Source organism: Quercus lobata, chromosome 12 (assembly GCF_001633185.2).
Source record: "Quercus lobata isolate SW786 chromosome 12, ValleyOak3.0 Primary Assembly, whole genome shotgun sequence".
NCBI classification, from domain to species: domain Eukaryota; kingdom Viridiplantae; phylum Streptophyta; class Magnoliopsida; order Fagales; family Fagaceae; genus Quercus; species Quercus lobata.
This window is the reverse complement of record NC_044915.1, coordinates 40,549,739-40,621,827: the sequence shown is the minus strand read 5'-3', so window position 1 is coordinate 40,621,827 and position 72,089 is coordinate 40,549,739. Positions and strand designations below refer to the sequence as shown.

At 36.0% G+C, this 72,089-nt stretch overlaps 4 protein-coding genes across 7 annotated transcripts in view; 2 read left to right on the top strand and 2 right to left on the bottom strand.

The window, feature by feature from the left end:
- Window positions 1-23,866: 23,866 nt before the first annotated feature.
- On the bottom strand, window positions 23,867-26,205 carry LOC115972174 (probable inactive poly [ADP-ribose] polymerase SRO3). Its single transcript, XM_031092358.1, has 4 exons — window positions 25,131-26,205; window positions 24,665-24,888; window positions 24,448-24,560; window positions 23,867-24,329 (listed from the first exon to the last, which is right to left on the bottom strand). Exons 1-4 carry the CDS (start codon window positions 26,102-26,104, stop codon window positions 24,216-24,218), a joined length of 1,425 nt encoding a protein of 474 aa, XP_030948218.1. The 5' UTR covers window positions 26,105-26,205; the 3' UTR covers window positions 23,867-24,215.
- Window positions 26,206-28,940: 2,735 nt separating this feature from the next.
- Window positions 28,941-45,107, top strand: LOC115971136 (KH domain-containing protein HEN4-like). Of its 2 annotated transcripts, none has more exons than XM_031090843.1 (10): window positions 28,941-29,086; window positions 34,529-35,250; window positions 38,466-38,933; window positions 39,043-39,297; window positions 39,538-39,882; window positions 40,255-40,334; window positions 40,433-40,544; window positions 41,110-41,266; window positions 41,429-41,478; window positions 44,805-45,107. In XM_031090843.1, exons 2-8 carry the CDS (start codon window positions 34,558-34,560, stop codon window positions 41,251-41,253), a joined length of 2,097 nt encoding a protein of 698 aa, XP_030946703.1. In that variant the 5' UTR covers window positions 28,941-29,086; window positions 34,529-34,557; the 3' UTR covers window positions 41,254-41,266; window positions 41,429-41,478; window positions 44,805-45,107. The 2 variants fall into 2 exon arrangements, with proteins under 2 accessions (XP_030946703.1, XP_030946702.1); XM_031090842.1 differs by lacking the exon at window positions 44,805-45,107 and adding an exon at window positions 44,470-44,790.
- A 2,062-nt stretch (window positions 45,108-47,169) lies between these two features.
- On the bottom strand, window positions 47,170-53,158 carry LOC115971296 (amino acid permease 6-like). Its single transcript, XM_031091129.1, has 7 exons — window positions 52,750-53,158; window positions 52,137-52,370; window positions 51,828-51,921; window positions 51,508-51,722; window positions 51,279-51,421; window positions 47,947-48,174; window positions 47,170-47,777 (listed from the first exon to the last, which is right to left on the bottom strand). The coding sequence occupies exons 1-7, from the start codon at window positions 52,859-52,861 to the stop codon at window positions 47,355-47,357; spliced, it is 1,449 nt and encodes a 482-aa protein (XP_030946989.1). The 5' UTR covers window positions 52,862-53,158; the 3' UTR covers window positions 47,170-47,354.
- Window positions 53,159-69,333: 16,175 nt separating this feature from the next.
- Window positions 69,334-72,089, top strand: part of LOC115970005 (protein FAM135B-like) — a 12,826-nt gene continuing 10,070 nt past the window's right edge. For 2 of the 3 annotated variants that reach the window (XM_031089656.1, XM_031089654.1), the window contains exons 1-3: window positions 69,334-69,501; window positions 70,603-71,039; window positions 71,293-71,378. In XM_031089656.1, coding sequence (XP_030945516.1) covers window positions 70,864-71,039; window positions 71,293-71,378 — 262 coding nt within the window. In that variant the 5' untranslated portion in view covers window positions 69,334-69,501; window positions 70,603-70,863. Of the gene's footprint in view, window positions 69,502-70,532; window positions 71,040-71,292; window positions 71,379-72,089 lie in introns of all 3 variants that reach the window. The other variant, XM_031089655.1, reaches the window with a different exon arrangement.

Below are 72,089 nucleotides of genomic sequence, written 5' to 3'. Positions count from 1 at the left end.
TTCTAACCTTTTTTTTTTCGGGACCAGATGGTTAAGAATAAGATACCATAAATGATGCTATTACTTGAAGTTTTGAACGCCATTTAATTATTTCAACTTTTCTCTTTTTAGAATATGATAATTAAGTGATGGGAGATTTGAACCTGGACATATTCATTCGAAATACTAGAAAGTGTCAATTGAACTACAAAACTGTTTTGGGAGAGTTCTGAGCTGTGGAATTTTCGGCATTACATGGTTTTCTAGGATTTTAAAGAACTCACTGCTTGGGTTATTCAACACAATAAAGCTCCAGGCTTGTTTGCCATGACTGTGTGGTCCATATGGACTCAGCGAAACCAGCTTCGTCTTCAGCTCCCTAGCGTTACTATAGACAAGATTGCACAAGCCTCCAGAAACCGGCTTGAAGAGTACAAAGCAACCATGCCTACTCAGAAATCTCAACAGCGTCATCCTCGAATTCCATGGTTACCTGCCCCTCCGGATGTCTTCAAAATCAACTATGATGGAGCTGTTTTCAAAGAAGAGAATAAGTCAGGTATTAGGGTTATTATCTGGAATAACCAGGAACTAGTGATAGCTTCTTTGATCCAACAATTGTCCCAAGCTTGCAAAGCAGTTGAAGTAGAGGCTATGGCTGCTCTATGAGCTCTTGAATTTGGTTTGGAATTGGGAGTTGGGAATGTAATTGTGGAAGGGGACTTTGAGTTAGTAGTGAAGGCGCTGATCAAGGAAGACGCGGGCTTGGTTTTTCATGGTTTGTTGATTATGGATGCCAGTAACTGTACTAGTTCTTTCTCTATATTATCTTACTCTCTACCAAGAGAGTAGGCAACAAAGTTGCTCATAGTTTAGCTAAATTAATTATTGATTTTCCAAATTATCTTGTGTGAATAGAGGATATTCCACTACAAATTTTTTCTATTTTTCAAGCTGATTTATAAGCTGGCCTGTCTTAATAAAGATGATGTCTTCTTCCTAAAAATAAAAATAAAAGTTCTTGTCAATTATTTAAACTTAGATTTGATTTGATTTCCATTATCTTTTGATTTTAGAAACTTAGTCATTCAACTGGTATTATTAATAAAAACATTCATGGTTTAAACGTCTCCACCAACTAATGAATATTGAATTATGGGGAAAACAACTTTATGATATTAGTTCCTATCACCGAAGAGAATAACATAGGTAAATAGACATGCATGCATTGCTCCTAACAATATAATTGGCAATTGTGCTTTGTCATTGTCGATGCAAACAGGAGATTTAACATCAAATACTTTGTGTCCATTAAAAAATGTAAATACTTCGTACGTAGTAAATATCAATTTTCTCTTTAATTTATTTGGATACTTATATTATACTACATTTACCAAGTTTATTGGGAAACATTAAAAAACGAATATAAATAATAAATTGATGATCATGCTCTTGTAAGAGTTAGGCCGTGGGATAGAATTTGGGTTTGCGTTATAATGTCTTATTATCTTCAACTATTTTTTTTATATGTTTCTTCAACCAATTGGATTGGAATAAACTATCTATCAAAAAAATAAAATAAAGGAATAAACTATATATATAAAACTAAAGGCTTTAATTGTATCCTTTGTATATGTTAATAAAAAATTAGATTATGGTTTATGGTAAGTCGCCAACTCCAAGTCTCCAGCCACGTAACTTCGCTTGCATTTGGGTAGGAATGAAAAATTAAAATTATTTCACTATTTAGCTTATTTTTGTTACTATTTATGGGTCTCACTGCATTTTTTTGTACTATTCATGAACCCCACTGTACTATTTCAACTAACTTTTATCTTTATTTATAGTATTTTCAATTTCAGTTTCGACAATAATTTTTTAATTTTAGCAAAATAAGCGATATCCAAACACACGAAAAGTCACCACTTCATTAGTAGGACGGATATTATTATTTATCTGGACGTGGTTGGTGGTAAATAAACTAAAAAGAGGATTATTAATTCCAATTTGGCAAGCAGGAGAGGCAGGTATTATATGCACACAGAGAGAGAGAGAGAGAGAGAGAGAGAGAGAGAGAGAGAGAGAGAGAGAGAGAGAGAGAGAGAGAGAGAGAGAGAGAGAGAGAGAGAGAGAGAGAGAGAGAGAGAGAGAGAGAGAGAGAGAGAGAGAGAGAGAGAGAGAGAGAGAGAGAGCTATGGCCCTTCTACCTTTTTATATTTCTCAACTAAATTAATTTAGACACATCCAGAAATACCCAAAAAAAAATAATAATAATAATAAAAGAAGACATTTTGCATCACCAAAAAGAAAAACTATTTTTCTATTTTTATTACCACTTTAATAATAAACCCTACCTCTCAAACTCTATAGTCTATTCACTTACTACTCTATTTATTTTTTTTTTTAAATGTTGTCATTTTATTTCGTCAAATCCATGCTTTAGAGAGTCTCCAATAAAGATTTTTTTTTATACCAAAACTGATGGAAGAACGAAAATGAATAAACTTAAAAATTAGATGATTGAATTAAATTTTAGTAAAAGTTAGAAAATGTAATTTGTTATTTATAAGTTCTATACATGTATGTTCTTACAAATACAGAAAATATCCAAATAAAACTTAAAATGTTAAAAGGTGTAAAAGAAAATTTCAATCAAACACGTTCACTTATATTTTCCAAGGAATCATATACATATATGCATGTATATATAAATATGTGTGTTCATATATATAATTCAAGTATATTTCCATTTTATAATGGTCCTCCAAATAAGAATTTTGGGCTACACCTTGACTGTAAAATTTAATTATTCTTTTCTAAAATTTTGCCCCAATTAATAGACATTGAATGAGATCATCATGAGTTGGAATGTTCATGTAAGGGTGAGGTCATGGGATAAGAATAAGAACGTAGTAATACATGACGATGAAACCTATTGCGATGACATAAGTGTACTTATATCTAGGGTAGGTTTATCCTCAAACCTATTGCACATTGATTTTTCTTTATAGTTTTTTATATTCAATTCTAAATCTAAAGTGGTATTAGTTTTGTCCGAATCAAAATATTTAACATGGATAAAACAACACTTTTGTTAGTATTTTAGTCTCTCATGGTCTCGGCGTTAATTTAAACCTTAATTCTGGGCAGTTGGTAACCTTCAGATATTTAATAATTAAGGATTAATTCACCAATTATCACTAATTCAGTTCTGCTAAATTGGCCAACCGATTATTTCAAATACACACTAAACAAATACAAAATAAGAAAGAATTTGCATAATTTAATATGACCCATATTTGAGATAAAACAGGGTGGTAATATGTCATGATATAATCAGATTTAGTCACACTCATGCATGTCAATAATTACAATATATGTTCCATATTTCCAGCAAAAGAAAAATTACAGTGCTCCATATCGTGCTTAGGCAATTCTATCATTTCACAGAGAAAGCAATCGAATGTGGCCTCAATTATTCCTTCTTTTTGAGGAACTAATAGAATCACATTCTGTCACTATCCTACGTATATAGCATAGCATTCTCTGCATAATAAAATGTCGTCAGTTAGTGGCCGGTGAAACCACATAAAAGTAATTCATATACAAAGTTAAGTGTGCTTTGTTTTCTTTGATGGCTCACTATCAATAGTTCTCGTTTCTTTCTCATCTCTCTCTCTCCCTTTCTTCTTTACTCTCAATTGTATTTTTGGAGCCTTTTGCAAAGCTGTCACAAAAAGCATTCTATTTTCTTTGCCAAAAATTTCCTTGTGGTACTATCCAGCGTGGTTTTTGTGCCTGATGTACGAGCACCACATGATGCTATTTTGTCTGGAACTATATATATCTTCAGCCAAGTCAAATTCACTAGGTTCTTATTATCTTTCGAGTCAGGACGTCACAATTTGTTGAAAGAGAAGGTAATTTGATCGTTTGGATGAATGTGGTGAACAAAAAACAAAGATCATATGACTGAAAAGAAGGTGAAAAAAGAATAAAAAAAGGGCAATGAAGTCTAGCTCAATTGGCATGCACCATGAGTAACTTATTAATAAAAAAAAGGAAATGGAATAAAATGAAAAATGAGAAGGAGGTGATGAAGCAAAGCTTTTGATGGCAAAAATCATGCCCACTTTGCTATATACCTGAAAACATAAAACGTGGATCTGCATGGCACATCTGATGTGTCTTTTTCTTCTTATATTTCTTGTTGCTTAAAGTCTGTATCCACTACTGGAGCATGTATTAAAAAAATGGAAGATCTTATCAATTAGGAAACACTTTTTAGATAGGTTAGGTATTCTTTAACAAAGGATTAGGTTGAAAACTCGTGATGTGGATGTGAAGAAATTAATCTTTTTGAGCATATTATAATTGCAGACATCCTGTGCCATTACTTAATCTATTTGCAATTCAAGAAGTGGAGAATTGTTAAAGACTCTTGCATGACTAAAACTTGTGTACTGTATTAATTAAGTGGATAAGGCTCTTTAATTATTGGCGACTACAATTTGACTCCCTCAACTACTCTAAAAACAAGCCGGCATGGTGTGATGTCGAATGCCATAAAAAATTTTAGTGTGTCTTCCTCATCATCAATTGGTTTTGAGGTGGAATGACACAGCTCATGGTCCGACAAATCAAGAAATAAATTACTCTCATGAGAAAACCTTTGTTAATTAATCAAGAAATAAATCACTCTCATGCACTTGTAGTCTACGCATATCTACCTACCTCTTTTAACTCCTACTCCCAAGATTATTATTCTCATAGATTAGTGATTTTTATAACGTTAGAAGTATAAAAGAGAACTAATTTTTGTTTTTTAAGGAAAAAAAGAGAACTAATTAACTTTTAACATTTATATAGTGGTGGGCCCTTTTTGTGTTTTGGGCTGGATTGCTCCTGTTGTACCACGACCTGTGATTCTAAGGTAGGAGCGTCAGGACTGGCTTAGCTGAAACACACCTTAAGCCAACATGTGCGCAAGTTGGGCCATCCCTGTGCAGACGCGTCCCGTGAGGAGCCTTGAATGTACCATGTACTCACGGCAGGAAAGATTGTTGCAGATGTTATAGCAGGAAACACGATGCAACAGGATAACTAAAACATTTTTTTACTAATAACAATAATATATGAATAACTCCACGAAGGAAGATATAACAATATGATTACAAGTGACAAGGTCACGGCAAAGAGAAATTAACAGTAAAATTACAAGTTAGTCATTAATTAACTAAAACAAGAGAAAAGAAGATTTATTTGTCAAAGGAATGGGCTTAGCTATTTAGCATATACAAGTCCAAAAAAGGGAACCAATCTCTAATGTGGGTAATCTTAGAAGGGATTCCTGCCATAAAAGTTACATACTTTGAAAAAATGACCTAAATGACTTAATCTCGAATTCTTAGTTTATTAGAGAATGGGTTATTGAGAGGGAGAGAAATGTGGATAGCCTATTGATGCCTGCTTTTGCTCTTATCACTCATGCTTTTTCATTTTTTTTTTTTTTTGGTTTCCTGTGTTCTTTCTTTCTTCCTTCTTTGTTTACTCTGTTTTCTCTCCTTTTCTTTCTATCTTTCTATTTTTTTTTGTTTGTTGTCTCCCCCCTTTCACTGTGCACATCTATGGCCTTTCTATACCACCTGTTGTGACAAGATTTGTCATTTTTACCCCTTAACCGCTTTTGGCTTGTTGTGGGTGTCCTTTTAAGATTGCCCACTAGTTTATCGACTGCCCAGCCACCACCATTACATTATGTTGGTTGTGCCACGCCTCATTTCCAAGCAAAAGTGGTTTTATTTTGTCTCCTACCTCTCTTAATACTCTCATCCAGATAAGGTTTAAGTCTCTCCCTTACCAACCTTTATAGCATGCACCTAGTGATTTTAGCTCATATTTACTTCTTTTAGATGAGATGTCATACCAGTAAGACATCTCTCCCAAAAGAGCTTGAGCAGAAACCCCAAAATAGGCTCCCCCTTCTCCCCATCGCCAAACCACACCCTCTCATACCTTTGACCTGTGGCTCACCCTCTTTGTATTGGCTGAGTACAGGTAGGTGGTGTCTGAGTCTTGTGTGCATGCTCCACTTTCGTCTAAGTCTATTGATTTTCTAGTTCTCACGCGTTTGCCATTGCCTCTAGGTTTTTTTTATTTTACTGTACGTTCTGATATTTATTTAATTCTTGCGGTGTGAATGATACATGGGCCTTTAGGCTTTCGTTCTTTGCATCCCATCTTCTCTTTGGACTGGGCATTGCTTGGGTGTGGGCCCTCTCCCTTTTACTTGGCCCATGTTCCCTTTTGTCCTGTGTCCGTAGGTTGCTGGTGCTCCTGCCATGCCACTGCACTGCTCTTGCTATGATATCAATTATCCTTTTACCTGTTGTTACCTCTGGGCTTATGGACTGAAGCGCATGTAGTGTCAATTTCTTATATCATTCATTCTTTTGGACTTTTCTGCCCAACATTCCTGCCGGGCCAGCTCATTCTGTGCCTTGGGCTTCCTCGGTCCATTTCGTTCCTTGGGCATCCTCAGCCCATTTCATTCTTTGAACATCTAGTCCCATTTTATTCTTTGGGCATCCTCGGTCCATTTCATTCTTCCTTACCTTTTTCACACTCATGGGTTTTTTGCTAAATCCTTTAGGCTTCCCCCGCCCAATTACCATATCTTTAACTTTCGGGCTTATTGGCCTTTGTGCCAACCCCATGAATTTACTAATTCATTTCTTGAGCTTCCCCGGCCCAATTACCATATCTTTAACTTTCGGGCTTATTGGCCTTTGTGCCAACCCCATGAATTTACTAATTCCTTTCTTGAGCTTCCCCGGCCCTTTTTTACTTTCTCTCCATCTCTTACAATTCTCAGGCTTACTACTTCATTCCTTGGGCTTCCTCGACCCTTTTTTTTTTTTTTTTGGCCACTTATTATTTTGTGGGCCTGTTGACCACTATTCCTGCTATTCTGGCCTAATGGTTTTTATTTTATTATTTTCTTTCTCTATCTTTTTCATATTGTTGGGCTTTTTCTGCCATTGGGCCCTTTTGTCAAAAGTGGGCATCAACATACAGAAAATAGCAACCCAACATGAATCATAAAACAAGGCCTACACTCCACCCATAATCAGGATAAGATCCAAATAAAAAACAATCAAAGGGCACCCAACTCACAAATATGCATGATCATAAAATTACAATAAGGCCCTCAAAGTCTATCAACTAGTTGTAAGCTTTAATCCGACCCATTTTTCATAAATTGATAATCCAATAAATGAAATTCCAACTTATCAAAAATTTGAACAATATCACTCTCACTCCAATTTGTTAATTGATATTCAACTCATGCAGTACACGTGTTTATAAACAATAAGCCTAATAACATAACAAATTTCTTAATTGTTGAGGTGGTAGACTATGATTGGTATATAAGAAAAGTGGAATCAGTGATAATTTTATGTGAAAAATAATGTATATTATTTACAGTCTACTGTCTCAACAAATTGCAATGTTATTGGTCTATAAAATCAACAAGATCATAAGGGTCATTTGTAGGTAAAATAAAAACTGATGTAAGCACCATTGTCATGAAGGAGAACGGTGGAGAGAGAGAAAAATTCTCTCTTCTTTCCTTTTTCAAGGCATTTCCTCTTGTAGGGTCATGTTCTAATGAGTATCACTCTAGTGAAAACTCACTCCCCACAATGGCATACAGTTAAGGGGGCCAAAAGGTCTTAGCCATAGGCCATAGGTAAAGGACTTGGACAAATTTCCAACTTTTTTGGGGGTACGTAATGGTAATGAAAATATGAAATCATAGTGTTGTGGCTATGAATTGATCTTAGTGCACATGACTGCTCTCAAGTCATAAGGCTTAATGATATTTCTTATTTTTCAAGAACATGGAAACATAATAAACCAAAACACTCCATAAGTCAAAACTCACTAAAATAGAGGATCAATAGCCAAACGGTAACGTGGTTCTGTCTTTTTGCTTTTTTCAAACATCCCTGATGTATTTTTTCGGAGAACCAACCAAGTAGGAGAGAGCTAGATTAGTGGAATTCCACTGTGTTTGATTCCATATTTTTAGTATTTAAGGTTAAGAAAAAGATGCGCACTTTACAATGGGGTTGGAAGAACATAATTTAAACTATATCCAAATAGCAAGGGCATCTGATTCAATGCTATATGAGAATCCCTTCATTTTAATCTAACCCACCTGGTTGGTAACTTATCCAACCCTAGTTGAATTCATTAATGGATTGACAATAAAGTTTCAGCCCATATGCTATGCTTTTTTTTTGTTGATAATTATCTGACATGAAATGCATAAAACTCATAAATAGAGTAGTACTCATATAGATATTTTTGGACAAAATAATGCATAGTGTTCCAGTTTGATCTTTGTTGTTTCTTCTTGTCTTTTAGGCTTTTAGGACGCAGTCAACTTTTACAGCGTAATGTCAATTTCTCTAAGTAGTGGGGGGGGGGTGTCACAGAAGTGAGTTTGGTTGAGAGAAAAAAGGAAATTTGAAAAACAGTGGATAGAAAATGAAATGTGAATTGCTATTTTCCTTACTTTACTTGGTAGAAATATGATAGGAAGAAGATAAGCAACATGGAAATTTTTCATCCACGCATAAAAATTCTTTCAGAAAAATGGAAGGAAAAAGGAGCTGAGGGAAAATATTTTTCCATCTTAAAAAATTTCCTCTTTAATTAATTGAAAATTTCAATCAATCTTTTAACTCTTTTATTAATCATATGAAATAGCAATCTTTCTCTGTTTTTTTTACTTTTTTTCATCATTCCTACTTTTTTCCTCTCGGTATCTCATCTTTTCTACTAAGCAGGATGGAAAATAAATAAATAAAATGACGGACAAATCTATAAATCTATTTTGATCTATCCAAAAACATTCCCATCTCAAAGTCTTCTTGAAATTATAATCTCAGGCTGATAATAGTTAGGCCAAGTGCTTGGCTCATACATTTTATTTTGAAGTGTGTTACATGTGCTTTTATATATATATATATATATATATATATGTTCTTTTTGGGTAGTGGGAGGTTGAGATATCATGGAGGAGGACACACCTTTCACAATAATTTCATAAGGCAGAACTTTGGCTGAGTGTCTAAGTGGCTCCCACATGCATATTTAGAGCATGTTTGGCATGCAAAGAATAAATTTTTTAATAAAGTGGTTATTCATGTAAAATAGTTATTCAATTATTTTTTTTAGAGAATTTCAACTTATGATATCTACTCCTAATGGTAGGTTTTTTTTTTTTTTTTTTAACTTTTTTTTTCATCATTCCTAATTTTTTCCTCTTAGTTTCTCATCTTTTCTACTAAACAGGATGGAAAATAAATAAATAAATAAAATGACTGACAAATCTATAAATCTATTTTGATCTATCCAAAAACATTCGCATCTCAAATTCTTCTTGAAATTATAATCTCAAGCTGATGATAGTTAGGCCAAGTGCTTACCTCATACATTTTATTTTGAAGTGTGTTACATGTGCTTATATATATGTTCTTATTGGGTAGTGGGAGGTTGAGATATAATGGAGGACACACTTTTCACAATAATTTCATAAGGCAATATTGTGCCTGAGTGCCTGAATGGCTCCCACATGGATATTTAGAGCACGTTTGGTATGCGAGAATAAATCTTTTAATAAAGTGGTTATCCATGTAAAATAGTTATTCGATTATTTTTTTAAAAGAGTTTCAACCTATTACGTCTGCTCCTGATGATAGCTTTTTATCATCAGATTAAGACACCAATTAGTTTCTAGTGTACGCAGGGATTGAACCCCAAGTTATTCAATCATTGGTTGTTTATTTTTCATTACGAAAATAATAATATCTTAGGAATAGTAATTTTTTGAGAATAGTTATCTCTCTAAAAGATGGTCGTAAAAATAATGTTTTAATGCATAATAACTTTAAAAATTAATGTGTGTGTGAAATAGGATATGAGGTTAACTTCAACAATATTAATTTTTTTAGAATAATTGAGTCCAATCTCGGGCTAAAGACTTCTCTTCTAGGAAGAATGTTTCAAGCTATTTTCCAAAAAATAATCTTCAATCTTTTATTTTAGAGGAAGAGAAGAGAGAGCTAAAAGGCCAAACAGAAGGGGGCAATTAGCTGGCTGCTTCTTGGCCATGTCCCCCTACTTAAGATACTTGATCTAAATTATCAAATAGGAACATTGACAAATCTGTGACCTTGGTCAGCTAAATAAGTTAATTAACTGAGAAGTAGTTTTCCTTGGATGAAATCCAAATTCTAAAGGGTGGAAGGAGTATTGATTTTGGAAAATGTGAGAGGTTGATTCATGAATTAAAAAAAGAAAAGAAAAAGAAATTATCTTTATTGCATTGGCGGGGCTTGTACCAAACAAAAGGTAATCCGCAAGGCTAGAGCACAAGAACGCAACATGAAAATGGGGGAATTTTGTAAAATAATAATTATTTTGGAGTCCAAATTTTTTATTCCACTCACCCTACTCCACTCTACGCTCCACAAATAATAATTTGACACGTCCACCTATTTAATTAGATGCTAATTTTTTGCCTTTTCTTGTTTTAGTTTCCAAAAATAAATAAGCAACTTAAACCCGCCACCACTGGTCTATCACCAAACAACAACACAGAAAGTATTAGATTGAAAAGCCAATAACTTTAACAGATCTATAAAGTTCCATTGTAAGAAAAGCTCAATTGGTATGCCTCAGTTCAAGGGACAATAACGGATTAGAGAAGATGAGAGTGATGTATTGGTAGATAATGGGCTGGCTTCAAATGGTGTGGCCACTAAGATCCCAAAAAAAAATTTCACTTTGACGAGTGACACTGGTGGCTCATTGAACTTTGACTAAGGCTATCAAGGCTACATTTAATGAATTTTTTTATGGATGGTTTTTTTTTTTTTTTTTTTTTTTTAGGGAATTGAATGTTTGGAATATAAAAAGACAAAAATTAGCATTTAATTAAATAAGTGGATATGTGTCAAATTTTTGTTTGTTGAGATATAGAGTGGAACAGGAAAAGTAGTATAGATTGATTTAGACTCATTATTTTGATAACATTCTATTTTCATTGAAACCTTCTTTTCACAACAAATTAAACCAAATTAGCTGAATTTTTTTTTTTTTAAACACAATTCTAAAAATATTGGTTAGATCATTCAAAAACATTGTTAATTGAAAAATATATATTTGCCAAATTTTCCCTTATTAAAGCCACATCAGCAAATTTATTTTTATTGATTCATATTTATATATAAAACATTTTTCTCATTTTATTTTATTTTTTCCTTGCTTTACTTTCTTCTCTTTTCCTCTCTTAGATCTAGGTAGATTTGGCAAAACGGGTCAGAATTTTCTGAACCGATTCGATTGACCCGTTTTGTTTAAAAATAACTCATTTTGACATGTGATCCGATTGACCCACAAACCCAACCCGACCCAACCCGACCCATCCGTTTACCACATCTGGCAACATTGAGTAAATTGAAATTAAGATATAATTCTTATAAAATATTTACTTATTCTTCTTTACTTAATATGTTATGTACTCTATTAAGATTCGTTTGGTACACTAAATAGGAATTACGATAGAAATTGTAATCTTTATTACTATGAATAAAATGTGTTGTAATGTAATAATTAAACATATTCATTAGTTTGACTGTAAGTTATAACGTTAGAATGAAATTTAATATTTATTTTTAGAAATTTCTTACTCATACAATTATATTTTCTTAAAAATAGTTATTTTTAAATTTAAGAGAGATTATGTATTATTTTTTATGATTTTTTATTTTTATAATTGTTAAATGTATATGGAAAGCTTGTTTACTTGAAAATATATTAAGTTTTGAAATTATTGCACTTACTAAGAAATAGCTAATACAACCTTTTAAAAATGAATAGTTATTCTTCATTTTGAAGAATAGCTATTCATAGGGAATGATTATTCCTTGTAATAAAAACATAATCAAATTAAAGAATAACTAAATCATAGGAAAACTATTACATTACAACGCTTATCATAATCTACCAACATGCCTTTATAGTTTGTCATTCTTTATTTGCCACCTCTATTTTCTCTTCATACTTTAAACAGATAGAAGATTATACCAAGTTAGCTTCTAAAAAACTCGATCGAATAAGAGTCGTACCAAATTTGGGTATCAAGTGTTTAGTAATAATTGGTAAGTGGTAACAACATCACCAGTGAGAATTTAATTACAATTAAGGAACTCATAATCAATTGACAGATTGCATCTATTTCCCAAAAAAAAAAAAAAAAAAAATTGTTTGAAAAATACAAGTCAACTCGACTCGACCTGCAACCCGACCTAACTCGTAACTCAATTAACCCAACCTGAACCTGACCCGACTTGCCCGTTTTGCCACGTCTAAATCTAGGCATGACTTGCAAAGTGTAATATTAGGGACACATAAAAATACACAGTTTTGTACCACAACTAACCATATGATGAGTTGTGAGTGATGGAGGTGTGATGGTGGGCCATGTAAAAACACACCTCCACCACTCACAACTCGCCACATGGTACATTTTTATGTGTTCTGAGCATTACTCGCCTTACAAAATACTATTAATCATACTTATTTAAATTGGTACTATTTTGAAATCATTTGGGAAATTAGCCTTTTAAATGACATTGCATTTCCAAAACACAATTTGAAGGGTTGAAATCAGGTTTTTCACTTGAAATTCAAAGAAGTAAAGCTGGAAACGAAATGATGAAATTGTGTTTAATAAATACCATTAAAAAAAAAAAAAAACCTAGATCCTCAAATAACTTCAAAATAACAATGTCATCATTTTTTTTTTTTTTTCCTTTTTAGAACCATAACAATGTCAACTTAAATAATAAATATCAACAAGATATTCTTTTGGAAATTTTGCCCATCAAAAAGAGTATTGTTAGAAGACTTAGAACCCAATTATTAAAAGCCTACTTGGATGAGTGGGTTTTTGGATCATATCACTCAGTTTTCATAATTGAGTTCTCAAAACATGTGAATCTCACAAAAGAAATTATGTTTGACTTAGTTTTCCACACTTGTTTTCATCACTCAAAACTCAAAAATTTGAGTTAAGAGTGATGGAAACAAGAAATAACAAATGGGTGTTTTCAAAAATTGAGAACTGAGTTATGAGTTTTGAAAACTGAGTTTTAAAAACTAAATTATGAAAAATGAGATATGAAAACTGAGTTATTTCTAAACCAAACGGCCCCTAAAACATCCTCTATGTCTCTCCCATCACCTATTTTTTGAGTAAATATCTATTCGTTAGAAGATTTCTCCAACATCTAGAGCAAGAACCATCCACCAAAATATTCTAAATGAAGCCTCCAACTTTCAATAGAATGAAACTGGGAAGATGATGGAAGCCATATGAACTAAGAAGGAATAAACGCAACAACATTTTTCATTAACGTTAATCTTGGAACTTAAGGGAGGAATTTTATCTTCCAACTTTGCATTCTACTTTGGATTTTCTCAATAACATCAAGGGACTATGACTTTCAACCGTTCAGGAACAACAAAAGGCTAAGGTATTCAACTAATGGGAACGCCATTGCAACTTTGGTTTCTTAAGATCAACTAGCAACCTTGTATGGACATTCTTGCCAAAGACAATAGCAAATTTCTGATTGTTTAAAGACTGAACGGACCATTTATTATTAATGGCTACACATTTTGAAGCCAGGTCTTCCCCAGCACCAAAAGGTCAACTGCAAACTGACAATGAGAAAAGGGTTGGCAGCTAGATTCACACCATGAATTCCTTCAAAAGAGAGAGAATTACACCATGAACAAGACATTTGCTTTCTTATTTATGACTGTATGAAGGATCCTCCTACCGTATTACTTTGTTGGATAAAAGAAACCCATAGGGCCTACAACTGATTAAAACCAAATGCACTCCAAGAAAATCATTTTTTAATGTTGAAACCAAAACATTTCAAAATTGACAAGAGAAGCTCCACTCCATCTTGTTAAAAACCTTACCCATATCCACCTTTAAAGCCATATGACCCCCTTTCCCTAATTTCTTTGTTTATTTTATGCATCAATTCACAGGCAAAAGTACTGTTGTCTCAGATTTGCCTCCACAACACAAAAGTTGTTTGCAAGGAAGGGCACATAAGAGAAGGCAAGATGGACTTTAAACGACCAACCAAGATTTTAGAAATAATCTCATGGTCAACATTTCAGAAGCTAATAGGTCATAAATGATTTACAGTAGAAGCTCCCACAATTTCAGGAATACGCGAAATGAATGTATGACTAAGCAATCTTTAATGGGGGCCAATAATCATGTCTCAGTGGTATTACCTAGTTCTTCCCATGTGAAGAGCTTAGGTTCAAATCCCCCTTCCCAAGAGAGGGAAGATGAGGAAGAAGGAAAAGAAATTTTCCTTCTTAAAGGAACCAAGAAAAAAACTTGCCACTTTGTATTCTCATGCTGAATGATATTCCAATAATGTTTGCCAGACCAGGAGATTTTGTCGTTCCCATACTGAACATAGCTTGTCTAATTTCTTCTACCAGGGCAAGCAAAGGGAAGCATTTATCTCCTTTCGGTATAAACCTTGCTTCCCACATCCTTTCTTTCTACCCAAAATCCTTACATCTTGGTTGTCTTTCAAAAAGTGTTACAGATTTTTCTTCTACAGATACTTTTTTGATGACGTGGAACCTCACCAAGGCCCCTTTGGATCTTTTTCTTCTACAGATATTAGTAGATAAATAAAAACACCTGGTGTTTGGATCCAGGCAAGCTAATCAATCCACATGAGACTTATGCTTCCACAGGACTTCTTCATGCCTGAGTTGTTCATGATAGTCCAGAGCAAGAAACTTTTCTTTATCAAGGTTTTCTGCTGAGGTATCTTCTTGCTGAATTTTTATCAAGGAAGATGCTTTTGTGACCTTCAATTTCTTGTGAGCATGAGGACCAAATCTTTAACCAGCCTAGAGCTACCCTCATCAACAGTCATCATCGATATAGCTTCAAATCTAAAAGTTCTATGGACTCAAGCAATATCTTCACCAGAATTAAAGATAATAGGGACATGGTCTAAAGTGATATCAAAAGATGCCTATTGATGCCTTTTGAAATCAAAGAACACCAGTCATCATGGGCAACCACCCGATCCATCTAACTGCTCTATAGCATTTGCAAAAGCATGTCATTTATTTGACCATTTGAATGGGTTACCAGAGAACCCAAGATCAATAAGAGTAATCATTAGGCCTCTAGAACCTCCAAAAGAACTCCCAAAGAGAAGGCCTCCCTTTTTCTCTCTTTTTTTCCTGAATTACTATGAAAAGTATTAAAATCTCCCAAACACTAACTGATTCACAGGTTACTTTTTTGCCAAAACAAGCTGAGATTTGCAAAAGATACAGATATTCTAGTCTGAAATTTCATATACTCTCACCACAATCTAACAGATATTTAATCTCTCAGCCAAGATGATTTTTCACATATATTTCAAAATACAGTTCTCAGTTTTTATAACCAATATACCAAGTTCTTGGCAAGATTGAAAAAAACACAGTCAAATTCCAGCACATCTCGTTAACCAACACCCCCCCCCCCCCCCAACAAAAAAAAGAAATATATATATCCTAGAAACAGAGCATCAATTATGACATTCAAAGCATAATCAAACTTGATAGAATTCAAAACCAGCTCTATGAATTCATGTCACAGACAATTGAGAAAACAAAGGCAAATTCTAGCACATCTTGTTAACCAACCCCCCCCCCCCAAAAAAAAAAAAAAAGAGAGAGAGAGCCTTGTAATACAGAAGTTCAGACATATTGAGCATCATTTATGACACGCAAAGCATAATCAAAACTTGATCGTTCAAAACCAGCTCTATGAATTCAAGTTAGGTTCCAATGGAAAGAACACAAAGACAACTTTGGATTTAGGCTAAACCTAAAACGGGCTCAACCACTGGGATGTGTTTGGCATGGAGAAATAGATGCAATGGCAAAAAATAAAAGGGTCTTGTGCTACAGAAGTTCAGACATCTCCTAGAATCAGAGCATCATTTAGGACATGAAAGCATGATCAAACTAGATAGCGTCAGAACTAGCTCTTTCAAATCATGTCAGGTTCCAATGAAAAACACATGCAGGCACATTTGGATTCAAGTTAAAGCCAAAACAGGCTCAACCGCTGAATGCATTTGGCATGAAAAACTAGATGCAATGAAAATAAAGACCTGAAACAAAGGTCAATGCAACCCTTTGGTATTGAAGACCTGTTTGCTCATCTACAGAAGTTCAGACATCTCCTAAAATCAGAGCATAATTTAGGACATGAAAGCATGATCAAACTTGATAGAGTCAAAACTAGCTCTATGAATTCATGTCAGGCTCCAATGAAAAACACATGCAGGCACATTTGGATTCAAGCTAAAGCCAAAACAGGCTCAAACTTTGAATGCATTTGGCATGAAGAACTAGATGCAATGAAAATAAAGACCTGAAATAAATGTCAATGCAACCCTTGGCATTGAAGAGCTGTTTGCTCAACTTTGCCAATGTCAGCTCTTTTCTCAGCAAAACAAATTATTCCTTCTTGTGCCAATTTCCTTGCCAATATTCTTAAGATAACAGCTGTTCCTGTAAAAGATGACACCAGATCAATCAGGAGGTGCATGACAACTAAGCACACAAAATGGCATTCCTTTGTATCACTCAGATTTTCCCAGCACAAGGTTTATACACATCAATCTAATATTACCTTCTTCATTGCAGGTGTATGTTGCCCAATTTTCGCAGTCCTCAATTCTCAATAGATGCATGCCAGTCAAATGACCAAATTAAAGGAGCCAACTATATTTTCAAGTTTTATATAGATATATCACAAACAAATTAAAATATAAACATCAAGAGGAAAAGTAACCTGTTAATTTGTAAATCCAAAAGAAAAGGCTCCAACTCCAGAACTTCCAAGGAAAAAAGTCTCCAACAAGAGAGATAATTTCAACATATTGGAACTTATCAAAAACAAAACAAAACAAAAAAAAGCAACACATTGGAAACTCAATAAAGAAAAACCAGAATCAAAATTCAAACTACTATGTTAAATGATAAGTTCAAAGAGCTCTAAAATGCAACAAAGATGAACTTGCTTGGAACTTTCTACTATGTTATCATCATTGCCCAGCATGACTCAGCAAAATACACCATCCTTATTCATGGTTTTTCATATGTATCCAATAGCATAACAATGAAACACAACTAAAGCACCAACAGAACAACCAAAGAAGCCAAGCTCTTGTTCCTATAAATATATGCACTTGACATTGTAGATGATTCCAAATCAGAGGTAACAAGGTCTTACAGTTTTAACATCTCATTGATCATCATCTACACTAGTTCTACTCTCATCAATTCGATAAGTAATTAATAGAATAAATAAAAATGTTCCACTAAGTACTCATTAAATCATAAACACATGAATTTTGATGAAATTCGATAAGCTATTACATTCCAGTTAGGAAGCACCGATATAGACACGGGACAAGGGTAAGATACAATATGATATGGGACACAGGTGTGATCTGTGATAGATATGACAACTTTGAAAAACTAAAGTATAATATGTGGGTATAAAATAAATAATTAAATAACTAAATATATTTTATGTTATATTTAGGTTTAAAAATTAGATAAGAAACTTAAAAGATTTTAAATATTTACTCCAATATTTTTTTTAAATGTTCTAAATGTTTAAATACAATCTTTTTTTTTTTTTTTTTTAAATGTTCTACTAAAACTTTGGAAAAGATGTCTAATGATGTCATGATGTGCCCATTCCTTCAATACTTCTGGCCTTTGCTGGTGAGGCTATTTCCGCCTTGACAAGGAGAATCTTATCCCCCATCATCTCACTGGCCAACCTTGCAACATAACTTCAGTGTTTTGTGGCCAAATGATTTTTGAAGAGCCCCTTGGAATGGCTTGCCCAACCCAATCCACTGGCCCAACAGCATCAATTAAATTCCATGTTGCCTCCTAATCTACTTGACCCAGAAAAAAGGACCATATCAGGACATGCTCAAATGTTTGCCATAGGTAGATAGCCCCTCCATGTCCATCCTCTCTCAATCTCACACACAGAGAAAGAGAGTTCCATTCAGGGGGCTCAAAACTCAGCTAGTGCCTGAATTCCCATGTCTCATATTTTTTCTGCTTTGTGGAGGTCGACACGAACAAGAAATCTCTTATTAAAGGAATCCATCATTAGTGGCCAAAATTACACCCAAATCTCAAAAAAGTTGCATACCATCGGACAGCTGCACAAAAAAAAAGCCCTCACATTTGTTTTCCCTAATTTTAAGCCTCCCATTTTGGAACCATACCCTAGTGTGTCCATCTCGAATTCAAACTTAAAATTATTTCCGTTATTTGCCCATCACATCTTGGACACACTTGGAGTATGTGTCCTATATGTGTCAAACATAGACACCGGGAAAATTGGTGTGTTTGTGCTTCCTTTTTGAAACACACAGAAAAAAAAAATGTACTTGAACAGGAAACACACGAAAAAAAAGTACTTGAACTACAATTAGGCATTCAAACCCCTTGAGTAAGAAAAAATGTATGTTTTAAGGGAAAGGAAGCCAAATGTATAAGAGAGAAGATGACTTCTAGAAAAGAGATAATAAATAAACAACAACACAGGAAAACCATTCTTGTAAGAGCCTAATTTGGCATAAGCTTCAGCTTTTAGTTTATACGTACAGCTTTTTAAAACCCCACTTTTTCCCGCATCTTCTCATTTTTTTAGATTTTTTTCAAGGTACAAGAATACTTTAGCACACTTTCAACAAAACATTTTCAGTAAAAAGCTAAATAAGTTGTTCCCAAACAAACGCTTAAATCTAGCACATGCATCAGAAAGATTTTTGTAGCTTGTGAACTGAAGTAAAAAAAGGAAAGGAGATGAGCAAAAAAAGATGTGATATTCGTAATTAATAATGTTAATCCTAAACTAGTTAGAGATTCATGTTTTTCCCCCACAAAGTCAACATACAAGTAACAAAGTTTCCCATCCACAAAGAATGTTGTACCCATGGAAAAACACATATACGCCATAGCAAACACCTACTTGGAAAAGATATAAATCAAGGAGAAATATCCATGAAGTGATATATTATTCATTTCCTCGCTCATATGGAATTCTGCAACCAAACACTGAACTATACTGCCAACAAGACACCCATAACCATAAGCACTACAAAATCTGTATGACTTACACTATCTTTGCATCTAAATTTTTTTGATAAGTTATCCTTCCATCTCCTATTCTTCCTCTATATTAAGTTTGAAACATCTTGAAGGAGGTTTAGTCCATTTAACTTAACAGAATGTTAGGAAGGGGAGGGCATTTTACAATGGTTAGAAAATCTTCTACTTTGTTTAAATATTTTCTAACAAGATAATATGGTATACAAGTGTGCCAGGTGTTGTACTCAAATTATATTCAGAATTCATAAATTTCAACAAAAATTTTATTCTCTCTTTTCCCTGTAATTTATCCGTGAAGTCCAGCACTTTGACAGTAGTTTTAAACTCTATTGCTCTCTTTGATCTATATCATTAGTACTGACATATTCTGTTTTTAGGATTTCTCTATATCACACTTAGAAACATGGTTCAAAACACTATCTTTAACTGTAGATGGCAATGAAGATGACTTGAGCCTCAAAGACTCAAGTTCTGATTGTTGAGATGGATATGTTTTTGCCACATATAACTTGAGTCTTAAAGACTCGAGTTCCAAAGAAGAATACGAACAAAGATGACGATGAAGACGAAGAACCAGAAATGAAGGGGAAGAAGAAGCAGAAGTACCAAATTCGAAAACCTCTCTGGAGAACGCAGATCTGACGAAGAAGAATCACGGGCTGGAGAACGCAGATCCGATGAAGAAGAATCACGGATTGAAGGAAAGAAGAACAAGGGAAGAAGAAGCAACACAGGCGTTGGGAAAGTAAACGGTGGAACTCAAGTTCCACGTGGATTTTTTCCACCTCAGCTACCACTACTTACAACTCGAGTTTTAAAAACTTGATTTCTATCTTAGAACTCGAGTTTTAGCCACTCGAGATGCTAGTTTGCTAAATAGTTTTGCAAACTAGACAACTAACTAAAATATTATAAAAATGAAGCTAAATGCAAAAATAATTCTATATAATCATAACCCATTTTAATAAAGAGCACCCTATCTGGTTTACGAACCTATTTCAGTGTTGTCATTGCCTTGAGAAATTACAAAGTGATTTTCTGTGGGTAGGGTTAATTGATGAGGTTAAATTTCATTTGGTAAACTAGAAGACAGTTTGTGATCCAATCCAGTGTGGTGGTTAGGAATTAGAAGCCTTATGCATTTCCACAATGTTTTGTTAGGGACCTGGCTCGACAATATGCCAATGAACCTAACTCTCTATAGAGAAATGTAGTGGCTTTGAAGTACGGGTGTAGTGTGGGGGATTGGACTTCTAATGTGATTAAGGAACCTTATGGAGTATCCCTATTGGAAACATATCCAAAAAGGCTAGGGGAGGTTCTCATAGTAAGTCGAATTTGGGGTGGTATTGGTCTCTTAAGTTCAGTTTTCGCTTGATCCATGGTGTGGGGATAAAATTTTGAAGGATGCCAATCTGATATTGTACCGTATAGCCAGAGATAAGGAGGATCTTGTGGAGGTTAGTATGAATTGGCATGGAGTTATTAACTGGGATGTTTTGTTTACTAGATTTGTTAATGATTAGGAGGTGAGGAGTTTGCAATTGTTTCATGGTATTCTTTACTCCGTTAAAGTTTATAAGGATGAGGAGGACTGGAAGTTTTGGACTCAGCTAAGAGCGGTATTTTTTACGTCAAGTTGTATTATCGAATCCTGAGTGCAGGGCTTTCCCCTTCCTTTTCATATAAAAGCATTTGAAAGGTTAAGATTCCTTCAAGAACGGAATATTTGCATTATTGATTGATTTTGCATGTGCAAACATAATGGGGAGACCACTGAACATTTATTACTTCGTTGTAACTATGCATACAATTTATGGTCATGAGTTTTTTGCCTTTTTGGGGTGCAACGGCTCTTGCCGAGGAGGGTGGTGGAGTTATTGGCATGCTAGAAAGGGGAGCTTTGAAAGACATACGTTGTTGGTAAGGAGCCATAAACCCATACCCCAAATTTTGGAACTAAGGTTTTGTTGTTATGCTGCCTCACTAGGTGATGTAGACCATTTGGGGTGAGAGAAGCCTCCATACTTTTGATGGAGTTAAGAATTTGTCTGTGGAGATAAAATTACATCTTTTATGTACCATGTTTGATTGGTTGGTTACCTTAAGCAGCCATACTTTTTCTTCCTTAAAAGGAATTTCTAGATCTATGTCATTTTGGTTAAAATTTTGTTGTGTCCTTAGTACACTACCTATATACTAGGGTTTCATTGTTCAATTTTTTTTCAATGAATCATTATTACTTTATACACACACACACATATTGGGTTATACTGACGTATGTCCTTCGAGCATCCATTAATAAACCATTTTAGGAAAACTTATTCTGGGAAAATGAAAAAAATGACTAACTTTTTTTTTACAACTTTTTCAATTTTCCATAAAGAGTTTCTTAAAATTGAGACCTATATATATTTTTAAAAAAGAACTCTAGTTTCTAAATAAGAACTAGAGATATTTCCAATGTTTAAAGTTGATGTTCAATATCTACAGCTTGTGAGACCTACACAGCTCATGAGACCTACACAGATCCACCATAGCTCACCCTAGTAAGGGGATGGGACGAGGATGGGGTTAGATAGGAATCAACACCTAAGGTTGCATGGAATCAACATTAAGCATTATAACAACCTAGGACTTAGTACATGGGCTTGCTTGGGATCATCCTCAAGGACTAGAAGAAAACTCCCAACCCAAATTTTATAAATCCATGATCGATTGCTTACAATATTGAACTTTAGAGCCCTTTAAAAAGAGTCCCCAAATTACATCAAAAATGAAAATAAAATAAAATAAAATCACAATGAGATAACATCATATTAAAAAAAAAACACCCTATAATAGCATCAATTATTATCAATAAGCTTCAATCACAATCAATCAAATCCAACAAAATCAATTAGTTACTTATTAAAAATAAAAAAAATCAATTAGCATTGATGAGTCCAATTTGGTGTCTGCACCATCATCATCTTCGACCTTAGTGCTCTTCTCAAATGACCTAAAGATCAAGTCTAGGTTCTCCACAACCAACTCATGACAACCCTCCCGAGGTGTTTTCCTAAAGCACGGTTCAATAAATTCAGCCTCCAACGTTGACAATATCAATTCTGAGAATGCTCCGAAAGGCCTTCACAAGCTTAACCTCCTTAGTTTCCACCCTTGCGATTGATGCAAGGGTGGTTGCACATCTTACCCTTATTGGCACAAATCGAGTAGCTATCCTTGACTTTTTTGGTAGTAGGAGTGGCACTGATACACTTCAAGACCTTGAGAGTTGCAAAGGATGACCAAGCCCTCCATCTTCATCTCCTCCACACTAGGAAGCTCACATGCACTACACTATGGTGCACAAGAATGCCTTCCTCACCAAGCTCAAGTTCAACTTCAAAAACGTATTAAAAAACATTCACAACCTAGGATACTTTTTAGGATTTCCCAAAAAAAATCACTTCTTGTTTTTTATTTTCATATCTAGGTTAAAATCCACATCCTACATAGTGGACCTAAGTAAATGTTTGCATTCGTTAGTTCTTCACAACAAACTCATGAACTAACCACCTATACTTCTTACCAAACTCTCACCCCCTAGGCTTAGGGACGGTAATTTTCCCCCGCCCTGCTTAACCCACCCCTCCCCACTTCGCCCCATGTGGGTTTTCCCACCCCGCGCGGGTTTTCCCCACTCTGCAAAGGTGGTGAGGCGGGGATGGAGCAAGATTTTAGCCTCGCACCACGAGGCGGGGCAGTGATGGGTTTAGATTTTTTAGACCCGCCCCGACCCTCCCTAGGCTTAGGGATGGTAATTTTCCCCCGCCCTGCTTAACCCACCCCTCCCCACTTCGCCCCATGTGGGTTTTCCCACCCCGCGCGGGTTTTCCCCACTCTGCAAAGGTGGTGAGGCGGAGATGGGGCAAGATTTTAGCCTCGCACCACGAGGCGGGGCAGTGATGGGTTTAGATTTTTTAGACCCGCCCCGACCCTCCCTGTCCCTGCCCCACATTGCTAAGGGTTTTAATTGTAAATTTTTCATACCCTAAAATCCTACTATTTAAACAAACATATCAATATTAGCTTATTTTATTCTACCTAATGTGGTTCTCTGCCTTTATTTGTTATGTATTATATTATGAGATTTTTTTTTTTTTTTTTTAATGATTCTCTTGTTAAATACTTGGATATATTATTCAATTTTTTGTAAAAATTGATTTGGTTTGGTGGGATAAATTTGGTTGTAATTTCAAGTATATTTTTATTAATGAAATAGGTTTCATTGAAAAAGAATTGTTTACGGGGTGGGGTGGGGCTTCGTGGGACCCCAAGGGGTGGATGGGGTGAGAAAGTTTTTCCCGTCATACAGGACGGGGCGAGGATGGGGCAAGAAAAAATCATACGGGGTGGGGACGAGGATCCCATCCTTTAGCCCCCGCCCCATTGCCATCCCTAGGCCCTAGGGATAGCCACCAATACAGAATTACAAAACCAAAAGAATACAAAACAACAACAGAACCTACAAAAATTTAAATAAAAAAATTTTACACTGCACATCTGAACAATAATGCCAACCATTCTATTCAATTGATTTAAATAGTAGTAGAAACACCCAAACAACATTAGCTCCAAACTATGAAACTTAAAAACTTTTTTTTATGAACTTATATTTGGCCCACTGTATGGTGAGGTGCTTCAATACCAACAACAAAAAAAAGGAAAAAAAACTACAAACTAGTTTTTTGTTCTTTCATATGGTTGAGTCTTTGCTTGCTAATCCTAGCATGTAATCTACTATTCAATAGACCATGACAAAAGTTTTTTTTTTTTTTTCTTTTCTTTTCTTTTTTTGAGGTGAAAGATATAAATGACAAAAGCATTTCTAAATCCTCCAAATGAAACAAAATCTAGGAAGAACCCCATTCTGAAGTATGAATCTCCTGAATGGTTGACCGCAGCATCTCATCTCCCACAACAGATCTTAACTGTTTTATAAAAACATCTTTAGCCACCTTCCCAGCCTGTTGTAAGCCATAATAATTTTACAAATTAACTTTCTAGTTCTTGCATATCACTTGGCATAAAAAAAACAAAAAGTACTACTATAGTCTTCCCAAAATTGGAAAGCCACTTACTTACCTTAAATATGTCATACAAAGCCATCAACTCCTGAACTTTCGAAGCAGGAAGGGAACTCTTCATCTTTGAAAATAATTGGGAAAATGGATACTTACCATGTCCTCTCAAGTAGCCTGAAAAATTAGCAATAATAGTAAAATCAGTTTCCAAAAATGAAAAACAGGTAGTACAAAAATTAAAGAAAAACCATGAAGATGAAGCCTTCATTCATATATACCTGAAGATTTGAAGCTCACAACACACTCGGGAAGAATATGGCTGTTCATATTGGTGCACCATACCACATACCGTTTCGGATTCTTAATATCATCCACACCAGTATCAAAAACCTCACTAGAAGGATGGCATTGCTGAGGCCCAACCCTTTCCACATTACCCAAAATTACCCTACAAAGTATTAAATGTTTTTCGCCATTATCATCTGCCTCCAATCGCAGAGCACTGAAACAAAACCCAACCCATCAATTCATTAGCCCCAATAATTCTCGTTAAATACAATAACAACAAAGCCTTAGTCCCAGAAGTTCGGGTCAGCTATGACTCCGCGACAAATTAGTTAAATTCGGTAACATGGAATCTTTTTACTCCGTTCTATTCTATCTGAAGTCATACTCATTAAAGCACCAAACAGATATATACTCAAAAATTCAAAAACAAAATATAATCACATACAGCTAATCTACCTTATATGAGGTAAGTCCACGTGGGACAAATATATACCAGTCCCATTGTCTGGCACTGCAAATCCATGTTTCAAAATCCCCTCCACGCCTTTCGCTGAAGCCCCATACCACGCAAACACAGGACCATTGGACGTTCCACGAGCTGCTTTGATCATCTCAATCTGCTTCTCAAAAACTTGTGAGCGAGCTCTCTCCAATGGTCCTGTACGCGTACATTGGTGAATTGCAGTAACAGTAGCATAGTTTTCAAGATCAATCTTCCTAAGCCCTTTAATCAATAAATTGCTATATACAGAGTACTCTCTATCTCCTTGGCTCAAAGGCTTCGCATTCGGCCAACTAGGCGTTAAACACAGGCGTTTCGCTGCACCATCTTCGTCGTCTCGCAGCTTCTTCTTAGACGAAGTGACCTCGGCCTCGTCCTCGTTCGAATTCGATTCAAATTCCACTCTCTTCCGCTTACCCGAATTCGAATGATTCGAATTCGAATTCGAATTCCCGCCCATGTCAACTCGAATCTCAATCTCGACCTTCGGAATCGCATGATTCTCCTCCACCTCCTCGAACTCTTCGTCGACGAAAACTTTGGGGAAAAAGCACTTACCATTCTCATCGATCCAAGCAATGGACCTCTGATTCTCGGTCACGAAATCGATCTGCAACATGCGCAGAAAATCGAAGAGGTACTTGGCTCCTCCAATCGACAAGTCGATTACAGGCTTGCCTTCGGAGAACCCTAATCGCAGACCTCCGAACACTTCGCTCGGGAAATCGATCCACGAACCGGCCTGGTAGAACATGAACCGGGCCGGAGCACCGCTTCGCTTGAAGTTGGAGTGGTTCTGGATCATGAATCGGGTCGAGCAAGAGCTCGACATGGCACAAGAGCTCTGGCCCTGAGGAACTCTAACCCTAATCGTTTCCACAATTTTGCTTGCTACGCCGTCGTTTTGGGGCATCGATTGCGAAGCCATTGGATTCTACGGCCTCAATCAAATAGTGTAGGATATTATGTTGAGTGAAAATTGTAGAATCAATCTCTCTGTGCTTGGGAACCCTTTCTTATAGGCGTTCAATGGTGAGCCTGTGAAAGCGACTCCTTTTATAGTGAAGTGCCAAAAAGGGCCCCTCTACTTCTTGCGCAAGTTAAAGTTTTGCCCCTTGAACGGTTATCTTTGAAGGGCATTTTTGGCAGTTTGCAATTATAGATCTTTTCTTTTTTTGTGAAGTCCAAGGTTTCGTTTCGTGATAGCGATGGCTTACAATTTCTTGCCCGTTAAGTTTTGCCAAGCTAAAATAATTAATGCCACGTCTATGTGGGCTACCTAATCTCACTGTTTTACTTCGGCCCAAAGAAAGTGTAGCTGTAACGGAAACAATATATTTAAATGGAGAATACGATGCATTTCATATGTTTTGGGTTTACAAGTCCACCTTCTGACTTTTTTTTTTTTTGAATGGATGGCTCGGTGCTTGCATGTAATTTGCAACTACTGAATTAAATATTGGTGTCGTTTTTTGTCAAAGAGATATAAAGAACACGTCAGTGTGGTGTGGGCAACCATGCGAAATCTCTTCTTTTTCTTTCCCATGGAAACAGAACAAATGGAGGGGAAAAGCCCGCTTTTTTTCTTTTTTTCGAATCCAAAGTCCAAACATTAAAAAATGGCTCCACTTGATACCATTATTTTTCAAGGTAAAGTGGGTGAGAACATACGACACTACAAAAAATACTATTATCGTTGAGCTATTATTTGGAATATATTTTATATCATTATTGATGATGAATAAATAAAATGTTGTAATGAAACTAATTGGTACAAGGTAAGACATCTTTGGTTTTTTTTTTTTTTGTAATTCAATTTTTACAACTGATAGGGACAACATATTTAAATGATGATTTTCCTTATAAAGAAAACTAAACATTATCAATGAGTTACTATACTATTGACACAATACATATTTGAAGAACCTTACGACGGTCGCGTAATATTCTTTAATCACATGCACACCACAAAAGTACCATGAATGGAACAATTTTTCTCAAATTGCAATATTTTAGAACATCAACATTTATTGCTGACATTCAAAACACATATTTCTTCAAAGTCCTCTTATGGACACACCCTTTCCTACACCCAAATCCACACCCTGCTTATATGACAAATTGTGATTGGATTTTAATATTTTTCACATGAGTCCACCCTTAGTATCTAAGCATTCTGTGTCAACTTATACACCAATCACAAGTTAACATTTAATTAGGGCATGGGAAGGGACATGTCCCTCACATTTTTCACTTTTCCCATTCTTTCCGATTTTACTTACACGTGTAAAGTTGTCTATTAATTCAACCATGGGCAATTAAAAGCAAAATATATTATTCCCTATTAGAGAAGATCAACAATATTTTACCCAATAATTAAAAAGGAAAATAAATCGAATTCATAATCCAAATAGGTAGTTAGCATTTATGTCAAAACATAACGAACTTTCAAAAAATAGAAATATGGTATTAAATGATAGCAATGGTGTATTGTCTCACTTGTATCTAATGATTATGTGCATTGGCCGTTACACAAATGCGACGTGTGTTCTAAAATGATCGCGTGTTGGTTCATATCTCGTTTTGTGCACAAAAGTATTGGATAAAGGTCTTACCCAATATATCATTACCTTTATTAATTTGTGGAATTATGATGACGATCACAAGAGTTGGAGTCGAGGGAGGATCATGCAGATAGCATAAGGGCATTGATGGCCTATTGTCATCAAGCTTAGCCAACTCTTCTTCAATGATTGCTATTCTACCATTTTTTATCCCCTTGTTCAACGATTACTTATAAAATAAAAAATTCAATGGATTTTTTTGTTGAGAAAAAATTAAATGGAATTAGACATGTGTGACAACCGTCAGGTGTCTGTTGGGACTATGATTATATATCACAATGCATATATTATTTAATTTAAAAAGTTTTGATAAGATTTGATTCATTGTAAGATGTAAAAAAAAGTTTTTAAATTTCTAAACAGTCATTACTATTGACGAATCACAACAATTGTTTTTCCCTTTATTTCCAAGCAATTGTTTAGTTAATTAGTAAAAAAAAAAAAAACTTAGACTAATGACAAGTAGGACATGTTTGGATTGAGGGGGAAGGAGGATGAGTGAAGGGGAGTAGAGTAAAATTGACTGAAAATTAGTGAATTTTTGGCAAATTCTTATCTATTATACTCTACAAACAAAATTTTTCTCCAAACTAGTTTGGATATAAACTCTACAAACTCCTTATATATTTATATATTAAGTATGAATTTTGAAAATTTAACCGTTAGATTATATGTTCTTATTATATTCTTCATGCATATAAAATTTCAAAAAAATCAAAGATTAATTGCTATCTCATTAAACAAATGTTAAAATTTCAAATTTTTATGGTCTAAAATTGTGTATAAGAAATAAGTTTATTGATCGAATAGTAAATAATATATAATTTGAACGAAATTTAATATACATGTTAAGAATATAAGAAACATAAAATTTAATGGTTAGATTTTTAAAATTCACAAAAAAATATATATATATATATACACACACACATGAGAAGTTTGAACTTTGTTCTATACTCTTTTCTATTATCTCTCAGCCCAAACGGAACGGTAGTAAAACAAGTACGGGCAAATATCTAATGATTATGAGCCAGAGTGGGCTCACTAGATAACAGTTTGTACTAGGCCTATTTTGAAAGCCTTCCAATCCGGGTCGAAATAACCCGACCCGTTTTGGCAGACATCCTTTTTTTCACAAAATGGCCCATCACAATTCCCAGCAGTTTTCTTAGGGATTCTGAACTCACAAAATCGCACTGTTTTTTCGACCAAGAAGAAGCTCAGAAGTTCCATCGAAAATACAAAGAAAACTGATTCGGCTTGATTCTTGGGAATCAAATAATTCTGTGAGTAACTTAAGCTTTTCTAGTTTTGTTTCGTATTACGTGTCCATCCTCTCTCTCTCTCTCTCGAAGTTGAAGTTCACTTAGGTTCTGTTTCTGAGAGAGTAGATTACGATATTTATGAAATCTTAATTGCTTTTCTTTTCCTGCAATCTTAGCAATTTAGTGTGTTTGTGTAATCTTTAGCTGTTCGTAGCATCGCATTTCTCTATTTCTGTTACCTGTTTCCCTTGGAATGTTTGGATTTGCAACTCTGATATATAATCCACTACATAATATTTTCACAGTCATGCCTTAGGTTATAGAGCTCTACTCAACTATTAAATTCTAAAATAATCATATGGAGGCAAGTGTTTAAACATCATTAGTAGGCGCATTTCGGTGTGATTGTTTCTTTGATTTCTTGGTAATGCTACGAGTAATTATTAGGTATTCCTCGAGTACAGCCATGCGGTACTCGATTCAAATAAACAAAGTTGCTTTTTCTACATTGCTTTTTAAGCTCATGTCATTTTTAATTTTTTGTTATATTAAATGGTTTACCTACATTAGCTATACTTCGGGGAGCATCTATTAATTATCCATAAGGCTACTGATTTTACCAAAGTTTATTGAACCAAAAACCGGGGGGTACTCTCTCTATCTTCTCCCTGGGGCTTAAAACAACTCAAGAGATAGAAGAGATGGGTCTAGTTCCCTTCACATTACGTGACAGAGCCCACACCCACGAATGAGCTTAGCTCATTTGACTATCTGAAGACATGAATAGCTTTCCAACTAGATCACAATGACAAGAAAGATTTGATGTCTACTATTAGGAAATTGATAGACGATTGGGGGCTGCAAGTGGGCGATTGAATGGCATTGCTTGCATCTCCTTCTAGGATTAATTTGGTGAAGTTGCAGTCAGTAGCGTTTGAAGTTGTTGGAAGGGCTGCTTTGGCTTTTGCCATCAAGGGATTGTCAATATATACCAAGTCTTTATACACAAAAAGAATCTCAGCCCATGGTCATGACAAAAAGCTGCAATACTTTCTTGGTTGCCTATTAATGCAGCATGAAAATTCACCTTGAGAAACCAGGGGAAGGAGGAGACCAGGCAGAAATTACACCCTACTTATGTGTCAAATTTTGGTCGGTTCAACACTTTTCACATGAGTCCACCTCGGGAACCTAACCATGTTGTCTCAACTTATGCATCAATCACGAGTTAACACTGAATTGGAGTGTGGGAATGGGTGTGTCCCTCGCATTATTCATTTTTCCCATTCTTTCCGATTTTATTTACATGTATAAGAGTTATCCATTAGTCCATTCATGGGCAATTAAAAGCAAAATATCTTATTCCCTATTATAAAAGATCAACAATAGTTTACCCAATAATTAAAAAGGAAAAGAAATCAAATTCACAATCCAAATAAGTAGTTAGCATTTATGTCAAAACATAACAAAATTTCAAAAAATAGAGATATGGGTATTAAATGATAGCAAGGGTGTATTGTGTCTCGCTCGTGTCCAATGCTTATGTGCTTTGGACATTACACAGATGTGACATGTGTTCTAAAATGATCATGTTTTGGTTCATATATCGTTTGGTGCACAAGAGTATTGGACAAAAGTCTTACCCAATATGATCTTATCTTTCTTAATTCGTGGAATTATGATGACTATTACAAAAGTTGGAGTTAAGGGAAGATCGTAGAGAGAGCCTAAGGGCTTTAATGGCCTTCTGTCATCAAGCTTAGCGGACTCTTCTTCAATGATTGCCTATTCTGCCTTTTTTTATCCCCTTGTTCATTGACTACTTAAATGGAATTAGATACGTGTGATGGTTATCAAGTATTTAGGATTATGATTATTAATCATAGTACTTATTATTTAATTTAAAGAATTTTGATAAGATTTTTTTTCATTGAAAGATGTAAAGAAGGTATTTAAATTTCTCTTACTAGTTTGGAATATTTACTATTGAGTATTGAAAAACCACAAGTACTTTGCCAGCAAATATCTTATGAGCCTGCTATACGGAGTGGGCTCACTTGTTATTGTGGCCTCTGTTGAAAGCCTTCCAATTCAGATCGAAATAATCTGATCCATTTTGTCAGAGGTCTTTTACACAAATGGCCCATCACAATTCCCAGCAGTTTTCTTAGGGATTCTGATTTATGAACTCTCACAAATCCCTTCTTTGGTTTCACATGAAGCTTACCTATAATTTCCAAGCACTGTTTTTCGACCAAGAAGCAGCTCAGAAGTTCCATAAAAAATTCAAAGAAACTGATTCAGCTTGATTTTTTCGGAATCAAATAATTATGTGAGTAACTTAGCTTTCTAGTTTTTCTTCTTCTCATGTGTCCATCCTCTCTCTCTTTCTCTCTCGAAGTTGAAGTTCACTTAGGTTCTGTTTCTGAGAGAATAGATTAAGTTAATTATGAAATCTCAATTGCTTTTCTTTTCCTGCAATCCTAGCAATTTAGTGTTTGTGTAATCTTTAACAGTTTGTAGCGTTGCATTCTCTATTTCTGTTACCTGTTTCCCTTCAAATAATTGGATTTGTGACTCTGATATATAATCCACTACATAATATTTTCACAGTCATGCCTTAGGTTACAGAGCTACTAAACTATTAAATTCTAAAATAATGATATGGAGGCAAATGTTTAAACATCCTTAGTAGGCACATTTCGGTGTGATTGTTCATTGATTCCTTGGTAATTCTATGAGTAATCATCGAGTACAGCCACATGGTACTTGATACCAATTAATAAAGTTATTATGTCATTTTTTTTTCTGTTTGTATTAAATGGTTTACCTACATCAGCTATACTCTGGGAGTATCTATTAATTTTCCATAATTCTCCCTGGGGCTTAAAACAACTCAAGAGATAGAAGAGATGGGGCTAGTTCCGCACACATTACATGACAGAAGCCCATACCCATGAATAGGCTTAGCTCATTTGACCATCTGAGGACATGAATAGCTTTCCAACTAGATCACAACAACAAAAAAGATTTAATGTCTACTATTAGGAAATCGATAGACCATTGAGGGCAGCAAGTGGATGATTGAATGACATTGCTTGCATCTCCTTCTAGGATTAAATTGTTGAAGCTGCACTCAGTAGCATTTGAAGTTGTTGAAGGGCTGCTTTGGCCTTTTTCATCAAGGCAATTTATTCCAAGTCTGTATACAAAAAAAAGAATCTCAGCCTGTGGTCATGAAAAAAAAAGCTGCAATACTCGCTTGGTTATCTATTAATGCAGCTTGAAAATTCACTTTGAGAAACCAGGGGAAGGAGGAGACCAGGCAGAGAACAAATTCTTTGGAATTAATTTGTAGGGCTAGTTGCATTGGACCAATCTGGGGCTTATCAACCACTTGTTTGTTCCTTTGAGTGCAATGGTCACTCCAAAAGTATAAGTGTTTGTGGGGTGTGAGGGGCAAGGGCTGGGGTTCAAATCTCTAAGAAGAAGCTTCACACGCATATATACTTAGATTAGGTTAGAGTAGAATTTCTATTTTTCCTATTAAAAAAAAAAAAAAAAAACTTCTTTGTTCATCCAAACTAGAACAACAAACCGTTGCATACATTGAGAAGTTCCTTGTTTTCTCATAAGGCACATTGGGAGCCCTTGGATTCCAAATCACTTTGATCCAGTCTACAATGGAGGATAGATTTAATGCATCTAATCTGATCGGCCAAGGTGAAGTCAGTTACACAATTCTTGTAACATGACACGCTAAGAGAAACTGTTCAATTGATTCAAGGGCTGCATTACACATACTGCAGTTAACTTAAGGTTTTCTATCAAACATCTTGAATTTAGGACCACCTTAGTCAGAATGATTTGCCATGCCATTCTCCTTAGGAGAAGTTTAAGTCTAATGCATTTTGAACCTCCTAGGTGCCTTCCATTTTTCTTTATATAAGGGATCACCTCAAAGAAGCTCAAAGAAGCAGGGTTTCTTTGGAGAAATTATTCAGTGCTCCTGGTGGACTAAGTCAGCCTTGCCTAGTGGTCCACCCACCCAATAATTAAATGCCATGTGTCATAATTAGCCAAGTCAAATCTTAGTCAGCATCCACAAAACGAACAATTATTTTTTAACACCATTCAGACGTCAGGGTAAAAAAAAAAAAAAAAATCAGTAATTCATCTTCCTTGCTTAGCTGACATAGTCACACTAGTTTCCACCGAGGAACTCACAATCCCCATGGCAATTAATCAAGGTATGCTGATTCAAGCAATTCACACACACACACACACATATTGTTTAAACCCTAATGTCAGATCAGTTTTAAAGAAAGACTAGGATTAATTATGTGGATTCTAACTAAGATCTGACTTGGCTAATTATAACACATGGCATTTAATTATTGGGTGTGTGGACCACTAGACAAAGTTGATGTGTTTTGCTAGGAACACCAAATAATTTCTTGTTTTGTTGACCAGTTCAGTATGCTCTATGCTGATTTTGTCAAGAAGCTTCCATTTTGATTTGGGACCTAGGTGATTTTGTCTTCCTGGTGTGATTGGGATAGCTGAATTTTGAGAATACTAAGTCAAATGTCTGATATATTCTTTGTTGGTTCCGCTGTCTTGGAGTCTCTAGAATTAATTCTGAGACCAATTAACCTCTAGAGAAACAGAGGAAGAGGCTCTTGGTTTAAATTATGGCAGATATGGAACCCAAGGGGAGTTCCACACATCCTGGCCAATCCCATTGCCAACTCTCCAGCATGGTATTGAGTTGATGTCTTATAAGAACAACTTAACGATCTTAGCAGCAGTACAGAAGGAGGATAATAATTTGCAGAAAATTGAAAGAACAGTAAAAAGAGGATCCAGCTCTTGATGGAATGGCTTGTTATCCAAGTATACATCCAAGTTATATCCTTAGACACTCAATAATGAACTAAGGCCTCAGCTTTTTACAAAGGAAACTCAAAGTCAGACCTAATACTCTAGGAGCAGCCCCTTGAGACCTTTAAATAAACTTGAGAACAACTCTGCAAATCAGAATCCTCTTTCCTAGGTACCCAGAAAATATCACACTTTTTTGATTTGGTGTTATCAAGATTCAAGAAAGACAAATAGGATTTCTTAGGGCTTTGACTTTTTGATTGTTTCAGTCATTTATTACTTAGAAAGCATACACTGATCTTTTATAATTTTTTGTCTTGAGTCTTGACCGACTCTTGACCTACAAGCATGGTTCTTTTTAGTTCCAGCATTACTAGCAGTGTCTTACTACATCACTATTCCCGTTATGAAAATGGGGAAAATGTCTTCAAAGTTATAATGTATTGTTCTTCAGAATATTGAATGGCCAATTAATCATGGGCTTTGATTCAATTAGAGGCTTTGGAAAATCAATGTTTCTTAAATGTGGATTATTTTTAAATTTTATTTGTCTTTGACATTATAACTTTCAAATTTCAGTGAACAGGTCTGCTATAAATTTAGTAGATATGTCTGTTCCATTGACGCCTTCTAAGAGGCCACATGATCGAAACCTTACAGAGTCAAATGGGAAAGGAAAGTGGCAAAAGACACACAAACAATCTATGAAATTCTCTCCTGGGAGTGTTGTCTTACGCTTACTCTGTCCTGCTTCCAAAACTGGTGGTGTCATTGGAAAAGGGGGCACCATCATATCTGAAATCCGTCAAGAAACTGGTGCAAAGGTCAGAGTTGAGGAAACTGTTCCTGGTTGTGATGAGAGGGTAGTTGTTATCTCAGGTTCTGATAAAGAGATTGAGGTGACGACTGAAGCAAGCCGGGAGGATGGTGGTGAAGAGGCAAACATGGATGAAAAGAACGATGATGAAAAGGAACAGAATGAAAACAATGAAGATAAAGAATCTGATGCTGTGGGAGATGCCAAATCGGATAAGGGAACTTCAGCCGTGCAGAAGGCCCTTTTTCTTGTTTTTGAGAGAATAATTGAAGGAGAACCAGAGACAGATGGAGGGGATGAAGATGATAATAAGTCTTCTTCAATTGTTTTTAGGTTACTTGTGCTTTCCAATCAAGTAGGCTGCCTTTTGGGAAAGGGTGGCAGTGTAATCAAGCAAATGTCAGCTGAAAGCGGGGCACAAATACGGATTCTTCCAAGGGACAAACTTCCTCCATGTGCATCCGCTGCTGATGAATTAGTTCAGGTAGTTTTGATGACATTATTTGTTATGTAGTACTATACTATAATTAGTAATCAGGAATACTGCAGATTGTCAGTTACTTGTGCGAAGTTCTAATGATTCTAATTTTATTGGGTTAACATCTAATGCAAAGCCAATGTCTATATTAATAGTAACCATGAGTGATTGAACTATCTAGCATGGATCTTTGGGGCAAATTGTCTGTTCTGTTTCCCATTAGTGTTTAGATTTACTTGAAAGAATACGCATATTAGGACTAGGAGCTGCATTAGTGATATACTGCTATATATCTGTTCATGAATTATAGTTCTTATATTTCAACAAAATCAAATACTTAGTGAAGAGCTGGCAATCTTGTTAAAAAATAAAAAGGACTATCTATGCAGTTAAGTTTTTGGTTATGCTTCAGAGTTCATTGTCTGGTGGTGTTCTGCCCTCAAAATCTACCCAGGTGACCACTAGTTCAAATAGAATGTGATTTTCAATTTTTATTTCAAGGTTGTCACTCCTTTTGGAATAATATGCATCTAGTAAGGCTAAAATAATAGATCTTGCAGCATTTCTTTGCAGTCAGATTTTAATTTTTTGGATAAGTAATAAAACATTTATTGAAAATTAAAATGAACTCCCAAGTACACAAGCAGTAGACTAGGGAAGCCACAAATAACATCAAAATGTACATAAGTCAAGAATCTCCTCTAGCGGGGAAAAAGAGTAACTATTAAAGCAGCCATCCAATCATAGAGAGAATGAAGCAAGAATAGTTTCAACTCCAAAGACAAGGTCTCAACCCATTTAAAGGTGCGCTTGTGGTCCACATAAGACACAGAGGAATGGCCTTCCATACCTCAATAGAGCGATGTCTCCCAAAACTACCCATCCAGCAAGCTAACAAGTCCACCACCCTTTCATGCGTTACCCACTGAATCCCAAACAGACAACAACATAGACCATATGTCATATGCATACAGTGAAGTAGCAGATGATCTGTAGACTCCCTACTATTCTTACACACATATCACCAGTCAACAATATAGATATGACACTTTTGGAGAGATTGTCCACGGTGAGGATTTTCCCTCGAGTTGTTGTCCATGTAAATAAAGCAACTTTAGTGGGAAATTTAACCTTCCATATACTTTTCCATAGGAAGAATAGTGTCAATCATGTTGTGAGAACCTGATAGGACTTGAACTCAAAACTGACACTCCTACTTGGGATCTATTGCATGTGATCTTCACCATCCCTATTAGTTTTGACAGAATAGTGAAGATCAAAAATATCTTGTAAGTGTCCTAGCTCCCAACCATGTGGATCTCTAGTAAACAAAGCTTCCCAATGTAGGGCACCATCATGCCAACTCAAATAGTTTGTCACCAAAGCCTCTTTATCTCGGGCAATATAAAACAAAGCCGAAAATGCTTCAAATAGTGCCACATCCCCACACCATAAATCCATCCAAAAACGACATGATTACCACCGCCACCTCAAACTTTATAAACCTAAAGAAACTCCCCCACCCATTTCGAATATGCTTCCAAAGAGGCACACCATAGGGTTCTTAAAGCACCACTGAAACCCAACCTCCCGCCTGATTCTCCATATGTTGTGGCAACTATGTTCCTCTATTAAGTATCTCTCTCATTTGCATAATGCCATAACCACTTCCCTAGCAATGCATGATCAAATTGGACTAAACCTTTGATACCCAAACCACTAAATCAAATCAGCTCACAAATGACGTTCTGGTTGACTAAATGAATCTTACTTTCTCCCCTAAAACTCTCCGCAAAAAATCCCGTTTCAACTTCTCAAAATGATGAGCAATGTAACCAGTAAGGGAAACAAGGAAAGGAAATATGTGGGGAGACTAGAGAGAGCATGCTCTTACTCAAAGTGATTCTGCCACCTTGTGAGAAATATAACTTGTTCCAGCCTGCTAACCTCCATTCCATCATCTCTATAATTGGATCCCATATGGCTTTGGACTATATCTAGCCCCAAGGGTAACCCCAAATATATCATAGGCAATGAACCAATCTTGTGACCAAGAATCTCAGCCAAAGTGCAGGCTGAAACCTCTCCAATTGGGACCATTTTGGAAATTGGACTTGCTCAAATTAATCTTCAATCCATATACAACTTCAAAACACCATAACACACATTTTGGATAGTCAATTTGCTATGGATCATCTACTTTTCAAAAAAAAAAAAAAAAAATGAAAATTGTTATGGATCTTCCCCACACAGAATCAAAGTGTCATCTGCAAACAATAGGTGGGAAATCATCAACGGCTCAGCTGCCCTTCTTCCACTGTAAACCCCTGGATATACTGTCCCTCTATAACTTTACTCAATCTCAATGCCTCCATCACTGATACAAATAATAGTGGCCACAATGGGTCACCTTGATGTAAGTTCGTAACCCTCAATCTACTATCAAGACATTCACTCGCCAACAAAATTGAATCCAATATATGTCTCCCTTAAATAAAATCATTTTTGTGATTGAGACAGAGTCTCCCCCAACATATGGCTAACTCCTTGGCCAAAATTTTATTAATGCTACCAACCAGACTAATAGGCCTAAAATCTTTCCCATCACATGCTGCAACCTTCTTCAGAATGTGGGCAACAAAGGTAGCATTTAAATTTTTTCCAAACATACTGTGAACATGGAAGTGCTGAAAGACTCGCATAGTGTCATCTTTCACTACATTCCAACACACTTGGAACTTGGAAGAATGCCATAGTGAAGCCATTTGGGCCTGGAGCTTTGTCACCATTCATGTTCTCTACTGCATCTAATACTTCCTCCTCCACGAAAGGTCTTTCCAACTCATATTTCATGCATTGTTCATACTATATGCATACATTACTCCAAAAGTAGTGTCAATTTGAAATAAAAGTTGAAAATCACATTCTATGTGAACAAGTGGTCACCTGGGTAGATTCTGTGCTATATTAGTTGTCAGTCGCTTTGTTGGACCTGCAAACCATTGCTGAGCACATTGCTTCCTCATGACTCTAGCATCTAAGGTTAATTCCAAAACAATTTTGGCAACTTTTGGAGGACTTCTAGAAATATGAATTTAACACGAATGGCCATGATTAATGTCTTGGTTCCTGGAAATAGGTCCAGATTTGAAGTTTTATTTAGTTCTTTTTCTTGATGCACAAATCTTATTTGTCCCATATATTATATAATTACACTGCAGATCACTGGGGAAATTGATGCAGTAAGGAAAGCTCTTCAATCCGTTTCTCAACAGCTTTTGGAGAATCCACCTCGGGATCATGACCCTTCCCCTGTCAACCCTTCAGGGCCATCATCTCAATCATTTGGTCATCCTCATCCCAGGCCAGATGCATATCCACCACATAACCGTTCTTTTGCTGCTCACGGAGCGCCTTATGCTACTGGACCTCGTGATGTTGCTGATTATCATTCTGCTGTTCCTCCTATGATTTCTAAGTATCATGAAAGTGGTTTTCCTGGTCGAATGAAGCATTCACAGGAAATGTTAACTTTCCGATTGTTGTGCCATGATGAAAGAGTAGGAGGTGTGATTGGAAAGGGAGGATCAATAATTAAGACCCTTAAGCAAGAGACTGGCTGTGAGATCAAAGTCATGGAAGCTGTCTCTGATTCAGAGGATCGCATTATTATCATTTCTGGGCCAGCGGTATGGTTAAACTACATATATATCATAAGATTTGATATTTTAATCTTGTATTGCTAGATCAAGTCTGTTATTGGTTTGTGGTGTGCTGACAACAAATCAACTATTGCAGCACCCTGATGATAGGATATCAGCTGTGCAAGATGCAGTTCTCCGTGTTCAGACTAGGATAGTCAGAGCTATACCTGATAACAAGGAGCAGTCTGTATTAGCAAGGCTTCTTGTTTCTTCCAATCAAATTGGCTGTCTCCTTGGCAAAGGTGGTTCCATCATAGCAGAAATGAGGAAGTTATCTCGGGCACATATTCGCGTATTGGGGAAGGATCAGATTCCAAAGTGTGCTTCAGAAGATGAAGAAGTAGTCCAGGTGTGTTTGCATGAATTCCATTGAGCTTGATCAGGTTGAACCTTTGACAACCTATCAAGTTCTGTTATTATTGAAATTGCTCATTATTATTATTTTTTGGTTGATGTGTGATCAATTATATTCTGACATTGACAACGTACAATGAAGATATCAGTTGATATGAAACCTAGTTCTTATCACGTTTTTCTGATTATTGTGCTACTTCTATGCTTTTTGCTGATGCTGTTTCTACTTTGACAGATAAACGGAGAATTTGAAGCAGTTCAAGAGGCTCTTTTGCAGATAACAACTAGGTTGCGGCATCATTTTTTTCGGGATGCGTTTCCTTCTATTAATTATCCTTCAAATCCTGCATTCCTGGATCAAGTACCTCCATTCCCTTCATATATGGGAAGGAGAGAACTCTCACCCCCAGGAATGTATTCTAATCTAGGTCCATCATTCCACAAGTTTGACGCTGTTGGTGGCCCACCTCCCCATGGTGGTTTTCATCCCCATGATGATCGTTCTCCTTTTATGCACAATATTCATAGACTTGGTGCTGCCCCTCATTTATTATCTGAAAGAAAACCATGGGGTCCTCAGGTATTGAACTATTGTGATTTGTTTCCCCACTGCTTACAAGTAGTTTTTGGTAGTCAATTTGAATTCCTATCATGTGTTTCTGGTGCTGTGCCTTAAAGTTTAGTGGCATAAGCTCTTACCCTTCTTATTGATAAAATGTTGGAAATTGTTCCAAAATTTGACATAAGAGAAGTAGATTGTGCTTTAGTTTGTGTTTGGATGAGTTTTTTTTGGCTGAAAGTTGGTAAAAATGTAGTTGTGCCTAGTAAAAATTAAATAGCAATAGCTACTGAAGTAGTTTAGCACCTATGTGTACCAACCAATCAAATAAAAATGAAAAAGAAAAAGCATCATGTAAATTGATATTTCTGTGTTTCCTAAACTGGCTTGTAGGGACTAATTGAAGGTGGTGGCCCTATAGGCTTGCCAGATTTTGGTGGACCCCCCCAAAGAAGATTTGCAGGATTTGGCGGGTATGTACATTGTATCATTTTTCTTTTCTTTTTTTAAGTTCTTTTTTAATTACTATATTATATTTTGAGTTTTTTATTATCCTGATTTATCTATTTAGAGGAAGCCAGCCTGCAGTTATAACAAGCACCACTCTTGAAGTTGTTGTTCCTAGTTCTCTTGTTCCAGTAATTTATGGAGAAGATGGTGAATGTTTGAAACAAATTCGTAAGGTACAATCAATGATCTGATAATTCATTTTTAGATTAGATTTACACAATCGCACTTTATGCTTCTTGATGAAAAAGGCATTAATTGTATAGAGTTCCCTGGGTAGATATGTAGGAATTCCATTATTGTGTCTGGGATGAACTCAGTTTCATTTGCCATATCATATTAATTATGGTATATGTTAAGTAGATGACGAATAAAGAGCTTGGCTATCTCCGCATCAAACTTCACGGCTTCAATGTTGTGTCCTATCTGGAACACTCCATTAGCTTTGCTTGTATATAAACATCTCTCACTCACATAACTTGTAAGAACTCAGTTTACCAGAGACGTGAGTTTCAGATCATTATTGACTATTGTGAATATGTAAAAATGTTAACTCCACCAATGTCTGTGCTTAGTGTCATATATTTGTTCACAGCCAGGCTTGGGTTGCAGTAGGTTGACGGCCAGTGAAAAATTTATTCACTCCATTATGAATGGGTCCATTGATATGTAAAAATGCTCCATCAAAACAATTTTCAATTAACGGCTATAGTAATTTCAATATGGTCTATATTATTTCAGATCTCTGATGCAAAAATTACAATTACGGAGCCAAAGCCTGGAGCAGTGGAAACTGTAATTGTAATATCTGGAACTCCTGAACAAACCCATGCTGCACAGAGTCTTATTCAAGCATTTGTAATGAGCGAGACTGAGTCCAGTTGATCTCTTCATTCAGGTAGTATTGTTGATGAGATTTCCATATATTCATTAGCAGAGTACTTAGAAAATATGTTATAACAAATGCTTGTTGTTAGTTTCTTCTGTTATTTAATCATTTCCAGAATCAGTCTGTTAGATGTTGCTTAATATGTGCCATTCAAACTTGATATTACTGCAGTTGAGGATCTTGAAGATTGGAAATTTCCCGAGTTCTAATATTGCTGTTCTGTGAGTATACTTAAACTTCTATGAACTTAACAAGAAACATGCATTTTTAATGAACTATTTGAAAAGCATGCATTTTCAATCTCACTTCAAGGTTGAACAAGCAATGTTATATCTTGGGCGATTCTTGATTTTATGATCCCCCAGCTGCATACTTAGGCTATTCTTTTTTTTGTAGCCATAAAAATTGCATTACTTATATAAAAGGAAAAAAAAAAGAGATAATGAGTAATGTTGCTTAGGTTACATTGGCAATAAGTCTTACACCATTTTCTTATATTTTCCACTAAGCTTTCCCATTGAGACAATGGATGCTTTTCATTCCTCTTTCATCCTTTCCTTTTCTCATTGAATTGTATCTTTGATGCCCCTGAAGGTCAAAAACTAAGTTTGTTTTTGACTTGTATATTTGGATGGGAATTGGGATGAGGAACTTGTAATTAACTGTGAAGAACTGAAGGCTGACTTTTACCCATATATCTATGCAAATGTGTGCATGTGAACTTTTTAACCATACCAGATAACCTCCCTTCATTACCTTTCCAAATATTTTTAGTTGAAATCTACTCCAACTTTCTCTTGATTTGTGCTGTTCATTCAGTCTGACTCAAAATAAAAAGGGAAAAAAAAAATTGACAGTATTAGACTGTTTACTTTTGTCTTACTTTCATGAATATTGTTATTTGTTAATTTTCCAAAGGATATATGCCTTGTCATTTGCTAGCTATTACATGCACAGTGTTATCTTCTTAAACATGTCTCAGAAATCTCTCTTTATGAATAATAGAACAAATGATTTAGATGAAGTGAATACTTTGTTATTGTTTATTCATTTATGTAAGTTAGGCAACTCTATGCCATTTGCATTTGTGATACTGGTAACACTTATTGTTTTTTTTCACAGTTAATTCATCAATGGGATGTTAATTATATTTTTAGCTAAAATTCATTTTGAATCCTTTAAGTTTGGGGCAATTGTCATTTTGAACCCGATAGTTCTAATTTTGTCAATTTGATGCTTCATGTTTGTAATCATTGTCAATGTGACTTCCATCCATTGTTGTTTGATAATCAGCTGTTAACACCAATAAAATGATGTATTTTTTTTTTAATCATTAAAAGTGGCTGCCAGAATTTCTAACAATTAGGAAATGAAACATAGCAGGTTTGTTTCATTTAATTATTTTTCATCATCATCATCATCATCATTTAAATTTAAGTTGAGCTATGTCCAAAACAATGTTGCCTGACATGGGATTGTTAAGATTAATGAGTGATGAGGCAGAAAGGGATTCTATGATCACTTACACAAGAACATAGAGGTAGCATCAGGGGGGGTGACAAGATGAGAGTATTCATCACAATAATATTAATTGCATCCATAGAGGCGAGTGGTACATGTTGAAGGTCCTTGAAAGATGAGTAAGTACCAAAAAGGGTGTGTTTGAGGTAGTAAGGAGTTAGGGATGAGCACAGACTTGATTGTCCTGCCTACCCTGTCTTACCCAGCTGAACCCAAGAGGGTCTGGATGGTTTTGACATAACAATTGGTCAACAACAGGTTTAGGGAATGAAAATCCTGACCTCTGCATATAACCTGTCAAAGCCAACCTAACTGTTAATATCTTTACAAATGGTACAACGTGTTTTGTATATGGGTTTCGCCCTCTTCTTGGTGATATGTCCCCTGGCCTTATCTTCCCTCTTTTTCTCTCTTCCTTTCATACTCCTTTGCTTCATTGTCCTGTCTTGGTTTCAGCGTTGTTGCCACCAAGTTGTCTCCCTCATCTTTGGATGTTGGTGAACCCTTTGGCACCATGGAACACAGATTGTCATTGAAGCTTCTCTCACATTCTCCATCTCTGTCTCCCGCCATTATTGATTCTTTTGATCTCTTTGATTCTCTGCCTTTATCAAAGATCTGATGGTCAAAACCGATGAAAATGACCAAAACCATCAGGTGTACTTCAGTCAGCTTCCCTAGCGATCTCTCTACAGTCCACTTGACAACTTCAGGTCAAGTGATGGGTTTGGTGCAACTGGAGCATGACTGACCCATGCTCACCTCTTAATTTTATGTTGGCTTATCTTCTTAATATGACCTTGGATACAGCCAACTGGCAAAATATGTTGGTTTTAGTCTAAACAGTTGGAATTATGCTTTCTTTAATTGAAGGTTTGGAGAGGGAGAAATAATTAACCTTTTGAAGGGATGGAGAGATTGGTTGTTAATTTGAAATCTATATTTTTGAATTCTTTGTTTGAATATTGTAGTATGATTGTGGGATATCTTGTAGTTCTTTAGTTGATTTCATGGATCCCTTAGATCTTAGACTATAATCCTTTAGGAGACAGCAATTTTAGACTACCCCTCCGCCCCCCTCCTCTCCTTTCTATTTTAGGTTCTTTGAGATAAAAGCTATGAATTTAGTCAATTTGCTATTAGTGTTGGTATCAATTTATGTTTTACATAATGTAAAAAGGCTTTCTTGTAATTTTTATTTTTGTATGAATTTTTGTGAAGGCGTTGTTATTATCCATGTCTAAACACACTGCCCCCACCTTTATGTGTTTGGTTGTGTCAAACATGCAATTAGGGACACACTGCCATTTTTTTATCTTTAGTTTATTTTGTATAAATTATCCATCCATAATTTGTTGTTGGAAGTGGTAGGAAAGTTTATTAGCTTTCTAGTTTGTGAGAGTAGAGAGATTATAAGTTTGTACTCCTTATGGTTGATAATGGATTTTTCTCCCTCTCCTCCTGATGTGGGCAATCATCAAACCAAGTAAATTCTCTGGTCTTGTGGGCTTGCTATTTATCCTTTTAATGCGGGATTTACATAATAGGTAGAACATGATGTTCCATGCAAAAATATTCAGAATTGTCAAATGCTACATTCATTTTTTAATATTTTCTATGGTGCTTTCCTTTCCCCTTGATGGGATATTTTCAATGGTTGTTGTTAGTAAAAGGGCTGGTTCTGGATGCAGGTGTGTGGTGGCCTTCATTTGTTTTTGATTTTATGATTTTGCACGGAGGATCCACCACCAATCGTTGCACTTTGCAGATATAAATGCTGAGGGCCATTTAGGTTGTGATTATCTGCTCTATGTTACAAGACTGCTAATTGAACGTGTAATGTTCTGAAGTAAAATTACTAAACTTTTCCCCAAGTGAAGATGCATTAGTTGTTTGTAGCAAAATTCTTCAGCTTTTGAAGTGTACATGATTTTGGAACTGCTAGATATTTTGAGCAAGGGGAATAGTACAATTCATAAACCTGAAAGTTGTTTTTTCTGTTTTTGAACTCCCATTATTTGTGTAGGCTTGTTTTATTGTTTCCAGTTGAATCAATGAAAGTTGATGCAGCTGGAATTGCTGATGCTTAAGAGGATTATGATGTCTGAAATTAAAGCTGAAATGTTAAACTGGGTTGGTTTGCCCTGAGCTAGAGAAAGAAGCAAAAGGTTGAGGTGGTGTGTCAGGTTGGGTTTGATGCTTGAACAAATTTACCAAGCAAAAAAGGAAAATCAGTGTTCTTGCAGGCGCTCAGAACTGATCTCTGAACCTTGTTTGGGTTTCATCACTTAATAATTTCCCGGAAGGTTGTGGTGCAATTATTACATAGCTGAAAGGTTTAATTAATAGTTACATAAAATTATTGTTCCTATTTGTTTAATTACAAATTTTATACCAGAAGCTGGTATATGCCTTTTAAAAAAAATGGAGAATCGGGTAGATGCCACTTAATCTGCTTTCACATGGTGTCAAATCCGTTCAACGATTCTGTGCTATCAGATTGTAAGGGAATCTCCATTTACCCGCGAGACCAGGAGGAAAAGAGGAAATGTGAGGTTATGAGTTTAAGATTTTTAAATTCCTAAATTACTAATAAAGAAAAAACATTGGTTGGACACTTTTTAAAGCGTGGTTTGCTTTGTCAAGAGTTTTGTAACTCAATTGACACTTTTTATTTTTTATAGTAAAGACATTTAAAGTTTAAATCTTCTCTTTCCTAATTATCGAATTTAAAATTTAAAAAAAAAAAAGAAAAAGAAAAGAAAGAGGAGTCATTTGTGTTATGGATTTCTTCAATTCACCGTACAGGTCAACCTTCGTGTGAGAGAAGATATATGTACTGGATGCATGTAATATCACCTCATGTGAGGAATGGTATTGATGCTTTTGCTTTAAGATATGGTGGGTAGTTGTCAAAATAAAAGCAAAAGGTACCAAATTCACCGTACAGGTCAACCTTCGTGTGAGAGAAGATATATGTACTGGATGCATGTAATATCACCTCATGTGAGGAATGGTATTGATGCTTTTGCTTTAAGATAAGGTGGGTAGTTGTCAAAATAAAAGTAAAAGGTACCAAATTCACCGTACATGTCAATCTTCGTGTGAGAGAAGATATATGTACTGGATGCATATAATATCATCTCGTGTGAGGAATGGTATTGATGCTTCTGCTTTAAGATATGGTGGGTAGTTGTCAAAATAATAATAAAAAAAAAAAAGAAAAAGAAAAGAAAGAGGAGTCAATTGTGTTATGGATTTCCTCAGTTCACCATATAGGTCAACCTTCGTGTGAGGAATTGGTACCTTTTGCTTTTATTTTGACAACTACCCACCATATCTTAAAGCAAAAGCATCAATATCATTCCTCACACGAGGTGATATTACATGCATCCAGTACATATATCTTCTCTCACACGAAGGTTGACCTGTACAGTAAATTTGGTACCTTTTGCTTTTATTTTGACAACTACCCACCATATCTTAAAGCAAAAGCATCAATATCATTCCTCACATGAGGTGATATTACATGCATCCAGTACATATATCTTCTCTCACACAAAGGTTGACCTGTACGGTGAACTGAGGAAATCCATAACACAATTGACTCCTCTTTCTTTTCTTTTCTTTTTTAATTTTAAATTTGATAATTAGGAGAGAGAAGATTTAAACTTTAAATGTCTTTATTGTAAAAAGTGTTAATTGAGTTACGAAACTTTTGACAAAGCAAACCGTGTTTTAAAAAGTGTCCAACCAATGTTTTTTCTTTATTAGGAATTTAGAAATCTTAAACTCATAACCTCACATTTCCTCCTGGTCTCACGGAGAAATGGAGATTCCCTTACAATCTGATAGCACAGAATCGTTGAACGGATTTGACACCATGTGAAAGCAGATTAAGTGGCATCTACCCGATTCTCCATTTTTTTTAAAAGGTAAAAGGACCAAAGGTTTCAACTTTTTTTCCATTGTGATACATATAGCACTTTGAAAAGCAATTTGATATAGAACACTGAAAGAAAGATATTTCAAAATACCCACTAATTCTTATATGTTACAGTGTGCTTGGAAATTGGAACCAGGTCATGAACTTAGTTTATTGAGTTTTCAAAGCGTGGTCTGTTTTGCTAAGAGTTTCGTAACTGAATTGACACTTTATTCTCTTTATAATAAAGACATTCAAGATTTAAATCTTTCCTCTCCCAATTATAGAATTTAACATTTAAAAAAAGAAAATTTATTGTCTTTTGAATTTCCTCAGTTCACCATACGGTTCACTTTCATATAAGAGGAAAAATACATATATTGGATGCATGTAATACCACCTCATGTGAGACTGAGGAATGGTATTTGATGCTTTTGCTTTAAGATATGGTGGGTAGTTGCCAAAATAAAAGCAAAAGGTACCAAAGGCTTCAACTTTTTTTTCCTTGCTTTTTTTTTTTTCATCGTGATACAAATAGTACTTTGAACAGCAGTTTGATATAGAAAACTGAAAGAAGGATATTCCAGAATACCCGCTAATTCTTATATATTACAGAGTGCTTGGAAATTGAAACCAGGTCTTGAACGTAATTTACTGAGTTTTGAAGGGCTTATATGTTTTGACATCTTGGGCCAGGCCTTGAATAGATCCAGCGGCGGCAACAATTGAGACAACCAAGCAAGCCCAGCTCAATATCTTTAGCCAAGTCCAGGTGAAAGAAAACTTGGGCATTTTTGACTGTGCAATGTACATCTCAATGGGAAAGTACACAGTTAATGGCCAAAAAGATGCTGCCCCAAGCAGACCCACGAAGTCATTGAAGAATGGAAATATCATGGCTATCACTGCTGTGACTATAACGTATACTGTCCTCCACACCAGCCTGAAGGAGTTGATGTAATACACACCATAACATGGTATATTAAGAGCATGCTCACTTGTGATGAACTTATTGTCAGGCCAATGTCTAGCACACCACTTCTCTACAAACCCAAATATGGGCTGGCAGAAAACCTGTTTGTGTGAAAATAATGTTAGAACTTCGTGAAACCAAATCAATACGTGTGTGACGTGATTGGTACATAATAAAAGTTGTGTCATGTTGTGTCGTGACATTACTCAACACGGAATGATCAAACCAAATATAACAATATATGGAGGGGGAAAAAATGAGAATGTTTACCTGATAAGCACCAATGAGATGGATGGCAATGCAAACATTAGCCAAGTCGATGAGCCAAAATGGTTCATAGAATCCAAACCCAGTAAGGAAATTTCCTGGTGCTTCATTTCCAAATGCTGCATAACCAACGCACCCGCATAGTACATAGAACATAGTGGTAGTTGAGACACCAACAAAACTTGCCCTCTTCATGACTTTGTTCTCTGCTGGGCTTGATTTCAGTGTGTCCTGGAGTTCATTTGGGTTTCAACTTTCAATAGTTAGCTCAAGGTCAAAATCCCAATTATTATTTTTAATAAATAAAACACCAGCGTCGTAGCTTTTTAATTTTTTATGTTATAATAAATTAAGTCACTTTCTACTATGACGAGTTAAATCCCTATCCTAAATGACTTCACCAATTCTAATACTAATACTTCTCGCACGACTCAAATCCAAGCGCTACGGCAAGGCGATTGACCACTAGACTCCCACTCGAATCTAGTGAGCATCATAGCTGACACCTAGAAGCAGAAGAGATTTCCTTTTCATCAACGGTAGCATGCGCACAATATGAAATCGTATTTGCATTTTTGATTGTTTGGAACAAGTTAAAACTTGAAAGGCACCACGGAAAACGATCTGATAAAAGTGACATCCTTGGCTTGAGACGTGACGAATCGTCTACTCTATAAAGCTGGATGTGATATTCGAATATTTTTATCTCCCAAATTTTCCAATTTAGGAGGGTTGAAAAAATGTGTCTAGGGGAAGAATTTTCTTCCCACTTTTCTCTTCTTACAAAAAATACAGTCTTTCCTATATTTTTGATTTTATTCTTCCCAACTTCTCCAGCCCTCTCTAGTCTCTACCAAACCCAACTTTTGAAAAACAGATAAAGCACTTCAAAAGGATGAAGAACAATGAAAGGAGTTCCATTTCTTTCTGAAAAAAAGACCAACAACTTCAATGGCCTACAATTTAGAATTTATGGTCCGCCCAATTGGATGGTCCACCAGGAATCTTTTTCTCTTTGAAAATTATCAACTACGACAAAAAACTGGCCCCCACTAAAAAAACCCTAATCTTTTCTTTGGAATATGTTCACATGTATTGTGTAATGAACAAGGTACAAACTTGTTTTGTAACAAGCTGTTGATTTCAATCTTAAAAAACGATTTTTTTTTAAAAAAAAATTTGATAAATGGGGAATTGAGAGAATTAGACACACTGAGCAACGTTTGTTGATAACATAAAAGGTTCAGTTGAGCTACAATATATATTTATATATATATATATATAAATATTTTTTGCAAAACATAAACAATTTGGTAGATATATATGGCAAAATAGGTGAGGGATTGAGACATTTCTTCATTCTTACACGTATAAATCACATGCTGTCACATTAGATTTCTAGCTTTTTGAGTCTAGCTACTCAGTACTCAGATCTGAGTCTTACAGTGACTGGTGAGTCATGACAGTATAAGCAAGTGGACCTAATCAAAGTTCAGTAGGTAACTAGCACGCAAAATTCGATCAAAATTGTTTTATCTTTATATTTACTTGGAGAATTGGTAACTATAGCTATAATTAATAACTGCGCTAATAATGATAACAATGAAATGATGTTACATCAAAGTAATGTAAATTACACTACGTGTTAGCAAAATGAAAGGAGAGAGGGGAAGAAGAATGGATGAATTAGATGAGAAAAAACACCCATCTCTTAATAGTGTTTGGTAATTAACCAATGAAAAAGTGTTAAGGAAATGATATTTATATGACTATGACCGAATTTTTATTTTTTTTTTAAAAAAAGATTCTCTCTTTCCGTTCTCTCTTTTTCCTCCCAATTTGGGAGGAGAGGCATAGGATTTTACTCTTTTGAGAGGAAAGGGAGATTATTCTATTCCCTTTTCTTTTCACTATTTCTTTCCATTCAAATACAATAAAAACTTCTTTTTCCCACACTTTTTACTTTTTAGTTTTTAATTATTCCCTTTCTCTTCTTTCTCTCATAGCTTCAACCAAACAAAAGTGTGATATTACTTTTCAAATTTTTTTTTTTGGGCAACAATCGGTATCTTTTTATTTTTATTTTTGAGATAATTATAATATACTACTAATTCCGCATCTTGACTCATCAAACAGCATGTTGATTAATTAGTTAGCAGTGTTATTCTTATTATTATTAATTTATTATTACGTACTATTATATATATACTTTCTCCTCCTAGTATTACAACAATAATTGATTATAAAAAAAAAACAAACAGCCATTTCTGTTGGTAATAACCACAAAAGAGATGCTACATTTATAACATTTTTATAACAAATCACAGGTGGATAGTTGTTATTGGTTCAATTTCAAATTAAAGCTAAGATTACTTTTTTGCTCCAACAATAACAACTAGTAACAATTTGACACTTAAAATTTGTTATAAAAATATTGTAGACATATCATTTTTCTAACTACAAACAGTTTTCATCAAAATGACACCTGGCAAAGTAAACTTGATAGTTTAACATGCATGCCGACACAAAATGAGGCACGCGTTTCAACTTCCAAGCATGTACTTATTACTTTATTAATTTAGATTCCTTATAGTTCCAGACATCCGCCATGCATGCATGCATGCATGACCATCATGCCCCATACGTACACCTTCATAATAATATACTACTAATAATATAAATAAACAAAGGATTACATTAACTGATGTCCTTATCGAAATGGTTAACAAATTATAGAAAATTTTGATTTATTTTTATAAGAAATATAAAAATTATCAATAATATTTATTATTTTATCATTCTTTCAATAATTAGACTCAGTTGGATCCCACAAAAACTTAACGAAGCGGTGCCCGTTAACATTTCCTAGTGTAATACTACTACGTATGTATACATGCCCAAGTTTGACTCATAATTTAGGTTGTTCTTTTTTGTTTTTTTTTTTGGTAATCGGTTGTTCTTTTTTGTGGTGTGTACAGATTTGTGTGAAACAGCTTTTAGCTAATATTATATACTATATACGACAAGAGTCTTATTTTCCGGTGGGAATATTGTTTGATTCTTCATATATATATTATATTTGGTGGTGTGTACAGATTTGTGTGAAACAGCTTTTAGCTAATATTATATACTATATACGACAAGTCTTATTTTCCGGTGGGAATATTGTTTGATTCTTCATATATATATATATATATATATACTTTAGTGATATCTTATGTGATCTACTTTATAAGTAGAACCTGCTCTAAAACACCTTTCCCATCTTATGTGATCTACTTTATAAGTAGTAGGAGCTGCTTTAATTTACATGAAGAAGAAGAGTAATCACTTGCCTGTATCTCGATGAGGACGGTGGAGTATGCATAAGCGAAAGCTATGTCACCGATTGCTTGGAAGGTCCTCCAAACTTTCTCAGACCCTGACACGTCAACCCCAACTGTGACACCCGTTAAGCTTGTCCGAACAGATCCCCCACCTTCATTTTTTTAATCATAGTAACCGACATAATTAGTCACTATGAGAAATTTATTTTTAAACTAATCGTTAAAATTAATCACTCACCAGCAACTTTTGCCACGGAGAGGCCGAGGCCTATGGAAGAATAAGCAAAAGACATTATAGCTGCAAGGATTGAGAGCCATGAGAGCTTGTGAAAGTTTGGTATTTGGCTGAGCACGATTTGGATGCAAGCAAAGATGACCATGAAAGGGTAGTTTGACGTCTTGCACTTCACATCGTGTCCGTATTTGTGGAAACAGTTTGACCTCTTAACAGCACTGATTACGAAGCAGTAAAAAGGTTAAAAGGAGTAGAAAATCTTTTACCACAAAGTGCAATATATGTGAACAGTCAAAAGTCTGAAAAGTACGTCAAACACTTACACCATGCTAATAGATGCAGTGATAGTGTAGCCGATAGTGACGCCAACAAGATTCCCATACTGAGCCAGTCCACACAGCTGGACCTTCCTACCTCCTAACAGAACAAAAAAGCGAATAGCCATTAATATTACTGTAAGCTTTTTTTGCATAGGGAAGAGGATTTCTTTTCAATAAACAATGTGTTCTTCGAACTCTCTCGAGACTATTAAATTATTAATTGCTTAGTCAGAAAAAGATAAACGATGTTTTGTAGTATTTGGCTAGACTAGTGCAATTATTGTTATAGTTGAGAGTTAATGAGTTATATACCTAAATAAGCTCTGACAACATCCATGTAGGTGTAGTTTCTCTTTCCGGTGACAGGGTCTGGAGCTCTATAACAATCCGCAAGAAGAGTGGAAGTGAAATAGGTTATGAAAGAGAAGGCCATGAGAACCGCTGGTCCAGCCACCCAACCCAACTGTGCTATTGCCCAAGCCAAAGATAACACTCCTGACCCAATCACTGCGGTTATGATGTGGGCACTTGCAGTCAACCATGTCCCTTTATCAAAAACATATCAACCAAAAATATATCAAAACAACTATTAAACAAAAGAAAGAGAGCTAGAGAGAGAGAGAGAGAGAGAGAGAGAGAGACGGACAAATTGCTCTCGGTTGTTTTTTTGTTTGCAATTAAGAGAATTCAAACTCAAACTCTCCTCTACTCTACAGAGTAATAGGATAATATCACCGGATTACAAGACTCTTCCAGAGAGCTCTCAGCACATATGCTAAAACTTGATCAATGAGCTCTCAAGTAGTTTTTCTCTATGCATGGAAGAACTATGCAACACTAATGAGTTATACATGGCTCTTGATGAGAGCTTTAATTAAGCTACTTAACTACAAATGCTAAAATTATATGTAAAAAAGTTCATTACCAGTTCTTTTCTCTCGGCCATCATCGTCAATGTTCTTCCTAATACCACCGTTGTCAAAAGCTTCAGGTCCATGTTCTATAAACATGCTGTTTTTCTGCATCTCCCTTGCCATCTCTAGCTAGCTAGAGTCTCTCTCTTTCTCTCTAGTTGAAAGGGTGTATGCGTTTCTCAGCTAGTTTAGTGAACTAATATAGAAAATTTGAATGAGTGCAAACCGAAGAGGAGGTGATATTTGAAAAGGAAAAAAGTGAGGTAATGATGGAGACTAGTAAGGGAAACCAAATGGCAGAATTGTATTGACTAGAAGTCTAAGGAAGAAGTGTGAATAACATGAACAAAAAGATAAAAAAAAAAAGAGGGAGAGAGGTCTGAGATTAAAAAAATGAAGGCGCGGTGTGGCAGTAATTGAGAGTTGTTGACTTAAGCTAATAGGCTTATTGGGAGTGGAATTGTAGATAGAAATCTGGACCATTGATGGTGTGGTGGATTTTTGGTCTTTTCAATCGCTCAAAACGGTCCCCACATTTGTGTTCTGAGTTTTGGTCCATCCATTTGGACATTTCTAACTAGTGGTACCCATTGATTGTGAAAATTGAAAAGTTAGAGAGAAGTCCCCTGAATTGTGCTCTCCTCACTCACTTTTTTTAATTGGTCGGTCCCTTTTTGGTCTTGAGTGGTTATCAAAAACTCCACCACTCTATATATCTTGGGAAATTATTAGGTCTCCGGCGGCAGACTCTCCCTCTCTGCATGCCCATCTTACAAGTTACAAAGTGAGAGTCTCACTTCCACTTCCACTTCCACTCCCACCTACAAGGCCACAAAGGGTCTCACCATCACCAACCTTTCTATGGGGAGGAGTCTCCACCCAATTACAAGCACAATAATTTGGCTTACATTTCTTTTTGATAAAAAAAATCTTATTACACATCCCATAACCTCTGCTACTTGGTATAGGTATCAAATCCAATGAGTTAATAGGAGAATTAGTGCTTATACTGTAATATCAATTACATGTAATGTTGCAATATAATTTTTAAAATTTCAATGACCTTCATGACAATTATCAAATGACAAAATATATGTGTTTTAGTTATAGCTCAACTAGGGAAGTCTTTTGTCCTTAAATAAGATATCTGAAATTCTATCACTGCTTACATAAAAAATAATTAATATTTAAAACAAAATTAAACATAAATTTCTTAAATTTTTTCTTCCATTCTCTTTTCTCTCCTTTATTTATTCTTCTTTAATTTATATTCTCTCCTAATATTAGGATTATAGATGTAGGGTCACGATTCGTGGCGGACCGTAACAGTGTCGGGTTCGCATGTAAAACGGCCCTAACAATATCATTTGTAGAGCGTGGGTTTGAAAGGCTAGGCCTTGATCGATAGGCGGTGGTTTTTCAGGGGGTTCATACAAGGTTAAATGATCGTCACCCCTAGAGTACTTCTCATGGAGGTGGGCTGGGAGGCTCTCGTTTCTTGGCCATTTTTTCCCAGCCCCTTCTCAAGATTACTTAGTTTTCCTTTTATACTCGCCTGTATCCATTTATCCTTCATCCACGTGTAGGGTCAATCTTTCCAAGGCTGATACTTGTCCCATCAGTCTATCCCCCAAAGTCATTGGGGGTGGTTGTAAAAGCCAAAGAATGCGGCCCTGTCGGGTTCAGAACATTAAATGATAATAACAGCAGCTTTCCCCGGATATTTTAGATCTTTTTTCCGAGTTTCAGTTTTATACCATTTTTACCCTTCTTTACGAGGGGGAACTTTGGGTCTGCCGAGGACTGAACTACCCTCGGCGGTACCCAAAGTCTATTTTGTTGAACTTGGGCCATAATCCTCCTCGGCTTGACCCATAAATCATTTACGCCCTACATTAGCCCCTCAAAACCCGGCTGTCCAACCTCTGGGCTGGACAGGGGGGTTTTGGTGACGCCAAACTTCTTCCTGTGGCCCAATCCATTCGGCCTATTAAACATGCTGGCGGTTCCTCATATGCCCAAGAGATTCACCGGTCTACGAGATAGTTTTTAATTTCGCGCTTGAGGCGTTCTTATCGCTTGGGGTATCCAAAACGCGCTTTGAATAATCACTATTTACGAGACTACTTTAATTCGACGGTTTATTTTGATGGAGTGGAGAAGTGGAACCGGCGTGTTTGGGTTTGCTGATTCCTTTGGAGATCTGAACCTATTAAATGCCCCCCGCTCCGCCCTCTGTATAAGTAGGACAGGAGGAGGTTATTGTTTTTACCAAAAATCCCTTTTCATCCCCCTGCGACTCTGGAATACTTAGCCTCCCTTAGGATTCGGTTTACTCGCTGGTTTATACACTTACTCGTAAAATACTTTACCATAACAACAAGGGATGCAAAAGCCCCACCCCTCCCAAAAACGCCACGTTCCGATAAAGCTTATCATGGCTCGATCGGGACAAGGATGGCGAAGACTCAAAATCAACCTCATCCTTCTTTCAGTCAAAATCCGAAGCAGGGACTCGTCACGTCAAACTTTCGACGTGACTGAGTCGAGAACACCCAAGATCGTTACCATCCGGCTCCTCACGAGCGTACCTAATATGGCACCGGCGTGTTAGGAGTCAGGGCTGAGGCAGGGGCTAAGTGCTTCTGCTTCTACCTCTTTTTATTGTCTTCCCAGCACCAGTTCCGCCCTGGTGCTGTTTCTTTTCTATCTTTTGTTCCTCTCTTTGTCTCTTCATCTCTCTCTCCTCTTCTCCTCCTTCTTTACTCATGTCCTCCATTTTCTTTATTCATCCCCTTCATCTTCGTCATTGATTTCTTCCTTACTATTTCCTTCTTCTTCATTCATTTTCTTTTTTAAAGTGAGTCCCTCTCTTAGTATGAGCAGCAATGAGGCAGAGATTGGAGAAACTTTGAAGACGAGTTTAAAAGACGCTTGACAGTTTACTTTTCTGTACTACAGATGTAATGGTTGCTTAGGCAGTTTACATTTTGTATAGACTCGTTTGAGCCCCTTTTTGTATGTTGTAATGATTTTTTATATTAATAAAAATTGTTGTCTACCTTATTTCGCATGTTATGTCTCTATGTTTTCATAAATTTGCAAGCGCTACTCGGCACAATAATATAGCATCTAAATCAATGACGACTAAGACCAAAATATTTGATAATAAAATGATGTCGCCATAGCTTTAATAGAAGTGCTTGGCACAATAAGGCCGACCCGTAAAAAATAGTACTTACCCGGAACTAGCCGAGGAGAGAACCGAAGGCTTGATGCCGTATGAGAAATAACCGTCCGAGGACATATCCCCTGCCAAATGAATAGCCCTCTTATACGACTAAATGCTGAGGCGTCCCACCACCTTCCTTACTCCCTTATTGGCCTTAACCTTCTATGGTGTTTAAGTCGTAGACGAAGTGACTTGACGTTTTTATCAAGTAGCCCATCTTACGAAATTCAAACCTTTACTTACCCAAGTATTTGGTTTCCCCATAGGCTTGAGTCCGAGGACCATGCAAGACCTAGGTTCTGTCCAACACTTGTAATTTTCATCTTTTGTACTTGGTTTCCCATAGGCTTGAGTCCGAGGACCATTCAAGACCTAAGTTCTGTCCCCGGGCCCTTGTGCTGAATCGGGCCTGGGCCGTGAGTTGACTGGGCCCAAAATTAGGGGGTATTTCCGTATTCTCAGGCCACGCGATACTTTTTGGGCGTCCCAGTATTCGAGGTGCGCCTTCTCGAGACTCCTCTAACTTCAGGGTTGCAGACGACGTTGGAAATCGAGCCAGAGACATTTTGTCTGTAGCGTTCCTTGGGACGCTGCGTGAATTAAATGCTACTATTTTATCTTTTGATATAAAATAGGAGAGAAAGTTACTTTTCCTACGCACAAATCCTTCAGCTTCCTCCTTTAGGAAATCATGTTTGAGGCGAGGGTTAGGGAAAAAGAACTTTCTCCACCGCGGAGGCGCCGTGTCCTCCCGAGACTCGAAGGAGTGATGCACGGGCCAAGAAAGCATAAACTTAAGAGAAATTTACACTTCTACGGAGGGGGGAGGGTGTCTCCCCCCCTTTCAGTCAAAATCCGAAGCAGGTTCTGGTCATGCCAGATTTTTGGTATGTCCGAAGAAGGAATTTCCACCATCAGCACTGTCTACCTTGTAACCGGCAAATTCTTGCGGGAGCTTCCCAACTTCCGGCTCCCTGCGCCTTTTCTGTAGATGGTGTTAGCCTGAGGTCAGGTTCTTTGGCTGCCTGAGTTATGGGCATGCAGAAGTGTCGAGGAATAGTTTCCTTAGACAACAACTTGGCGTAGTAGCCAACCTCTCCTCTGAGCTGTCCCCACGGCTTTCTCTCCACTCTCTTGTATTTCCCTTTACTTATGTAGTCAGCTTTAGTGTAAGCTTGTTTCAGCTTTTCATTGTACACTGTACTGTTCCTTTGTCTTAATAGAACAGGAGTCCATTTCTCTATATATATCTTTCTTCTCCGTAACAACTACTTTATGCATGAATATTAAATGCAAGCTTGCTCTTAAGGATATTCCGAGCAGAAAAAATGCTTTAATACAGGTTCCTACTAATTCAAACTCACAAATATTATCAAGTATAATAATGATAACTTTCAATAAATTAAATTCTTGGAACTAACCGGGATAAGCGCTGAGTACTACGCGATGCATGCTAGACCAATGTCCGAGAACGATAATCTCTAAATAATTCGTCTGAAAGGGTAGCTAAGTAGCGAGGGACTTTGATTGTGTTTTTGGGTAATGAATTGCGTCGTACCGAGGGCAGATTGTGGAATCTATGCATTCAAGGTATTAACCCATTTGTGAACTAGGAGTCCTCCTCGGATGGATTTTGAGGTTTACGTGCCATAGTTGGTTCCACATCCAGGTAGTTGGTTTTCCCATAGGCTTGAGTCCGAGGACTATGCAATGCCTTGGTTTTGTCCAAAACCTAGTTTTCCACATCCGGGTAGTTGGTTTTCCCACAGGCTTGAGTCCGAGGACTATGCAATGCCTTGGTTCACAGGCTTGAGTCCGAGGACTATGCAATGCCTTGGTTCTGTCCAAAACCTAGTTTTCCACATCCAGGTAGTTGGTTTTCTTGGTTCACAGGCTTGAGTCCGAGGACTATGCAATGCCTTGGTTCTGTCCAAAACCTAGTTTTCCACATCCAGGTAGTTGGTTTTCCCACAGGCTTGAGTCCGAGGACTATGCAATGCCTTGGTTCTGTCCAAAACCTAGTTTTCCACATCCAGGTAGTTGGTTTTCCCACAGGCTTGAGTCCGAGGACTATGCAATGCCTTGGTTCTGTCCAAAACCTAGTTTTCCACATCCAGGTAATTGGTTTTCCCACAGGCTTGAGTCCGAGGACTATGCAATGCCTTGGTTCTGTCCAAAACCTAGTTTTCCACATCCAGGTAGTTGGTTTTCCCACAGGCTTGAGTCCGAGGACTATGCAATGCCTTGGTTCTGTCCAAAACCTAGTTTTCCACATCCAGGTAGTTGGTTTTCCCACAGGCTTGAGTCCGAGGACTATGCAATGCCTTGGTTCTGTCCAAAACCTAGTTTTCCACATCCAGGTAGTTGGTTTTCCCACAGGCTTGAGTCCGAGGACTATGCAATGCCTTGGTTCTGTCCAAAACCTAGTTTTCTCTTTGTATGGGGCCTTGGCTTGCCTTTAGCTCTAGGGGAGCTAGCTCTTCAGCCAAGCCCCTTGAGTTTATCTATACGGTTAACGTTACCAAGCGCCTAGTTTGTTCTGTACGAGGAGCTTTAGCTTTTAGGGGAGTTAGCTCTTCAGCTAAGCCCCTCGTCAAGAAACGTAGCCCCTAGTGAGATTTTATACTTGAACTCTATAACCAACGGTTAGAAATAACAGAGGAAGTGTTTCAACCTACCACCTGCGCCAACACGCAAGTCTTTCCCACAGACGGCGCCAATTGTAGGGTCACGATTCGTGGCGGACCGTAACAGTGTCGGGTTCGCATGTAAAACGGCCCTAACAATATCATTTGTAGAGCGTAGGTTTGAAAGGCTAGGCCTTGATCGATAGGCGGTGGTTTTTCAGGGGGTTCATACAAGGTTAAATGATCGTCACCCCTAGAGTACTTCTCATGGAGGTGGGTTGGGAGGCTCTCGTTTCTTGGCCATTTTTTCCCAGCCCCTTCCCAAGATTACTTAGTTTTCCTTTTATACTCGCCTGTATCCATTTATCCTTCATCCACGTGTAGGGTCAATCTTTCCAAGGCTGATACTTGTCCCATCAGTCTATCCCCCAAAGTCATTGGGGGTGGTTGTAAAAGCCAAAGAATGCGGCCCTGTCGGGTTCAGAACATTAAATGATAATAACAGCAGCTTTCCCCGGATATTTTAGATCTTTTTTCCGAGTTTCAGTTTTATACCATTTTTACCCTTCTTTACGAGGGGGAACTTTGGGTCTGCCGAGGACTGAACTACCCTCGGCGGTACCCAAAGTCTATTTTGTTGAACTTGGGCCATAATCCTCCTCGGCTTGGCCCATAAATCATTTACGCCCTACAATAGACATGGCCATCTTGAAGTCACTCCAATGATGAATGAAGACAAAATAGATTAAAATACTAAATTGATACATTTTAAACATTTAAAGGACCAAAATTGAACATATAAAAATTGATTGACAAATATTAAACATGCCCCATATTTAAGGCTCCAAAAATGAAACTTATCCATTTTTTCTTCTAAACTATAAAATGTTTTCTAATCTTTCAAATATTGTCCATAATCACTTTACCTTAGTATCTAATCTTTAGTTAAGAGTTTATAATTCAATTGACACTGTAAGAACTCAAAATGTAAAAGCCCAAGCCCATTTAGAATAGTGATTCCTAGATCTTTCAAACCAAGTTCAAACAATGAATTTTTAATAGAGCGGGATTCTAAATCAAGTGCAATGCTGAGGTTGTTCCAAGTCTAAAGCTGACAAAGCCTAATTGAGAAATAGGAGTAAATGGACCGGTGATTTAATGAAAAAACTTCCTCAGGCAAGTTCAAGGATGGATCTTATATTGATAAGTTGGGATGATATTCCTTTATAGGGTATTTCTTTACTCACTCCCTTGTATTCTTTTTTCTTAAAAAATGTCCAACCCCTTTTTTTGGGGGGTTGCCTTCCTTATATAGTCATTTCTCTTGCATCCCAACCCTCCATTTGCATGTTTCAGGGGATCTTTTAGGATACTTGTTCCATTAGGACCCTTCTGGAGGTGGGAGATAGAGTTGTGAGCTGTGAAGTTGATGTTCATGGGTCATTTCCTCATTAATGCAGCTTGTTAGGTTGGTGTAGAGTATTGAATGCGAATGTGGGAGGTGTCTTCTTCAGAAAACTTCCTCCCTCCACCCTTACAGGTCTTGTACCTTCCCTTTGCCATCCATTCCCTTATCCTTTGGATTTTCGGGGTTGGCAGACGTCCTTTGGCTTTTTTGCTCTCCTCAGGCAGGTGTAGTCCTTGGAATTTGCCTACCTTTCTTTGCTTAGCTAGGTTGGGCGAGTTCATCCTTGAATTGGATTCCTCAGTCTTCGGCCTCTTCCCTCATAGACACTTGTTTTTGGGGTTTCAAAAGAAAAAATTTAAGGTTCAAATCTCATCCCCTCTGTAACTTTTGAATATATCTAAAAAAATCATATTTAATCAATTTTTTTAAAACAAAACATTAGTATTAAGTTCATCACCCAAATGATAAAAAATATATGTTGTATAATTAAGATCCTTAAGAGCATTAGCATCCAGTAATGCAAAAAAGTATTTATTTTATATCCTCAAAACCTACTTTATCTATTTTACTATCTCATTTTACAACTCACCCAACATCCTAGATTTTATTTTTATATACAAATTATTAAAATAATATAAAATATACCAACAAATAATATAAAAAATTCAAATTTTCTCCCTTCTCTTCCATCTCTCTTTCCTCTCTACTTTTTTGTCCCTCTCTCTAGCAAATCCACACAATACCTTCCACCGAAACTCAGCCACACTCATATTTAATCATTTTCTTAGAAAGAAACATCAGTATTAAGTCCATCACTCAAATGATTAAAATTATGTATGTTGTATAATTAAGATCCTTAATTCCCACTTTCTTCCTTCACTTTTAGTAGGGTCATTCCCCCACGCCATTTTTTTGTGATAAAGTGCAAGAGCCAATTTGATGGAATCAAGACTCAAATATCGGTATCAATAAGTAATTAACAACCGTCAAAGCATATTTTCTTAGTTCATATTTCTGTATATTTTACTAAACTAAAAAAATAAAAAATGGATTCTATTACGTTATAAAAGATGGGCGATGATTTAAACCTTTATTAAAAGGGAGAGATACCACCTTAGCTACAAAACCTACAAGTCTGGTGATATATCAACCTCTCGCTGAAGAATCATTAATATATAATAGCATGTTCTCTGCATATATATTAAGGGTAAAAGATTTTTCTGCCTCAGTTACGAATCTCATCAATACTAAAGAAGTAGCACAGGGTTTTCTTCACAAGTCCTGTCTTTCTTTGTCGTTGTCACAATCACTATGCTTTTTTCTTTCATCAAAAAGATAAGAAAGAAAAACTATAGATATGTTTTTTCAGAGCAAGTCTTGTTTGCTAGTATTTTTATCAGTAAACAACTTGATTACGCGGCGGATGCAAGAAAAACACATACATCTCTATCAAATTAATCAAAGAAAGACAGGTATACTTAAACATCATGTTACAAAATAGCAATAAATTCTACTCTGAAAGAATACTTATAAAAAAAACATTCTTGTCCAAAGTCCAAAACCGCACGAAACAGAGTCCAAATAATGTTGCAATTATAAATTTACATCCGGGAATAGGACAGCCTGAAATTGATTTTGTAACCGCTAGATGTTAAGTTGCTATCTGCTTCGTTGACTCATTGTCAATCAGAAAATATTAATCCCCGAGAATGACATTATGGTAAAACATTGGGCAGAATTATGTTACCTAGCATATTTGTCCTGGTGGGGTTATTGCCTTCACTTTGTCACACCCAATTATTAATAATAATAGCGTTTGGCCAAAAAAGTCTATTAGTGAATCGAAGTAGGACTTTTCTTTCGTGTATCGTGGGAGTTGGTATGGTTCCTCATGCTAGGCATAAGTCAGGCACCTCAATTTTGACTACAAATTCGAACGCTGCTTCATTTCTAGCAAGATTATCATATTCTAGGGTTGTTAAAGTGCACCAAGATTCTAAAACTCTATCAATTTATTTTAAAATTTTTTTTAAAAAAATTCTTTTTGATTAGACCTATTGAATGAATATAATTTAAAGAATAAAGTTTGACTACAAATTTAGTTTTAATCAATGACTACAACTTCACTCAATATTTTTTTATTGGATGCCAATTTTGACCAAATTAAAAAAAAAAAAAAAATTAAAACAATAGCTGGTTTTATTGATTTATTCGTCTCTTTTGGTACAAGATGCCGAAATGAAAGGGAGACATTACCCATCCAAATTCCTACAAGTTCTTTTGAGAGAGTTTTTTAAAACCAAAACATGAGATGCATGATTACAAGCCGTGTTGATAAAATATAGAATAACATCCTTGAATCTTGAGGCAGTCCATTTAATATCTTCTACGACACCCCAAAATCAAAAGGCATGGCCTAGCTAGGCTTCTGTAATGCGGAGAACAATGTAGCTGGTTTTATTGATTTATTCGTCTCTTTTGGTACAAGATGCCGAAATGAAAGGGAGACATTACTCATCCAAATTCCTACAAGTTCTTTTGAGAGAGTTTTTTTAAACCAAAACATGAGATGCATGATTACAGCCGTGTTGATAAAATTTAGAATAACATCCTTGAATCTTGAGGCTGTCCATTTAATATCTTCTACGACACCCCAAAATCAAAAGGCATGGCCTAGCTAGGCTTCTGTAATGCGGAGAACAATGTAGCACCATCACCTTCTACCATAATTTCCTACAAACCCAGATCAATAACAAATTGCAAGGCTTGCAATGCCGCCTAAAATAGCAGAAGCTCAAATTAGCTTTGATTGATTGAATTTATTTTAGGCTTTAGAAAGATCTCAAAACAAATAGTATGAATAAAAATATTAATCTAAAAAAAATAGACAAAAAAACCAAGAATTATGTAATTTGATAATAGCTTATATCCACGAGCCATAAATAAGAAGTTTTACTATATCAAATTTGGGATAATACAAATTGGTGCAGAAACACTCTAACAAACCCAAATTCCAAATACACTCTTAATAGCTCTCTCTCATAAAATACAAACCAAAACCAATAAACCAAAGGTTCACAGTCAAAAATACCAATTGTGCACAAACCAAAGACAGAGTCGCAAAGCAAGTCCAAAAGTTGCAACACACCATAAGAAAAAGCTTCTTTCGCACACTCTTAATTACATCGCACTCATCAGTTTATATAAAGAAGAAAGTCGACTATCAATCCAATCACATGTTAGATTCCAAAGTCAAGTAGGATTCTAAGATTAGTTTGAAAACCACTGAAGGAAATGTCGGCCAAAACAAAGAGTACTAGTTCGGGCCTGTTTGGTACGTGTGTTTAAACAACAGTTTTCAGTTTTTTTGGAAATACGTGTGGATGAAAAAGTACGTGGAAATACGTGTAATGTTGTTTAAAAATTGAAAACATATGTTTAAACTTGCGTACCAAACGGGGCCTTAGATTGAACTAGTACTCTTTGTTTTGGCCGACTTTTCCTTCGGTGGTTATCAAATTAGTCTTAGAATTCTACTTGACTTTGGAATCTAACTGTTTAAACATGTGTTTAAACTTCCTTTCTCACAATTCAAGCCATATCTCTACAGCCTATGCCATCAATTGGTTTACATCACCAACAGCAAGCAAACATGAATTTTTCACAATAGGCCGCAATCATTTCTGATTCCTTATCTCGAATTAGGATGCCTATGCCACCAGAACAAGTGAACACTACAAAGCATGCACCTCGCATAACCAAGGTAATTGAATGGACCCCGCCAGATTCTCCTTTTGTAACCCTTAACACTGCTGGCAGTGCTTTAGGCATTCCCATTCCAGGGTTGGCGTGGGGTGGGGGTGTGCTTCGTAATTGGCTGAAAAAAATTTGATACAGAGGCTTTTCATTAAATATTGGCTTCACAACGAATAATATTGCAGAACTTTGAGCACTAAGATATGGTATTGGGATGGCTTGGCGATTAGAATATAAAATATATTGTATTAGACTCGATGATGGTTATTAACTGGCAAACAAATTGTGGTTCAGGGGCCTCGAATATTTCTGTGTTGATCTATGACTTGACTGCAGGAAACTGATTGAGTGTGACTGAATCATCCATCAACATCATGTGTACCGTGAAGCCAATGGCTACGCTGATGTGCTAGCAATAAGAGGAAAGGAGCAATCGAGCCACGAGGAAGAATTTGACTTATGCCATTTTTGTGTTTCAGTATTATATATGGGATTTAAGGAAACTGGGGACTAATCAAGACTGTCCATTTACAACAAGAAGCACGTTGTTCAACATATAGAAATATTTGACGGTGCATACGGGCCCTTTGAAAGTTTGAAAAGCATCACATGAAGCATTCCAAATGAAAATTTGATTCTTGGAGGCAACTTATAACTTTCCGAATACTCTGTCAAAAGCCGTGACCGATGCTAGTCTAGTATTAGAGGACTCTCCCAGTGTGTTCCTAATTCTATCACACCTCAACATATGATATGCACTTTTGCCAATAAATGGTTAAATACTCCATGTGCTATCCCATTCCATATCCTTACATCCCCATTAACCCTTCTACTAAGGGAATGGATTTTATCAGTCGTGCTTCTGTTGGAACAAACACCTCATTAGTTGTGCTTTCTGCTTGCTTGATCAGAGTTAATTTGTAAGCTAATCAGAGTTAATTTGTAAGCTAAGTACACAGATTAGGAATAAATATGGTGAGAGTGGATCGTCCTGTTGCAATCCCAACTAGGATTTGATATATCTTTTGGGTTCTCCATTTTATCAAACAAAGAGTATCTGATAGAGGTAAAATAACTTACACTCCCAAGATTGTCAGTTATTTTGTAATAAAATATATAGCATTTGAGGCAATTTAAGTTATGAGAGGAGAAACCCTGTTGATGAGATTAATTAATAGATTTGAAGGATGTGTCATAAATTCAAATGTCTCAAATTAATTTCATCAATCATACTATTGGATCATGGGGTCTTTGAGGGTCTTATGGATAATGATTGAAATATTCTAACTAAAGACTAAGACAATACTTTACCGCATCAAACATGAAAAAAAGTTATGAGATAACTTGGTCTAAAACAGTTATTTTAATCCCGTGATCATGGGATAAATGAATTCCAAGAGCGGTTGAGATTAACTGATTAAGTGGGATTAGGGTTAATGAGTTCGGAGGATTGGAGGGATAACTACTACTATCATGTAGTTGTACCATGCTTGCATTATTGGCTCCTCTTCAATAGCAAGGATTGGACATAAATTGGAGACAGTGATTGACACCTTACTTTAAGAGAGAAATGTAAGGCTGAAATAACTCATTAAAAAGAGTACTTTATATAATATATAGGAAGAGATTAATGGTGTGCACATAGCACAGTGATGACAAAGAACCATAAATAATGAAGGAATACGCACAAGGCCATGTTTCAGTCGATTGGAACAGCCGCATGAGTCATGTTCATGAAAACGAAATCAAACAAAGTTGGGAGGATCTTATCACCAACTGAACTGACTCTACAGAGAGAGAAAAGATAGGAAGACAAAGTAAATGGCTCCATGGTTTTTTGATTCTGAATACTGAATAGTACGAACATTAATTTGAGGTCACCACAGCTCACGGGTCTACCTCGAGCCCCACTCTGTCACACAGTACCAACCATGTTCATACAAATTTACAGATGAGACAACTCCATTTACTTTCTTTATACTTTGAAAACAACTAGTTTATTTGTTTTCTTCTTCTTTGCCATGATTTTTTACTTTTTTTTTCATATTTCTTCTTCCCAAGGGACCACGTATGTTCCCATCTGTCTATAATTTCTGGATTTTAGTTGCGTTTTACTTTTATATCTTCTATTCTTCTTTATGGCATATCAAAAAAAACAAAACATCTACTTTATGTCATCCTATATATACCGTTCTAATCCGTAGTAGACTTAATTAAGGGAGGTCAACCTTATAAGAGGATATACATGCATGGAGCATGATTGCTTCCATAAAATTGTTTCTCACATATAATTGGTTCTATAAATTGGATCATAATGTCTTTATTTGTTTTGCATTAGAGATTGTCTATTTATATGTTAAAAATTTTATTTATTTTTCACAAATTTAAAAGTATATATCACTACATAGAATGATAACATATTACAATTAGATTAAGGTTAAAAACTTTATCATTTGTGTTATTAGTCTCATCTTTGCACTTTGCTTTTAAGTTTTTCTTTTTAATAAAAAAAGTATAGAAAGTATTCTTTAGAATTTAATTTGATAGTTACAACAATATAGGTAGAGAGTAGGGATGGCAATGGAACGGGGCGGGACGGGGCTGAAGGATGGGGTTTTCATCTCCATCTTGCATGATTTTGTTTTACTTCATTCTCGCTCTGCCCTGCGCATGACTGGAAAAACTCTCTCATTCCATCGTGCGGGGTGAGACAACTCCATTTTACCTTCTTTCTACTTTGAAAAAAACTCATTTATTTGTTTTCTTCTTCTTTGCCATGATTTTTTACTCTTTTTTTTTCATATTTCCTCTTCCCAAGGGACCACGTATGTTCCTATCTGTCTATAATTTCTGGATTTTAGTTGCGTTTTACTTTTATATCTTCTATTCTTCTTTATGGCATATCAAAAAAACAAAACATCTACTTTATGTCATCCTATATATGCCGTTCTAATCCGTAGTAGACTTAATTAAGGGAGGTCAACCTTGTAAGAGGATATACATGCATGGAGCATGATTGCTTCCATAAAATTGTTTCTCACGCATAATTGGTTCCATAAACTGGAATCATAATGTCTTTATTTGTTTTTCATTAGAGATTGTCTATTTATATGTTAAAATTTTAATTTATTTTTCACAAATTTAAAAGTATATATCACTACATAGAATGATATCAGATTACAATTAGATTAGGGTTAAAAACTTTATCATTTGTGTTACTAGTCTCATCGTGCGCTTCGCTTTTAAGTTTTTCTTTTTGATAAAAAAAAGTATAGAAAGTATTTTTTAGAATTTAATTCGATAGTTACAACAATATGGATGGAGAGTAGGGATGACAATGGGGCAAGGCGGGGTGGGGCAGGGTTGAAGGATGGGGTCTTCATCCCTGTCCCGCATGGTTTTGTTTTGCCTCATTCTTGCCCTGCCCCGCATGACAGGGAAAACTTTCTCACCCCATCCCCACCCCTTTAGGCCCCGCGAAACCCCGCCCCATTACGTAAAACTCTATTTTTTTGTTAAATTGCCCTACAACTAGTACAATTTTTTTAATGAGACCTATTTCATTAATAAAAATATACTTGAAAGTACAACTAAATTTATCTCATCAAATCAAATCAATTTTTAGAAAAAATTGAATAATATATCCAAGTGTTCAATAAGACAATCACACAAAAAAAAAAAAAAAAAAAAAAAAAAAAAAAAAAACCTCATAGATAACACATAACAAAATAAAGGCAGAGAACTACATTGGGTAAAATAAAATAAGCTAATATTGATATGTTTGTTTAAATAGTAGGGTTTTAGGGTATGAAGAATTTGCAATTATAACCCTTAACAACGCGGGGTGGGTGGGGCAGGGACGGGGAGGGATAGGACGGGGTGGGTCTAAAAAGTTTAAACCTATCCCCGCCTCGCCCCATGGTGCGGGGCTAAAATCTTGCCCCACCCTCGCCCCACTACTTTTGCGGGGTAAGAAAAACCCGCGCGGGGCGAAGTGAGAAGGGGCATGGCAAAATTGCCATCCCTAGTGGAGAGATTTAATCATTAGACATTTTCATTGATGATAGGCCAAGAACGTATCAACCCATTGTAATTAATTGACCAATTAATTAGCCAAGTTAATTAATCTACAATATGCATGGTAGTACAAACAAATCACCAACTAAATTAATATGCAGCGGAAAATAAAATTAATACGGTGATTTGTTTACGAATGAGGAAAACCTCCAAGGCAAAAACCCAACCGACTGATTTTAAGGTTACTACTTCCGAGAATCCACTATTATCACAACAAGCAGTTACAAGTAATCCTAGTACCTTATACCAACCTATAGTTGAACTCTTACCCCAATACCTAATTGGACTTCTTCTGTAGTGACAGTCTCTCCTTTTAATCACGGCTTCCAGTACGTGACTAACCAATCGATGTGCGGAACCCAGTACGTGGCTTACACACCAACTTGAGAAAGATGTTGATTGCAAAGTTCTTCAGTTCATTCATACGATGAAGGTCACGAAGTTCCTTGGTTACAAAAACCTATGGTGTACAAACACAGTAGCTTCTTGAAGAGAAAGATGAACTAGGACAAATTATCTCTAGTCACAATTTGCTTGTGAAAACCCTTTGCATCAAGTTGTACTCACATGCATCAGCTGTGACGGCCCTTAAAATAATCCTTATATATGTTTAAGGTTATGAGAAAAGAAAACCCAAACATATATACACAGATTGGATGAAAATTAGAACTGAAATTTTGATTTTCATAAAATCTCGATAGATAGGTTATCTGTCGAGAGCTAACGAGTATCGAACTAAAACAACTTTTTAAATCTCAATAGATACTAGTTGTTAAGCTTTAAAAACCATCACTTCTTCACTTGAATCTTAGACAAATTTGCATGGTTTTAACACTTGAACTTGAAACCTTATTTCTTGAAGTATTAAATACATCATAGATCTACTAAATTACAAGTAAAGTGTGTTTTGTCAAAAGATTAGCTAATACTAAATTAACATATGTTCCTAACATGATTCACATATGTCCTAACAATTGAAAATACAAAAAAAAAAAAAAAAAAAAAATTGCCGAGTTGAGTTGTAAAACTTTGTCATAAAAAGTAATAATAAGCAATTTTTTGTACTTAAAACATATCTTCAAGCCCAGTTAAATTTGGGCCCAAATATGGCCTACTAGTAGGACCAACCGGACTTATAAATCTCCTTTAGCCTTACGGCAATGGAAGCCCACAACATGCCCAAAGTATTAAAAACTAACTGGGATTAGCGGAGAGTTTGAGCCTAAACACAACCGAATTAGCCCAAATCAAAATTGTAGGCCCAAAAGCGACAACAGGGAGTAGCTTAGCTGACCCAATTCTCAATAATATCCCTCCATTATTATTAATTATTAAAAGACTCGGTCTCACTGAAAGCTCATTTGGTGATTTGGGCACACCTAAACAATGCAGAAAAGTAAAACAGAAAGGCCCTGTTGTCAGGGACATCGTCGTAAATGACCCACATACACACACACTCTAGAAAAGAAAGTAGAAAAAGCAAATTAGCGTTTATAAACTATCTATGATTAATATACATCATCGTACAGCTCACAGAGTTTCCTTTTCCTTCTTTTCTCTCTGTGAGTTTATTTTCGCTCCTCTGCTCTGCACCAAAAGCTACCTACGAACCCTAGCGAAAAAAAGCTTTCGACCTCTTCCACAAATAGCAGATCTCCACGTGGTACTTTCTCCCTTCTCTTTCTTCCATTCACTTCTTAATTATTAGTTAATTATTGTCCTTTTTTTTTTAAGGTTTACACCGTTTTTGCATTTCTCGTATTTTGTTTTCCCTTCAAAGTTTGATCATAAGATTCATGAGCTCATACCTGAATTGTCTGTAACATGTTACATGTCTGACCAATTGTTTCTTTGATAATTTTGTGTGCATGTGTTTTTTTTTTTTTTTTTCCCTTTCAACAGTATCGTTTTTAGTTATAGCTGTTTTTAAGAAAATGAAACGCAATCTAATACCGAAGAAGTGAATGTGTAATAGTTTGAGAATTGAGCAGCAGAAATGCTTGAACCATCAATTAATGCACACATTCGTTTTTTTTTTCTTTTTTGGTAAATGAAAATAGGGGTTCGCCAGGTTACGCTAGCCCTTGGGCAGGGCGCTAAGGTTAAAGCCCTTGGGCCAACCTGTGTGGATGCCCACTAACGGACTCTTGCTGGCAGCGAGACTTGAACCTAGGTGTACTTCTGCTGGCAACGAGACTCAAACCTAGGTGGGTTAGACAAAGTGTCCGAATCTTACCAGCTCAGCCAAGCCCCCGTTGGCCACACATTATTTTTCACTGATGGCCCCAAAGTGTTTTTCACGTCTTGATTTCATGGATTTTGTCTGTGTATTTATTAATGTGTCTCTATCTTTTTCCTATTCGTTTTTACCTTAAAGAAAGTTGAACAAACATATAGGAGTATTGTTTAAATAATAAAAAAAGGGTTAACAAACTGTGAATTTGTTTACAAAATGCAGCTAATAAAGTAGCATTTAAATGTTTCTTGATGCTTCCCTCAGGGCAAATCTTAGGAGGAGGACCCTTGATTGTGTCCTTTTGCAATTGCTAATATGTGCGCGCGTCTTCTAACTACCATTACGGTGTAAATTTATAAGGAAAATTGATAAGCTACATTCATTGTACTTAATAATCTTCGTAATAAATCAACATCATGCTTTCTCTCTAAATGACCAAATTTATTTTTTTTTTGTAGGGGGTTAATGAAAAGTTCTTTAGTTTTTCACTCTTGTACCTACCTGATTATGTCATAAACTTCTTTGCAGCTCTAGAAGTTTCTTATGATTTTGAAGATTGAGAACTCTTGAAAGTGGATTCATACAGCAAAGAGTGAGAATTTTCGTGATCGGTTGTGAAATTCTTGTGTCTCTTATAGTGATGTGTGAGAGAGTTCGTTTGATTTTTTTGTGAAATATGGGGCTTCAGAAAAGAAATATGTAGATTTGGCAGGAGGTTGCGGTTGTAACTTATAACTGATATTGGTTCAAAAGGAAAGGGATGCAAAAATCACTAATAGTGGGTTACGTATGTATCGGCATTTGGGGTGGTTCATTGGTTTGAAATATAGGACTTGGTCAGCAAAGAGGTTGCCTGATGCTAAGCCCCACCCGGCCAGGGTTAAGCCGGTGGCTATGTTGGACACTGCACAGGAAATTGCCATTTACATTCATAGGTTTCACAATCTTGACCTTTTCCAGCAGGGGTATGTGCTTGTAAATTCATTACTTATTGTGAACTTGATCTTCTTTATTTATTTGTTTGTTTGTGTGTTTGGCAAGCCCAAAAAAACCAGCTTTTGGGGCCTCTTGAACTTTGGTGTGCTCCAAAAAAAAACTTGTTTTCTATTGTACTTTTACTTTTAGTAAATAAGGAATCATCAAATGGCATCCAAACACGCTTAGACTAGATTTTGGAGATGAATTACTCTTTTGCTTATCAGTGTTTTCTTTGTCCAGATGGTATCAAATTAAGATTACTTTGAGATGGGAAGATGATGACTATACTTCTTTGGGAACTCCAGCAAGAGTTGTTCAATATGAAGGTGTGTTATTCGTGTTGTAATGGTTATCCTCTTTGCTTTTATCAATTACGTATCTGGTTTTGATCTCTGTGTGTGTGTGTGTGTGTGTGCGCGCATGTGTGAGTGTGTTGCTAATGAGTTGTCCAGAGCTCTTTGAAGATTTAATATTTGTGTCTGTGCATCTTGCAATTTGGAGGCATACCTAAATTACAAGTAAATGGTCTAAAACAGCTCCTTTTAAAACTCAAATATGAACTTTGCAGTTTATGCAATTGGCCAGTGGCTTTGTGAATTCAAGATTGAGCTATGTTGCTAATTGATTAGCCTGCAGCAAAAACTGACAATTTTATCATTTTTTTGGTATATTGTGAAGGTGGCCATTCTTGAAATAAAATTTGAAATTCTGGTGTTTGATATCATAAAGTAGTGTTGAAAAGCTGATGCATATTTTGATTTCAATAACTAGCCACACTATTAGAGATATAATTTCAATTTTAATGGCAATATTATTTGCTTCTTTAAATACTTCAATGGTAGATTGGAAAGTTGATTTTTTATTTTCTTTTGATCTTTTTTAATTTTTTAATTTTTTTTTATTGAATTCTATAATGATTTGGCTAAAACATTTCAAGAGAGAATTCGATGGCCCGAATAATAAAGAATTTACAAGCTAATGTTTCCTAGCTCATTTATGTAGAAAAAGTCTTCTTTGCACATTTTTCCAGTATTAGT

What these genes read in the sequence shown, in the direction of transcription:
- LOC115971136 (XM_031090843.1), top strand. Translation starts at nt 34,558, where the DNA reads ATGTCTGTTCCATTGACGCCTTCTAAGAGGCCACATGATCGAAACCTT. An exon ending in CTGCTGATGAATTAGTTCAG is followed by an intron (nt 35,251 to 38,465) that starts GTAGTTTTGATG and finishes ATTACACTGCAG; the next exon opens with ATCACTGGGGAAATTGATGC. An exon ending in AAGATGAAGAAGTAGTCCAG is followed by an intron (nt 39,298 to 39,537) that starts GTGTGTTTGCAT and finishes CTACTTTGACAG; the next exon opens with ATAAACGGAGAATTTGAAGC.
- LOC115971296 (XM_031091129.1), bottom strand. Translation starts at nt 52,861, where the DNA reads ATGGCAAGGGAGATGCAGAAAAACAGCATGTTTATAGAACATGGACCT. An exon ending in TGGCCGAGAGAAAAGAACTG is followed by an intron (nt 52,371 to 52,749) that starts GTAATGAACTTT and finishes TTTTTGATAAAG; the next exon opens with GGACATGGTTGACTGCAAGT. An exon ending in TGTTGTCAGAGCTTATTTAG is followed by an intron (nt 51,922 to 52,136) that starts GTATATAACTCA and finishes TTGTTCTGTTAG; the next exon opens with GAGGTAGGAAGGTCCAGCTG.
- LOC115972174 (XM_031092358.1), bottom strand. Translation starts at nt 26,104, where the DNA reads ATGGCTTCGCAATCGATGCCCCAAAACGACGGCGTAGCAAGCAAAATT. An exon ending in GTGGACTTACCTCATATAAG is followed by an intron (nt 24,889 to 25,130) that starts GTAGATTAGCTG and finishes GTTTTGTTTCAG; the next exon opens with TGCTCTGCGATTGGAGGCAG. An exon ending in CTTTGTATGACATATTTAAG is followed by an intron (nt 24,330 to 24,447) that starts GTAAGTAAGTGG and finishes GGCTTACAACAG; the next exon opens with GCTGGGAAGGTGGCTAAAGA.